Source organism: Zonotrichia leucophrys, chromosome 3, assembly GCF_028769735.1.
Source record: "Zonotrichia leucophrys gambelii isolate GWCS_2022_RI chromosome 3, RI_Zleu_2.0, whole genome shotgun sequence".
In the NCBI taxonomy this organism is placed as follows: Eukaryota; Metazoa; Chordata; class Aves; order Passeriformes; family Passerellidae; genus Zonotrichia; species Zonotrichia leucophrys.
The window spans coordinates 37,644,881-37,716,002 of record NC_088172.1 but is presented as its reverse complement, the minus strand read 5'-3'; the positions used below and the strand labels follow the sequence as shown (position 1 = coordinate 37,716,002).

The window sequence follows — 71,122 nt, the reverse complement described above, 5'->3', positions numbered from 1 at the left end:
ATCCTAAAAGAGCTGTTTTCAGTGCATTTTCTTTCATCTTTCCTCTATTGGGCATTTATTGGTTTTGACTCATTCCAGCATATTATAGCTATCAACACCTGTGCCCATTTAGGAATGAATTCCAGTACAAATCATAGTGAATTGAATAGGCATCTCAAAGATGCATCACAATTGTTGCAATATATTTAGAAACTCAAACAAGGAAACAAACAAATTCTGTAAAAGTGATTTAAATAACAAATAAGTTATCTTTATAAACAGCTTATCTCCTTGAGAACAAAGAATAAACAAGGCAACAAGAGCTGGGTTTTCTTCCATTATTAACTCAGATCACAATATGAATGGGTGAAATGTCAAGAATAATTGGAGAAAATGACAGTATAATCTTCAGCAAAAACATCTGATTTATTTAAATTGTCACTGGTTTTTTCTTAACCTTGCTATGCAAGGCAGCATAGAAAAACTCATTTGGATCTTTTTGGACATCTTCTACTTAAATGAATAAACCCTCTGCAATGCTATGAACCTTCTATATACTGGCCAACTGAAATGCCACCATGCACTGGACTGCACATCCCAGGAACTCACTGTCCTTTGGCTGTAAGCACTTGGCAAAAGCAAGTTTTGGTGTTAACCTAAACAAACAGGACGTTCAAGTACATTTCTGTACATTACCATGGTTTATGTCCTGTAACAGGTACAGATCCATCCTGTGGTACATTTTTACCCTTCATTTCCTGTACCTATGCCTTTGCCCACCTTCAAAAATGTGACACTGAAACTGTGCAGAAATTAAATTGGCACTTGTTCAACCCTGCTGCATTATTACTCTGCCAGCTAGCCAAAAGTGGCCTGCAGCATGAATAAAACAGGAATAAAAATGATGGGTAAAATCAAACCACTCCAAGTGTCTTCTCTGGCCTCTGGTGGTATAAATGCACTGCTTTTAGAAATTTGGATGTGTTGAACCCTATGGGGATGGGTCCAAAAGTCTTTGGGTCTCTTCAAGAACCATTCCGTGTTTCTGGAGGGCTGGGTTTACCTGACTGCAAGGCTCCAAGATATTCCCACCATGGGAAATATCTTTGGTTCCCAAATAAAAAGACACTTTTGATATAGAACTGACCATTCAGCCCACTCTGCAAAAATGGATTTTGTGGGTAGTTTTCATCAACACGGTTCCATCAAAGTCATTTTCCTGGGATTATGTCAAGACACTTGGGGGGAGACTTGATATTAACCTCATCTATTTTGAGACAGTCAAATACACTGTTAAAAGCCTACATTGCTTATAAAGCCTCAGGTTAACAAAGCCGTAAAAAGGTTCCCAAAATTATGGACTTACAGCCCTTTTCACTATCTGCTTACTGTTTGCATCTCAGTCAGCTCAAATAGCTCAATGTGTTAGAAATTCACTGCAGTGTTTCAGCTACACAGTATCTCTCAGAACAGGAGTTCACAGTAAATGGATGTATATATAAATATAGATATTACAAATTATGATTAGAAGCTTAATATTACTGTCTTGCAGGCAGAGGCACAAGGCAGACATTCAAACATCGTGTTTCAAAGCACTGGCAGCTACTGCAGAGATCAGGAAGTCATTTTTCCACACAAGGCATTTCACAATTAGTTCAATGCCTTGTGGGTTTTGCCTTATCCTGAGTCAGCATTCCCCACAAGTTCTAACAAAATATGCCTATGCTGTCTGAAATGTGCTAACCTGGACACTTGTCAGAAAGGCTGGAGAGTCTTAACTGGATAATGGAGAGATTGGTTCACTTTCCTGTTAAATGTGACTCTTTCTTTCAAAAAACAAAGAAAGAAACAAAAAAAAACTACTGGAGAAGTATTACTGCCCAAAATTCCAGGAGTAATCATCCATTAATATTGCTTGTATCAGTTTGTGTTGTGAGACTCTGGTATCCATTTTGCCACTTGAAGTTATGCCAGAAAATCTTTGTGTCATGGTTTAATAAACAAGGTGTAATAACAAATCATTGAATACCTGATTGTTAAAGAATTTAGGTTCACTAGGATTTTCACTGATATGACAGAATATACTGACTTGGAAGGGACCCAGAAGGATCTAAATGCTTGACCTAATCTTTGAACCTACAAACACAGCTGACCTCTCTCCCTCCAGATTTGAAATTTGACCCAAAGTGCATGTCAGAAACAGAATTAAAACTTTCTATTGAGACAGAGTAGGTGAAGTGTCTGGGAGAGGTGAAGGGTCTGTGGAGCTAAAGCTGAAGGAGAGGCCGCGTTCCAGAGACAGCGAGGAGACAGAGAAAGAAAAACAGAAAAACCACGAGGTCAATCTGCCCCCGACCTAGGAATTCCTCCGATAAAGAAGAATTAGTGCTAAGTGTCATGCAAGATGAATATGTATGAACTTATTGTGAAACTGTATGCATATGCATTTGGAAGGGGGATAAAAGGAGGTCTGAAATCTTCAGGGGTACGCATGCCCTTTTGGGGAGTCTTGCGTCCGGCGCGCGTCGTAATAAAAACATACCGGGCTTTACAACTTTTACAAGTTGTGAGGTTTCTTCTTTTCTCCGCAAAACATTTTGGCGAGCCAAGGCAGGAGTTCTCTGTCCCCGCGGGGCAGGGGGGATAGACGGACCTCCATGGCGCGCCCCAGGATTTTTTCCTGGTGGGGCTCCGCTTGTCTCAACTTGCCACCTGCGAGGACAGACAACGACCCGCTGGCCTGCGGAGGAGAATACGGTATGTATGGGGCCCCAGGGGGGGGAGGAAGGAGAGAAAGGGAGTAAACCACCCAGAGACGTCTGGGTTCATGGGTTCAGCTGATAGAGCAGCTGTATTAGAGATGGGGTTCAGCTGATAGAGCAGCTGTATTAGAAACGGGGTTCAGCTGATAGAGCAGCTGTATTAGAGGCCGGGTTCGTCGTTCTGATGGAGCAGACCGCTAGCGGCTTTGGGGGTAAGCCGGGTGAACCCGTGTATGTGTGCATTGAGGATTCATAGTTCTGATGGAGCAGAACTGGTGAGCCCGTGTGTTTTGTTTGTGTGTGTGTGATGTCCGGACACTGTGTTGCTGTATGGTTAATGTGTGTGGCCAGTGCACTGTGTTTGTGATCGTGCAGGTGATATGTGTATGGTGTATAAAAGAGAGTAAATCTACAGTGCCCTACAGTGCGGGGGGTCAGTACTCCCCGTGTTTGAAGCAGCCGAGTGAGGCCAGAGGCGCCGGCTGCAGCAGGCTGCGGGGGCAGGGAGAGAAGTGCCCCGCGGAGAAGCGAGTGGAGGAATGTCAGTGATGGTATTTATCGTGTTTGAATGTAGTGATTTGTGTAGATTTGGTACATTTTAACCGTGAGTATGAGCTCAGAGAGTTCCTTTGCCTTGGATGTTTGGACTTGATCTCTAGACTGTGTGCTGTTATTTTGATTGTGTCCAGGAAAAATTGATTTGAGTAAATGCCGAATTATGGTGTGCTGTGTTGTGTTGAGAAAAGTGAGCACTTTGAGAAATATGCCCTTCCCCAGTGATTTTGTGTGGTGATTTTCTTCCGCTGCATTGTAGTAATTTGATTCTCAGATTGTATAGTGGTGTTTGTGGAGATTTAAGATTTTGTTGCAACAAGAGTAGCATTTTACATAGGAGAGCTATAGTACGGTGATTTATGTTTAACTTCGATAAAGTGAGTTAAAAGAATTCCAAGAATTCTCCCCCTCACAGCAATTCAAGCCTTGGCTCTAGTGAATTTGAGATAAGGCGGGGGGGGGGAGAGTGAGTGCGTGTGTCTGTGTCTGCAGGTATATCAGAGTTTTGGCTGTGACTAGCACAGCCCTTTTGCAAAGCAGCAAAACAAGTGTAAGTAGACACAATGCTTAATTAGATTGTGCAAGAAGAGAACTAGAAAAGACTGATATTTTGTAAAACAGAGTTTATATAGAAGGGATGAATGAGATGAATTAGTTAATGAGACTTATGAGATTTATGAGACTTCGGTTGGTACTGCAGTAAGTCTTTACTGGAAACAATCTGCTGAAAGGATTTAAAGTTCTCTGTAATAAACAGAATAGCCTGCCTTTGTGAGCAATTTCGGGGAGCCTTTGGTACATCAAGAGGCTAGCAGGCTGTGTGAGGTGACAGTGGCTGCGCCCTGGGCACAGGGACAGCTCTGGCTGCCCTGTCTCCCCAGGGAACACGGGAATGGCCTGTGGGCAAAAGCTGGATGTGCAGGTATTATTGCAGTGCGGTGTTTATGAGAAACACTGGTATTGCTGTTTTGCTGTTCCAATAAGTGTCAGGGTACACGCCCCGAGTGTAAATTAAAGGTTTCTGGTCAAGCGGATTCAGAACCTAAGGTCTTAGAGCTTGTGTGTGGGAATCACATCTGATACCTGCCACCTGGAGCTGTGTGTATAGGAGGAAAACTGAGAAACTACTGTGAAGGTCTGTAAAAAGGTTTGAATGGAAACGGGATAGGGCAAGGAGAAATAAATAATAAGAACTGACCAGAGCAAACAGGTTCCTAAATTAGCCCCTTTTGGGAGGGGCTCATTGGGAGGAGGTTGCCAGTAAGAGCAGCTCAGATAATAAAAAGATTTATAGTGCTTCATTGCTGTTAGTACTGTTTTATAATAGGAAGATAAATGGGATAGTTTTTGTATGCTGAAATGTCTTTTGTTTTAAGAAATCACCCAGAATGACAAAGAGACTGTGAGATCAGACTGCTCTCTGGTCTTGGCCCCTGAAAAGGAAAACAAGGCAAAGAGAAAGCAAATCAAACATGTTGTTCAGCATGCAGCATAAGATAGCAACGTATGAAATCAGGCAAGGGTTATCACGCTGAAATGCGAAGCAATCACAGTTCGCAAAATGAGTACATATGATTTGTAAAGGCTTCCTCCCAAGGTAAGGGAGGAGGGGTAAAGGTAACCTTCCCAAAAGGGAAGAATTTTTGTCAGCACAAGGGTCATGTGTTCAGTTTTAAATAAAGCTTTAGTACCTGTGGAGAATGTTTATGTTGTAGTGTGGGGAATGAACAACTGGCCAGTCTGAAAAGGCATACTTTTGCAAACCTTTAAAGTAACATGTGTACTATGTGTACCTAAAAGCTTTTGTACAATTCGCTCAATTTGCTAAACATTCTCAAATGAGAAAGGTTACTCTGGAGGCAAATAATATAAAGATGTTAGGCTTAATATTAACAGACACTGAAATTAAGAAAGACATTAGTAAGGAGATATTAGAATAAGTAAATAAGTGTTTTCAAGGGTATGGGCCTCTGCTGCACCAGGGAGAGTGAAAGATGCTCCCCCATGGGATGCTCCCCATCAAGCTTAATGAAAGAACACAACCAGTGAGAACTGAGTAGTACCCTCAAAAGGAAGGTAAGGAAGGAATCAGTCCAATAACTGGTAGTACTGGATTAAGGGCTGTCAATAAGATAACACAGAATTTGTACCCTGTGGTAGCAAATCCATAGACCTTACTAACTTGTTTAACACCTGAGCTAACCTGGTTCACTGTTTTAGGCCTAAGAGATGCCTTCTTTTGCCTCCCTATCCATGAAGCCAGCCAGAACATTTTTGCATTCAAACACAAGCTCACACAGTCCATGTGCCTGAAGGCTTCAAAATTCTCCACTCCGATTGGAGAACAGCTTGCAAGGACCCAGAGTCCCAGGAAGCTCCACAAGAGGAAAGGAGGCTGTTGCAGTACATAGATGGTCTTCTAGTAGCCACTCGGACGAGGGAAGCAAGAGAAGCCTGGACGGTAAGCCTTTTGAATTTCCTAGGACTCCAAGGATGCAGAGTCTCAAAGAAAAAGGCACAGGTAGTGAAACAGAAGGTAATCTACCTGGAGTAAGAAGTGAGTGCTGAGCAGCAGACTTTAAGGCAGGGAAGCCCTATGCCAAACCCTGAACGCCAGACAACGAAAGAACTCCAAACCTTCTTAGGCATGGCAGTGTAGTGCCAGCTGTGGGTTCATGATTGTGGACTGTTCTCCAGACCCCTCTATGCTCTTATTGCCAATGGGAACTGAGATCTCCAGTGGACAAGAGACACCACACGGGCCTTTCGCCAGCTAGAGAGTCCCCTCATGTCGGCTCCAGCTTTGAAACTTCCAGATGTAAGTAAAGCATTCTTTCTATATTTCCATGCAAGGAATTGCTCTGGGAATATTGGCTCAGGACTTGGGTCCATACCGGAGGGCAGTTGCTTACCTCTCTAAGCAACTAGATGCAACAGCCAAAGGATAGCCAGGTTGCCTCAGAGCTGTAGCAGCAGTTGTGCTGAACATTCAAGAGGCACACAAGTTTATCCTGAGACAAAAATGACTGTGCTAGTGTCCCACACAGTGTCTGCAGTACTGGAAGTAAAGGGTGGCCACTGGCTTTTCACCAGAGAGGTTTCTGAAATACCAGGCCATCATGGTAGAGCAAGATGATGGAGAGATAGTGGTGACTAATATTGTCAACCCAGCTTCTTTTCTCAGTGGAATCAAGGAGAAGCAGTACACCATGATTGCCTAGAGACCACTGAAGCTACCTACTCCAGCCGCCCAGACTTAAAGGACACTCCTCCGGACGATGCAGAGACCTGGTTCACTGACAAGAAAGCGACATTGCAAAGTTCACAGTGACTACCTGCAGAGAGGTAATAGAGTGTGGACCCTTACCAACAGGTACCTCTGCACAGGATGCTGAGATAAATGCATGGACCCATGCCTTAGAAACAGCAAAAGGCATTCGGAGTTGTGCATGCACATGGAGCCATCTAGAAGAAGAGGGGACTGCTGACCTCACAGGGAAAGAAGAGACAATCCAGCTGCTGGAAGCAGTTCGGCTACCTGAAAAAGCATATTAAGGCACACCAGAGAGTGAGCTTAAAATTGGAGGAAAGAAATGAGCTGGCGGATGGAGAGGCAAAGAAAGCAGCAAAGGGTGAGGTACAGATTTTCTTCGAAGGTAAGCCATAATACAATAATACTAATCAAAAGAGACGTACAACTGCAAGGGTGGGCTACCATTGAAAGAGAGCTAGTAATCCCTTCCCATTTTCGTAGTTACTAGTGAAGGAAGGGCACTAGAAAACACACTAGGGCCTAATTACTTAAAGCCTTTTATAGAGTGTAGCTCCTTTCTCGAAATGACCGAGGCTGCGAGTGATACAGAGTGCACTGGAATGAAGTGTTGACCTTGAAGTAGTAATTCCCACAAGCTTTCTAGAACACACATCTGATTGAAAGGACTGTTGTATCATTGTCAGGAATCTATATGCCACTATCACTCAGGTGAGCTGATAATGTGATCCTTGCCTCCAGACTAACCTCAAAATACCCCCGGGCCAAAACTTGGTCAGACTGGGAGAGGCCATGGGCCTGTATAGCAGTGGCAAATCAACTTTTCAGAACTCCCAAGGAAAGGGGGGTATCAGTATTTACTGGTATTAATAGATACATTTTCAGGGTGGCCAGAAACATTCCCCACCAGAACTGTCAAAGCTCAAGAGGTGACCAGATCATTTTTACAAGAGATAATACCACGCTTCAGAGTTCCAGCCACAATATCCTCAGATAAAGAATCACCTTTCATTTCCAAAATAGTGCAACAGATTAGTAGCCATCTGGGCATAGATTAAGAACTTCACACCCCATACTGCCCCCAATCAAGCGGCCAGGGGGAGAGAATGAATCATTTGATTAAGCAGCAAATCGTAAGACTGGGGCAAGAAGCTCTTCCACTAGCACTATTGCAAATTCAAACTAAACCTTTTGAGCTAAAGGAATGCTGAATCCTTTTGGAATGCCTTATAGAAGACAATAGAATACAAGGGGAATGTCCAGAATGTCCACTTACATGGTGGCATTAAGCAAACAGCTCAGAGTAATTGAGAAACTTGTGGCTGGAACTCGGAGCAGGGAGTTGGATAGCCTGGGGTTGATGTATATGTTAAGTCTCTTACAGAGAAGACTTCGGAACCACAGTGGGAGAGACCACTGCAAGTACCTCTCACCACCTTCACTGCAATCAAAATCAAGGAGCAGAATGCTGGATCCATCACTCTCGAGTGAAGAAGGCCCAGAAGCCCTTCAGGAGTGACACCAGGAGACAATGAACTGAGACTAAAACTTATTCGGGCAAAATGAGTATATTGCGGTCGGGAGTAGCTCATACTTTAGTGTACAGAATTGTTTTGTATGGAATTATAACTGAAGTTTTAGAACTAGAGAGTACCTCTACCCAAAGCAATGCTGAATGGCCTTGGTCCCTGGCATTTAATCAGTATACTGGATCCATAGGAAAACCTTTTGAGATAAAGAAGGTTTATATTAAACATATCTACTGTAGTAATCCACGAGAATCAAGTATGTGAGCAGTAAAAATAGCAAGAACAGGAGCTGTAAACACTTCAAGGAATCTGAAGAGAAGAAATCAAAGTAAAGGGCTTAGTCATCAATAGGATGGCTTATGAGAGACCAGATGTAATTAGTGTCTGAACCTCCCCTGGTGTATATGAACACCAGGAAGTCTGTGATGACCTAAGTGAATCAGACTGTTGGTGTAATTTCACCCTGACACAGCCTGTAGAAGTGACCTGCCTTTGAGCTCAAGTTACTGTCAGATTTTCATTTGAATTCAAAGTGGACACTGCACTTTTTACCACAGCGGGGCCTTATAAGGTGATTTTCCTTATGACCTAAACCTCTGTCAGATACACTTGTGAAGTGTGTCTGAATTTGTAGTAGGAGCCCAGCACATCCCTCTGGCAGGGAGGGATGATCATGGACAGAAAGCAGTTCCTGTTCCCCATAACAAACATCTAACTGGCATATTAGGGACAAGATTAGGAGTTTTAAATAGAATTGATTCAGAAATACTGATGAATAAACTGGCTGCTGCAGCAGGTAGCCTAACAAAATTGAAGCAGCCTTTATAGTAATCTCTACTGGCATTAGGAACTAGCCAGTGACAGATTTCAAAAGTACTGCCAAAGTAAAGAAGTATGAACAGGCCGGGGACCAAGACCACAAATTGATAGTAGAAGCACTTAGTATAGTTCAAGATAATGTGTCTTTAGCTTTCAGTTGTATACAAGCACAGTTATGGATACAAGCAACAGCAGCTCTGATTATATAGGAAAGGGGTGAAGGTAATTTTCCAGCTGAAATTCAGAAAATTGAATGGGATAATGCAATTGATTTTGAAAGGAAGTTTTAATCCTGGTGGATTATGGTGAATTTCACCTATGATCCTATTTCTAATGTGGCCACTGCCTTTGTGCTTACCATATGTAATGCCACTGTTTATGTTATCCATCCCATCATTGCCCTAAGATTAAACCATGAAGAAACAACACTCTATCCTTCAGAACATAGAGTGTGGGCACAAAAAGATGAATGAAAAGTGGCAGGTAGTAAACTTAGAATCCTGCATTACTAGAGAACAAATGGGATTCATTTGTGAAAGCAATACTGCTAATGCCCAGGATGTGTTTGGACATTGAACAGAGTATTTGTCACTTTGAAATTCATCCAGTCACTGACCAGAAAACTGTGCTCGTATATACTGGAAAAGGGTGTATGTTTGAGAACTGCTTGTGCTGCTGTACAAATTAATAGCAATGATGTTATTCTGTCTAGTAGAAACCATTCTAATCTCTGTATTTGTATTTGTAATTTTGTTAAGATTACTGGGTGTGATTTTTCGTATTTGGTACCAGTAACATCCCACCAGCTGATTACAGCCAATTACACAATGTATCACAGACTACCACCTACCCCTATCGGGGTGAACCTTACATTGGTAAAACAATTAATTAAGCACCAAGACCTATTAGAAGTCTTGAAAGAAATCCGAGAAAGTGGAAAGAAAACCTTAATTACTGTCCAACATGGTACAAAAGAAATAACCAGAGTTCTACAAAGAATAAAATACGGATAATCACTGGTGAGATGTGATCTTTGGGTGATCACCAACTGCAAAATGGAATCTTTGATAAGTTGTGTCACCCCATTGTAGTTTTACTAATATTAGTTGGGATAAGCTTAGGATTGTCTATTATATTGTTAATTTGGAACTGTAGGATGCTACAACGAATAGCTGTACTAACCTCTTTGTCGAATGTACATGGTAAAGCGCTAAAAGACACTTATTGTCGTGGAAATTTTCCTTAAGTAAAAGAATTTACTTATTTCCTAGGAAAGGGGGGAATGAGACAGAGTAGGTGAAGTGTCTGGGAGAGGTGAAGGGTCTGTGGAGCTAAAGCTGAAGGAGAGGCCGCGTTCCAGAGACAGCGAGGAGACAGAGAAAGAAAAACAGAAAAACCACGAGGTCAATCTGCCCCCGACCTAGGAATTCCTCCGATAAAGAAGAATTAGTGCTAAGTGTCATGCAAGATGAATATGTATGAACTTATTGTGAAACTGTATGCATATGCATTTGGAAGGGGGATAAAAGGAGGTCTGAAATCTTCAGGGGTACGCATGCCCTTTTGGGGAGTCTTGCGTCCGGCGCGCGTCGTAATAAAAACATACCGGGCTTTACAACTTTTACAAGTTGTGAGGTTTCTTCTTTTCTCCGCAAAACACTATGTTCTGAGTTTATGCTCACCTTCATGCTTAGAAATGAACTTTTCTAGCATGAAGAAACAACTGCATTTAACATAACTCTAGTCTCATGATCACATAAAAATCCCTGGATCATGATTCAAAGTAAACAACTGCATTTTCTGAGGACTGGAAGGAAACAAAGAACCTTGAAGGACTCTGCTTTTCCCCTACCTTTATTCCTTCTCCTTGCCCCATTAGCCAGTGTGGCATTTATGCTTTCTCTTGATGTAAGGGGGGCTCGAGCCATGAAGCTGGGCATCTTCCCCTTCATCTGCCAGGTTAGAGGAGTTGTATTTGACTTCAGTGGGAAAAACAGAGATGGGACACCTCATCAAATCACTGCAACCCCTTTATATACCCATACTGTTGACAAGTGGGGACTAAAAGAGTCACTCCCTGTAGCCTCCACAAGGCTCTCCACCACCAGTCATCCCTGACAGGAAAAGCAGAGAGAATAGTGGCACTGAGAAGGTGCGCTGTGAGAAAAGAATTCAGCTTAAGCCTCACTCTTACCTGCTACCCAGCATGAGAACAAATTCTTTATTCATCACAGACACAACAACTTCCCAAATGCACAGCACTGAACACTTTTTTGTTGCTTTGAACAGGTAACAAAACCAGGTTTGGCCAGGAGACAGACAATGTATTATATTTAAGACAACACCTGCTCTGTTTCTTTTTCACATTTGCAGTCAGATGTGGCAGCATAGGTTGTGTAACAAACAAAAGCTTTTCCAGATGCATATGTCATGTCAGTAGGATTAATGAGTTTTTTCTTGCCTTGCAGCACGAGCAGTTTAATAACTAGTATAACTCAGGTAAATCTTCCCTTCATTCCTGCTTTGTAAAACTCGTGTCAGCTTCATTTCTGTTTATAATTATAAAGTGAATAGTTGGTAGCTACTAGTGGAAGTAAGGAAGGTGCTCTAGTACGTGGAGAAATAACACTGTAGGACTGATGACAAGGAAATTCACAGAAAAGTTACCAAGCAAATCACCTATGGTATACTGGTTATGGGGATGAACTATTTTTGAACTTTGGAATAATTTCTGCTTTTTGATTACCTTTTTATTAACACAGACAACAGCTAACTAAACTTGCCAGATGTTAACTTTGTGTCTCTCAGATGTGTTTTGTGGGCAGCCTGCCACTTTACCTACTGCCTACACAGATTTTTGGAAAAAATATCACTAGTTTTCACACAGTCTCATTCCACCTGGATAGTAAAGGAACATTACTAGAACTCTTTAATTAGAAAAGACAGAAGGAAAGTGATATATGCATTTAATTATTGGAGGGGTAACAGGTATTTTAACAGGTATTTTAAAAGTCTGATGTCCTCCAAGATGATGGAGAAATTTAGAAGTAATAGCAGATTGATATAAATTCAATTCACTGACGTTCTAGGTAAACATTGCACTACTTTCAGAAATACTTCTTTTATCATACCATTTACTTAATCAGATAATGAGAAATAAAGACCTTATGTCTTGGAAGGGCACAATTCTGTCAGCTGTGCTCCCTTTCTCTCTTTCTTGCTCTCTCAAGTCATTTTAATAACTTACTCTGTAAACATTATTTTCCTTTCCTATCCTTTAAGAACTCTTTAGCTTTGCAAGCCATGAGAACATAAAATCTGACCCCGTTGGTAATGTTATTAAATGTGTATAATTTGTTAAAATAAAAGGTTTAAGGCTACTACAAACAACAGCGTCACATCGATTGCAGCTTGAGTCAGTGACTTAAGACTTTGTTCTCAATAAAAAGCTTTTGATGGGGATCTCCACCAGCCTACGTTTGCAGTGGGCTGACTCCTTTTGCATAACACCTTGCACATACAACATTTCCCACCCAGTCTTTTCAATCCCCGAAGAATGAGGATGTGCGGGCAGAGCAGACCCACCCTCCACAACTCCCCGCCTCCGCCACCCGCACCCGGCCGAAGGGGTGGGCGGGCCTGACAAATCAGCGCTCTCGGCCAGCGCGGCGCGCTCCCAGCGCCCGCTGGGACGTGTAGTTCAGAAGGCGGGAGGCCGCGCCATGCATGAGCAAGCGGTGCCGCCCTCAAGAACTACATTACCCAGCGTGCCTTGTGGGCGCGGGCGGGCGGTGGGTGCGCATTGCCGGTCGGTCAGCTGGGCGCAGGGCGGGCGGTCGGGCGGCGCGGGCGGTAGCGGCAGCGGCGTTGGGGGCTCGGTCGCTGGCTCAGGGGAGAAGGCGCCCGCTCCGCCATGGCCGAGACGATCGCAGACACCCGGCGGCTGATCAGCAAGCCGCAGAACCTCAACGACGCCTACGGGCCGCCCAGCAACTTCCTGGAGATCGACGTGGGCAACCCGCAGACGGTGGGGGTGGGCCGCGGCCGCTTCACCACTTACGAGATCCGCGTCAAGGTGAGCCGGCCCGGGAGCGGGGTGGCGGTGTCGGGCTCTCGTGTCGCCCGGCGCTGGCCGGGGTGGCGGTGTCGGGCTCCCGCCGCCGTGTCCTTCAGGACCGGTGTCACGGCTGCTGCGGTGCGGGGGGGTGCAGAGCCGCAGTGGACTCTCCATCCTCGGCCTGGGGTTGATAACTCTGTGACGGGCTCCTGGTAGCTGAGGCGGTGCAGCTCGTTACAGATAACCAAAGGACAAGTGCTCTTTCGGCTCCGCTGTGTACAGCTTGTCCTCAGACTTGAAATACCGCTGGACTGTGAGCCATTGCTTGTCTGTCTCCAGGTAAATAGAGGAGAGCAAACTCTCCACTCTGAGATGGGGTAATATGGGTAGATCTGCCCTGAGGGAGAGGTCAAGTTCAGGATTCCAGCGGCTTCAAAAAGTCCATAGAGAAGGTGTAAATAAGTCTAGTGGGCACACGCACTTAGATCAGAGCCAGCTGAAGTGATAAGGGGTGTGTGTATGGAGAAGGGCTTCCTGGTTTTTCTGTTACCTGAAATAAAATTGTAGTGCTTAATAAATAGGGCTGTTTCTCACTATGTGCTGCTGTCAAATGCTGCTTCTTAGTAACACTAGAATCCTTCCTAGCCGGAAGGGCTGTGTTCAGTGGCTTGCCCCAAAGGCTAGTAGTCTTAAGCTTGAGAAAAGCTGTGTGAAGTCATTACTGTGTTCCCTGGTCTTTAGGGTTTCATAAACAGGGCCCAGAGGAATGGTCAAAAAATGCAGTGTCTGTGTCTGCAGCACAGTCCTTGCCTGTGTCTGGTAGGGCCTTGAGGAGGGAACCCTTTTTGGTGTACATGGCTAGAAATAAGCTGGGTTGAGGAAGTTGGATACTTAAAGATGGGGTTTTTTATAGTTCGTAGTTGAGTCTTCCACCTTGTATAGCTTTGCTCTGTTATAACTGAGCTCTGTTATAATTTTTCTATGTTATATATGATTGAACCTGGTCAGTTGTTGCAGTCAGTAATAAAAGGTGAAGCTTCATTGATTTCCTGCACACATTCTCTGCAATATGTGTTCTTCACAGCAGGGAAGGATACAGCTGAGCGCTGCTGCCTTGGTCACCGAAATTCACCAGACAAGACTTAACCTTGTGTGAATTTTCTGGTTTTAAAGGCCTAAGTCCCCAGCTTGGTGTAACCTTACTTGAAAAAGAAAAATCACCTAGCTATTGTAGCTATTTCTGTGTTTCAGGATGTGTCTATGGGGCAGGAAGAATAAACTAACATGCTTGTAGCCTATGTTTGGCCTCAGTGTGAAGTCAAACTAGAACTTGCAGATTTGTTTTGCATTGCACTGCCCTTACCAGAACCCTAGCAATCCACTTAGAAGAAAGATGTAATTCTATCTTGCTGGAAAGTATTTGCACCTTAAGTTCCTGATGACGTTTCTTTCCATGAGACTGAGTATTTGGAATGGTTGGATCCAGGGAAGATGATCCAAAAGGGACTTGGCCATGATATGGCCTTGGGAATTATGTCAAATTTCCTGTGATTTAAAAAATAGCAATTTTTTAAAATACTCAGCTGAAGTTCTTCACCAGAAAAGGATGCAGAAAAACAGGTTTTGAGACAAGTTAGTCTTAGCCCACCTGGTGTTTGGGGTAGAAAATTCTGGATTCCTGTTGTAATGAAACCCAAGAATTATTTGAACAAAAGTACACTGTGATAGTACTGTGACCTTCCTCTGTTCTTCCTCCCAGACTGACTGCTGTGTAAACATTGCATCCTCCACCCTCCTTGCTCACATCTGTACATGCTGGTGTACGGGACTGTCTCCTTATCATTCCCTTTCCAGCTGTGCACTGCCATACACATAGTTCATAGCTACCATGAACTGTAAATTTGAGTTTTATGTCTCTTATGCTGGAAGGCTACAGAGCAGGTAATACAAGTCATGCAGAGTTATGTTCACTGTCTAAACTTGCATCAATTAACTGCTTCTCAGCAGAACATGGACCATATGGCTAATACACAAATTTCAGCACAGAGGGAGAATTCAAGCATGGATTGCTGTGGTATTGTATTTGTGAAAGATAGGCCTAGTACCATAGCCTGCTCATTGGAGTGTGGCTTCTGTGGTTTGACAAGTGCCTGTGGTCACAGAAAGTAAGAAAGTAGCAGCTGATCTGCAGTTTCCTTCAACAGTGCTGGGAGCAGCAGAGGAGCAAACCTGAGAAGATGGTGTGAGTTACCTGTATCATATCTGGAGAGCTGTGTCTTCAAGTAACACCAGCAGTAAAACATTAAGTGTGCAGAAATGGATGGCTTAACTGCTGCCAAATGCTGGTGAAAGCTAAAGGACTGCAGCCTCATGTTACAGCTGGAGAGCATTTTAAGCCAGAAACATTGTCAGAGAGGACGCTGAAATTCAAGTTTGTGTTGAGACAATTACACTTGTACCCTTGTCATGGTGTTTACAGACTCTGTAATTCTATCTTTGTCTGAATCTCAAAGCTTCACTTTTGGGGTTTTTCAGAAAGACTGAGCTTGCTAGCTGCCTCTTGAAGTGATATCTGATGAAAAGTATCTTGCAAAATGTGTGTGTGAAATACTGCAGAGTTTCCCCAAAACTTTTATTGGCAAGCTTTCTGCTGGTACTGCAGTTGAAGTGTATCTGTTGTCTGGAAAGCAGCAAGTGGAACAACTTCATGCTTTAGTTCTTGTAATGCTGTACTCATCAAGTTCTGCTGGAAGTCAGAAAGCTTGATGGGGAAGCTGAAGTTTTGGGTGGACTGCTCAGCACTACACTACTGCATAAGCAAGGCAGTAGTGGTTTGGGACTTCGGAAGGTTTGTGAGTGTCCCAGTGCAGGGTGGCTGTGTGCTGGGGTAGCTGACAAGCATTTAAGGAGTCTTAAATGAGAGGAGTGCTGCAGGTACACCCTATGCAGCACTTCTAGCCAGGCAGCTACTTCACAGATGGACAGTTGGCCAAAGTATTGACTTTCTGAGCCTGAGTCTGTGCATTAAATAACAGTCTGTTCTTGGCAAGCTGGACAAGGTGATGACAGAAAGCTTTCCACTGTAGCAACCACTATAAGGCACACAGTGTGGCAACGTGCCACTACAGTGCAGCCTAGCAATGAAAGTCAAACATCTTGTTTGAAAGTAAGTGGTAGAAAATGCCATCCTGCTGTGCTAAAATAGCAAATTTGCGTGGGTCATGTTTTTGACAGGGTACTTGAGAATTTTCTTTCCATCAGCAGCATCACACAGAGCATTTCTAACATTTTGAGGTGTCCTTTGTGTGTGAAGGCTCAGGGTGAGCTAGACTGGGAGTAATGCAGCAGAGTATAAAGCTCTAAGAGTTTTGTCTAGCAAAATAAAACTTGATAAAGTACTTACCTCATCTGAAGGTATCTGGATGATCACAATATGGTGAGCGTGCAGCATTTAAAACTAACGTAATCAACGAGACTGCCTGCTAAAGGAATACAGTAAACTACTTAATTACTCTTTCCTCTTGAGGAAAAATGTGAACCAAAAGTCAGGTTCTCAGTGTAAATACCCCTACATGCTGTTTCTCATAAGTCTTTATTAGCTCTTCTCTCTTTATTATTAAACCTTTTCAGGGTGGGCTTGTTCAAGTCAACACTCTTGAATGAGGGCATGGGAATACCTTTACTATTTATGGACTAAAAGCCAGTTCTCTCTCTGAATTCCAGGAAGCAAACAGAACAAATTACAATTATCCTATTAGCATCCTACAACATGTATTTAGTCCTCAGTCCAGTTCCAGGTATCATTTGTCTTCTACTTTTCTTGATAAGTGGGTCGAAAGGAAGGTCTTTGCTCAAGCAGATTCTGTGCAATAGCTTCAGTTGTTAAATCCTTTAAGGAGACAAGGCTTAATCTTTACAAGCTGACTGATCCAGTGGTCGGTGTCACACGTCACAGCCATACACCCATTGTAAAGACAGTGCCACAAGAGATAAGCACTTTGCTTAGAATTTTAGAATACTGTCAACAAAGGGTATCCAGGAACTTGCTACATTTTGGGAAGTATCCCTTTGGCAACCCTGAGAATAGCTCAGTTAGTTAGAGCATGGTGCTAAATAACACCAGGCTTGTGGATTCAATCCCTGTATGGGCTCTTCTCTTAAGAGTTGGACTTCATGATTTTTGTGGATCCCTTCAAACTCAGAATATTCAGTGTTCTGGAAATAAACTGTTAACACTATTCCATCTGGTTTTGTTTCTGTAGAAGTAAAAGTGACTTCTGTGCTGCCCATTTTGGTTGGGTTTTTCACCTAGACTGAAGGGTTAAATCATCTGTTCATGGTTAGTGAGAACTTGCGGAGAAGTCATTGATACTCAAACTGACAGTTAGAAGTATAATAAAATACCTTTTGCAGGAGCTATTAGTCCAAATAGTTAAAGAATTCTTTTTTGTCAAACCAAAGCCAAACTAAAAGCCTTTGTCATCTTAGCTCTGTTCTTTAATGTTCAATGGCCTCTTGCCTCTAATCAGTATTACTAAATTTGGCCCTAAGGCTTACCTTAGCTTTTTGATATTCCATAGTGCTCTTGCTTGTCTTGTGGTGTAGAAAGGGAATGTCTTGCTGTGCTTTCGTTCTGAAATGCAATAGTTGGGTGGTTCCAGTGCTCTTTAGGGCAGCAGTCAGGTTTCCTGAATGTTCTGCAGACCTGCAGAGGTGCTCGATTGTGTAGATCCGCTGTGGGGAAGGAAATGAATACCCAGGCTGTGAAGTGCCTGCCGTATTAAGAATAGTGTTGGTTTCCAGGGATTGGGGAAGTTTATCTGAGTACTGCTGAACTTGCATTGCTTGTGAAAGTCCTGTTCTCTCCTTAACCAATTTTTTCAAGACCTAGTTTGGATACAATATTGACATTTCAGCATGTTTATAGTGGTCTGACTTGTGATTAACTGATTGTAGTCTGACTGCTGTGATCAAGTCAGAGTAAGACAGAAAATGAACTGAAAGTCAAACTTGCTCAGAAAGCACTTATCTTGTGCCATGTTTTGCAAAGTAGTGCTCTTGAATGTGTTTTGCAATGTTTTGTCCTTGAACAGTTCCAAATGTCCTGTCCTTCATGTTTGAAGCTGCAAATTCTTCCCCCACCACAAAAATAATCAAATCAGCCATTGCTGTAGTTGACTACAGCATTGCACAGTTTAGTAGTTGAAGCTTGTGGTGGAGTCATGACTAAACACTGACTCAGTGGGGATGTGTTTACGGATGCATAATCAGCAGTAATTCTGTATTTCTCTACTACTACAAATCTTGCATAACACTGCAAGTCTGCCCTAACTGTAGTAAATTGTGCCTTTAAAACCCATTCTAGACACTGCTACCAGTTAGGTATTCTCAGACTCCTCTACAAAGAATAAAAATGCAGTGATTCAGGTGAGCATTTTTCTGTTCTACAGCCTGGGTACTGCGTCCTCACAAACATTAACTATTCCTTCAAGCAGTAATTCAGATAAAGATAACTGAAGGCTAAGAATTTCCAAGGACACTGATAAGGGAGACAGAGAAGTAGAATGGCTTGGATTTAAGAAACTTCCAAAGCAAGGAAAGTGGATTTACTCTTGAGCAGCTGTTTTTTTTCTGTAGAGGTTTGTAATTAAACTAGGTTCAAGAGGCTGGTCCAAAGGTTTGAACTAGTTTGGCATTGATATCTGTTACTGTGTAAGTAAAATAACCAAGTTTCTGAATAGTGCTTCTTATTAATATATCAGTTTAACTGGTGACTTGCACTCCTTTTATTTTAGAGCATACAGTGCAGTCATGTTTTAGGATTGCTCTCTAGTACAGTGCAGAACAGACCAAATCAAATGGAACAATGACTAATCTTTATAGGACGGGTGGCTGTAGTCCAGGTAGGCATGTGATGCCAGGGAGTTTTGATACGTGTTTATTTTTAGATGGCTTGCTGAAAAAGTGTCAGCTTGAACTTTAGAGCAGTCTGGTCTCTGCTGCTTTTCATCTGGGGAAATAAATGATGCAGCAGAGGTTTATGTCTTCTAACAGTAAGGGAAGTATTTTATTTAAAGTTTTTTCACTTGGTAAAGCAATGCGAGTTGCACTACTGGAGGCTGTTTTAACAAGTGCATAATCCAAATACCCTGTGGAGCTGTAACACTGAGTAAAGGGTCTGAAGTTGCTATTGTTGCTCTAACTTCTAACATAAAAAGGATGGAGGAGCCCTAACCTTCTAGTCAAGGTGTAAAAACAATTGTTCTACCAACTGAATATAGGTCCATGGTTTGGTTATGTCTTTAGAATCGAATTGAAAATCTGTGTTATACCCCAGAAGATTCTGCAATATGACAGTATAGTTTGTGTTGGCCACAAAACCTATTTGAAAGTATAACGATAAGCTAGTGTATAGCAACTTTACTCTAAAATCCAGAAGCAAATGAAGCTATATATTAAGTGGTTTAGAGCCACCTCTAGACCTGGAAATAAAGCTTAGATATTATTTCTGTAGGCCTAAGCTGTAGCACCCTTTAAGGGTTAAGATATGCTGCAGATTAATGAATAGGAGTTGGAAGCCTTTCTATAGCTTTTAGTGGCTACTTAGGAGTGTTGTGTTACTGTTCCAGTAAAACTGGAAATATGAAGATAATTTTTTGCTACTTTGTAGACTCACTTTTAAGGTAGTTAACTTACCGCTTTTTTTTCTTGTGTATTTGAAGTATAGGGATGCTAGACAGTCTCTAGCTCACAAAGCATATTAAAAGTTTAGTTTTTGATAAAAAATTAGCAACTTCAGCAATTCACTGAAATTTTTTTTATCCCCATTTGACTATAGCTGATAGATGTCAGTAATGATGCTAAAGCATCAACTTAATGTGATCCCTTTTCAGTCATTCCTGATGAGGAATGAGTAAGAACATTACAGTAAGTCAAATCAGAGCCATATGGCTGTTGCACCTTGAATTGTGTAAAAGTAGCAATCCCTTCTCTTTCAAATCAATATTTGCTATTTCACAGGAGGCTTTGACTTGCTAACCCAAATCTAGTTGCTAGTTCTGTCTGGGTGTTGTAAAAGTCTTTGTCCAAATGTGTCCCCAAAGCAGGCTCCAGTTTTTATTTTTGGCTTCTGAGCATGGAGCCTGAAGAATTAAGAATCACTAAGCAATCTCTTTTTCTTAGCTTACCCTATCCAGAGTCTTTTAACTGTGGCATACCATAATTCAGCTGTTCAGGATGTTGTTGAACTTGTTCAGGTGATGATAGATGCTTTTGGGCAAAAATACGGGCATCCCTATGCTCATTTTTCAGAGAGCAACTCTGGACTCAAAGCACTGGATTTGACAAAGGTTATGATAGTCTCTGTCATTATGTTGCTATTAGGATTTCATTATGTTGCTATTACTGTTCAAGGTAGAAAACACCCTGGCCCCATAGCTCCAGTGCTGCAGAGTGGGAAGCTCAAAAGTTCATGGTATAGTTTAAGTCAGCATTGTTTAAAAATTGCATGGTCAGATCTTTGTGTTCTCGTAATTTTATTATGATGTACCTTCAGTAAATCTGGACACTAAATGGAGAAAAGGGGAGATAGAACTCTGTTTTGATGAAAAGGACTGAAACTTAAAAAAATAACAGTCTCTGGTCTGACATTTTGCACTGGGGAAAGAGATTTCCTTCAGTAATATACCCACCAAAAATCTAAACCTCTAGAAACTGAAGTTTAAAGCATGTTTTCCTTCTTTCTTGCTTTTCATAATTGTAGGAAATTGAGTGGTAGCTGCTTATGTTGAATTGGGAAGGAAACAAACCTCTGGCAAGGTTTCTGCAATAACAGTGGACTGCTGGAGCCAGTTTCTTGTACTAAAGGGCAGCAGGTTCTTATGTTAAGAAAATCATAATGCTTTTTTTTATCCACTCTGAATGCTATTTACTGTGGTACCCCAGAGCTCTCTTTGACTGTAAATGTAGTCAAAGAGTGTAGGCTCTTGACAAAGATTACAGCTTGCATGAGACAGTCAAGATGCTTGAATTTAGCTTCTGAGAGTCAAAGCCACAAACTTTTATCAAAAGTGAGCTGTGTGCTTTCTTTCACTCTATTTTAATGGAAATAGAGTTCTCTCAAGGCTACCATAACCTACTTGAAAAGATGACATCAAAGTAGGTGCTGTGGCAACAGTGCAGCTTTATTCTCAGTCTGTTAGGAGTGGGAGACACGGGCAATGCAGGGCTGCTGCTGAGTGTTATGGTGGCAGATGAGGAAATTAGCCAAATTTACCTCAGACTATGCTGAGCAACAACATCTGGGGAATTTGCTATTGTGGGGATGGACTGGGCTGCAGTGTCACACAGTCTTGTGGAGTGTCAGCATGCTCTTTGAAGGAACCCAGATGCTATTTGCATTTGATTTATGGCTGGAAACCAATTTTTAGGAGCAAGTCTGACTATTTGCAAGACTTTTCCACTCAGTGGATAAGCTAGTCTAAAAACTAAGACTTAAAAAGACTTAGAATTATTTTATTAATTGAAACTAATTATAAACAAATAAAGTAGTGTAGTTTTCCTCCTGCATTTAAGGTAATTTGTTTTCCAGAATGGCTGCATTGTTGACTGTATCTGAAGCTGAATGGACAGTAATGACTAGTACTCAAACTACTTGCATTCTGCTTGTGGAATTCTCTTCACTTGCATACAGAAACAATTTTTCAGCTCCTGACTGGGCATAGCTTGGGGAGTGACTGTATTAAGAGCTGGAAGACTGTTACCTGGTTATCTGAGCCACTGTTTTAGGATTGTCTTTTGCTTCTGAGGTGAACTGCCTTTTGCTTCTGAAGTGAATTGGGAATCTCCTGAATTTAGAGTCAGGCTCAAAGTTGAATATGTGATGGTGACACAAATGAAGCTGATGAAACATGCTTACTGGGAACGTGGACTTTGCCCTGAAGTCTGTTAGTACGGAACCACTGCTTCCCATTTCTGGTTTGTCAAGCACTAGCCAAATATGACCGTAGAAAGTTTGTTTGGCATCTGAGTGAAGAAATGCAGGAGTGACTTAAGGATCTGAGTTGGTCACCTGTTGTTTGATTATGTAATGTAACTTGGCACCAATTTTGAAAATATTTATTCTGGTGTACTGGCTGGCCATTAACTGCCCCAGCAGAATACAGGCTGTTTGACAGTAGTCAGAGAAAGCCTCATGGTGTCTGCATACAGTCTAATAAAGGGACAGTGCTACACAAAATCCATCTTGACTTTCTTTGGATTTTGGGCTGTGTGTGACTTCTGCAGAACTGGTTTGTTTGTCTTTCTGCAACAATGCCTTATCTGCAATTCTGACTAGTGATTTACAATTGTCTAACATCTTGGGTGATGCATAATCCTTTCAGGTTGCATTCAAACTGCTAAGCAGCATGATTTTGGACTAAGAAGCTGTTGATTTTTTTTTCAATAAATTTTATAATTATTACGCAGCTGAAGAAAGAATTGCTGCAGAAATTGTGCTGAAATTATTACAGGAATGAGCTGTGCTCCAGGGGCTGTTCCATGTTTCATGCTGTCATGAGTTTTGTGATAGTAGACTTAGCAGCTCAGCAGGCCAGAAAGTTGACATTATAATGCTGAATAAGCATGGGCAGAAATGCTCATAAAAATGAAACTAGCCTGACTTCAAGTTTTGTGCCTTACTCTGCTCTCTGTTCTAGCAGACAACCAAAGCATGGGAAGCGCTCAGAATAGCTGGTGGCACCTTAGTTACTGAACAAGGATAACTCAACATAAAATGTCAAGCAGAGAATAATACATTTTTGATAGTCTGCATGGTCTTGAAATGACAGTTTAATAGAAAATGAAAGTTTCTCTTGGCTCTTCAGGATTGTCTCCTTCTACCAAATTCTTGTCCAGTGAAAGCCCATGCTTCAGGAGGTGTCTGGCTTGCTTAATGAAAACTATCTATCCATGGGAGATGGAGGCGGTAGGGTGTGCAGAAGTCCAGCCTGCTGAAGCAAAGGGTGCTCTGTTCAAACAGGGCAATAATCCTTAGTGATAAAGGCCCATACAGCAACCTCAGATGTGAATATAGCCTGAATTAAAAATAGGGACCTAAGATGTAAATAGGTTAAGCAGTATAAAAAGGACTCTCAAATTGCATTTTTAAATAGATCCTTCCTAACAGCTGCTTACCTTAGGAACACTGCACTGTCAGTATTTACTTCTAGAGGAAGGAGAATTACTGCAATTTCTGGGTTTAAAGAACATAAGGTTTAGAAATTGATCTCAGAAGATAGCTCTAGTTCGTATCCAGACCAGGTGAACGTGTACTTTGTTTTGGAATATAGTTGTCAAGTTGTGACTTGCAAGACAATTAATTTAGTTTTATGACATAGTTTACAATCTGAGTATTTATGGTACTTATGATGAAAATTTGAGATGATTTTTCAATTGACAGGGAAAGCAAAGAACTCTTGCTTTTTAGAAACAAAAACTTTTTCTCCTACTTGCTAACTGAGCTAGCATGTCAAAAGTTGAAAAGGGAATGTAGAAGGTAAAGTGAGCTCAATTGGCACTTCTACCCCCACATTGTACTTGTAAGCCTAATATGTTGTTCAGAGATTAACTTTATAGACTACATGCCTCAAAGCATGAAAAGAGTTCCTGAAGACCTGGGAACTTAAGTTTTTTAGCTGCTTTTATCCAGTTCTAATCCCTTTTTTAGTAACTTGAGAGAGAAATTAATATTTTCTGCAAGTGAGAACCTATATGTTAAATATTTTAAAGGACTTTGTACCGGAGACACTGACAAAGAGTTGATGTACTATGTAATGGTGAACTTGGTTTAAAAAACAATAGCTGAAATCAGAGGAGAATAATCCAATACTTAACTTCTGGGAATCTCCTTCATGCATTGTGGGGAACCTAGCTGTATTCACTCTTGAGTAGAATATTCTTACCATCAAGACAAGAGTGTTTATTTATAAAGCCTGACGTCTGATGTTAGTCTTAAATGCAATTTTATTATTAGTCACAAATACAGTCAACAATATTTCACCTGGGAAAGAGAGCTGGAATACTTTCAAGCATTTAGCAATAAGATAACAAAATATTGTTCTAAACTTTATCACCTGTAAATTATGAACTAACTTGCATAATGTGAAAGTACACAACTAACTTATCAAGTACTATTGTGTGACTGGCTGGCAGCAGTACAATGACCCAAGTCATGGACTTGCCCAGTGCAGGAAAATGTATCTGCAATTAAACCTATTTTGAGCAGCCAAAAGTATTCCCTAGTGATAGCTTAAGCATAACCTGCTACAAATGATATTGCACAGGGGTATCTGCTCAAACAGTGACCAGATCCTGAGTTAGGTGGCCTACAAGATAAAAACCAAAAAGCAAAAAGTAAAAGGCAGTAGCTGAGAATGGCTGCTGTGCATCTGCCATCAGGACAGCTGGAGGTAAGTGTAGCCCCAAGTGAACATCAGCTTCCTAGAGTGCTTCTCAAGAGGCTTCTTTAAAAGTATACAAAGACTGTTATTGAATTTGTAGTCTGACAACAGTAGGCATTATTCTGTGACTTCTGGTTGTGTATGGTAATTACAGGCTCATGCTCTTACTTTCAGGAGGTTATAACTCCTAGAAACAATTTTGTAGTGTTCTAGCCAGGGTTTCATTAGGAGAGGATTCTCTCAGTGTGTACTTTTAAAATAATGTGCAATTGGATTGCAAAAGTGGGATAACCCTGCACCACAAGAATGAACAGAAGTAATGCAGGCTGTCACACAAGTTAATATAGGGACTTGTAGCAGGGTCTTGTGCAGAATTATAACCTTGCTCCCATGTGATATCCCTTTCAAGGGTGTTAGGTTTGAGTGCTGCCTCCTAGCCTTGTTCAGCAAAGCTCTCCCTAGTCATGCTCTGTTTGGTTTAACTTTGTAGTCAAATAGTTTGATCTTCTCAGCACTGAATGTTGTAATGCATCTCAGCCTTGTTGTCTTCTCTGTAGCTACCCAAACTTGGCAGCTTGTGCTATCAAATCTTCATCAGTCCTGAATGGATTCACTGTAAGACTTACAGGTTTTGATTTTGAAGATGCTGGAAGCCATGTTGTATCAGGGAGTAGAAAAGTACAGGAAGTTTGGTTAATGTCCTATGCTGATATCTGAAACATTCCCTTGAATGCAGTAAGACAAACTTGTGTGGAATAAGAATTTCTTCCCCCTTCCCACCTCCACTTTTGTATGTATTGGGAATCCAGCTGCTGAGACAATAAGAATAGCAGATGCTTCTGCAACCTTAGAAACATCTCAAGTGGCCAGCAGATCAGATATTCTGCATGGTGATATGATGACAGAATATCAGTAATTGGGATACCATTAAATGAGGCTCATGACTGTGGAGTTCAAGGCACAGCTTACTCATGTGGCTTAGAGCCTTATCTCTCTTTCTGTATCTTGAATGTTTCTCACTACTGCTGTTGTTGCTTAAATGGAATTACTGTGTAACAACAGCTTGGTTCTTGTCTCTGCTTATCAGAATTTCTAATCTGTCTAATCAATAGCTTGTGTTCTTGTTTTCAGACAAATCTACCTATCTTCAAACTGAAAGAATCTACAGTCAGAAGAAGATATAGTGATTTTGAATGGCTAAGGAATGAACTAGAAAGAGAAAGCAAGGTGAGTAAAGTGAAAAGTAAATAGAAGTCTTCATAGATATGCAAAGAATCATGATGCTGAAATGTTTTCATTGTGTTAGAAAGCATGTATCATATAAATAAGGTACCGGGGTTGAAAATGCCCAGAAATAAGCCAGTGTGTCAGTCCTTTTATCAAGCCTCAGTGCTGCACTGCCAGAGGCTTTTTGTTTTAATAATTTTGAGTTAATTCAGAGATAACTACTTGATTTCAGCTTACCCATGTGGGCACGTACTGTTCTTCTCTGCTCACTTTTTATTCCTTCACTAAAAATGTGGTGAGTTGGGTCTTCTAGGAGGAAGAGGTGCATGAACTTGCTTACAGGCTGCACATAAGGACACTTGTGTAAATCTTTCAGGTTGTGGTACCACCTCTACCAGGAAAAGCTCTTCTCCGCCAGCTCCCCTTCCGAGGAGATGATGGTATATTTGATGATTCCTTTATAGAGGAGAGGAAGCAGGCCCTTGAACAATTCATAAACAAGTAAGTGTTGGATCTAGTTATTTAGAGAAAAACCTGGAGCTCAGCCCTGGAAAACTGAATTGAAGCTACTAACCCTCCTAAGGATGGTAACTGCACTAGGCTCAGAATATTAACTTTCACATAATCTTGCAGTAGGATGTACTAACAGTACTTATCCCATGCTTAGTTTGGGTATCTTAGTGCTTACCTGAACAGCTGAAATGACTGTTAGTGTTGTTGTTAATTTATGCAGATTGCTACTGAAATTATAGTGTTCAAAATAATTCTACTTTATAATTTCTGGAAAGATGTCTTCCAACTGGGTGAACAGTAGAGCTTACAGTGGACTTACAGCAGTTTACTTTGATTGCAAATGTGAGGTATTATCAGTTTGTGTGATGATGCATGTTTTCTCTGATCATTTTGAGAATCTTTCTGAAGATTCCGAAGTAAAAACACTACCCGAGGCGTGCACACATAGTTTGAAATAGTCACTGGATTTTGTCCCTGCCTTTCAAAGGGTGAGCAGAAATTATAGTAACAAAGTCTTATGATTTTTTTTCCACCATCTGACACTACTAACCACTGTCTGTACACTGACCTGAGTAGCTGGTTTAATCTCTTTAACAGTGCAGATCGAAACAGTAGGTAAGGAGTGTTGTCAATTAACCAGCTCTTCTGGTTAATGCTGTTCAGACCAACTGGATTTGGGACTGCTCCCTCAGGGAGTTGAAGCCTGTCAGTTCCCCTGGCATTCTAATCTTGTTCAAATAGTGATGCTGTTTAACAGGAACAGAGGATGCCTGTGAGTTATGCCAGAACTTACAAAAATGTACTTGTCAGTTACTGCTAGTTCAGACATGTGTCTTGGAGGTGCAAGTGACTAATTCACTAGAACTGTCTGTCCTGTACAAGTAAGTGTGACCATATGAAATTTTTCTTCACATAGTTGCTTCTTAACTCATTTTAGAATGGTTCTGAATGGGTAAAATGCTTCAGACTGCTCTTTTTGCTGTTCAAAGACAAGTGGAATGAACTTCCAAGGCATCCAGTAGTAAGATGGAATATGTTTGAGTTTGCTGTAAAATCAAGGCAGTCATGGCTGTAAAGTACAGCCTTTAACCATGCAGACTTGGAACTCTATCTTAAATGGAGCAAAAGTGCATTTACTGAAAGTTTTGTATGCTGAGTCTAGCAGTATGCATGGATGAGGACTATTGGTGTTCTGAAGCAGCTGATGTGAAACAGTCATCTTACCCTGTCTCTGAAAAACTGTATAGCTGACAGAAATGGAATGGCCAATTTATAAGTATCCATTTTTCAGTCCTCCTGCAAGTAATAAATTGATTTTGTGGAAGTGTAAAACTTCTTGGTTAATTTTTCCTCCTTTGAAACATAAACTGAGATTAATGTAGATATTGATGTAGTGGTGGAGTTGAGTACATCTGGAATAAAGCTTTCCAGGCACAAATCATAGCCATTTAACTCATCAGTGTATCCTAATGGCATGACCAACTCATTAGGAAATTGTTACTAAAGTTTTGAACCATGTAGAAGCTTTAAGGCTTCTGCCAAGTACTCTGGGCACTAGTGAACTTATACCTGAAGGTCCTTTGCATAGTACATTCACATTATTGCATAATCAAAGTTGTTCTTTGCTTCTGGAATTAGAGTCCCTCAGATAACTGATGCCACTGGAACAAAAAAAATCTTGGTGCACCAATGCTACTTCTTAATATTCAGGAGTGTGAGATGGATGTTATGGAGAAGCTTTGTCCCTCTAAATGTAAAATCTGAATCACAAGAGTGAAGCTTGAGTCAGTTCTCTTGGGCCAGTTTGCTGGCCCCACTAACAATACTACATACAGTGACATTCACAAGGGTGGTTATGCCTCAACACTTGTCTGCCTCAACCTGACTTTGAAATAGATGAAAATTCTTCAAGTAGCAGCTGCTATATGTAAAGGTCACCTTGGTGAAAAATACTGAGCTAATGCAGAGTAAGGTATTCCTGTGAAACCAAGAGCTGAATCAGAGATCAAATCTAGTCTTGCAATTCAGCCACTGATTTTCAACCCTTCCTGAAAGGAAGAAGGAATTTACTGCTGCCTCATCCTCTCCTATATATCTTTTCCTTGAAGTTTGACATCAGTAATTTCATTCTGATGGGGTAAGAAACTCAAACTAGTTACTCTAGACTGTCATTCTTATGAACTAGTGCTTGAGACTGCTGGCCTTTTTCTAGAACCTGGCAAGATGGTAACGTTTTTATAACTGCTCTTGAAATAATCCATCAATACTGAATAGGAGGGCTCAGCTTCCTCATTGTAGGTTGCCCTTAATGACAAGTAAGTAGTGACAAGTGAGTATGTTCTGTGATGAAATAAACACTAATAGATAAATTTGGAGAAGATGCACAGAAGTGCTTGGAAGTGGTGCTGAGCCACTGGAGCTGAATATGTTTCGCATGTGTTCAGCCAGATGAGTAGAGATGTTCTGACAGATTTGGAGGCCACAAGGCTTACAGAAGCTGCCCTTGGAACTGTGGCAGACTTTTCTCTCCTAAGAACAAGTGTGTCTTGATTGACCAACTGGATGTAGTTTTTTTCAAACAACCTGCATGATATTCATGTCCATAAATGATGAACTTTCAGCTATCTGATTCTTTTGGATTCTTACCTGCATGATAAAAATAGTATTTTAAGGGTTCAAGTTCAGTACCTTGTGATTTTCTTCCAAGTTTGTGAGTGTCTCCTAATTCAGTTTCAGCTCCGTTACAGTTAAAAGGATGGTTTTTCAGCTTAAATTAAATTTACAGTAGAGATGCTGGTGTCCCCTAGAACAGGCAAGCTCTGTCTCCTGTGTCTGCAGAAGGGCCAGGTGCCCCTGGCTGTGTGCAGTGCTGCCCATCCAGGCCAGGACATTGGTTAGGTTCCAGTCTCTCTCTGGAGCACTGCCTGAGCCTTCGGAAAACCTTCACACCCCCTGCTGGAGCCAGGCTTCAGCTCTGCTGCAACGAGCTGCTGCTCAGTGACGCTGAAAATGGAGTGGATAAGTGGCCTTTAAAAGGGTGTCCCATGGCAAAGGTGTTAAGACCTTTTTTAAAAAAAAAATACTCTTGCCTTTCTTAGCTCTAGATTTCCTAATGCTAGAATAAGCACTTACTTGGGTAGTCCCATCAATTGCAGGTGACAGATGATGTAACGTGCTTCCAAGGGATCAGAGGTAGCTCAGGGTTCCTATGGACTAACTTCATCTTGGGAAGCATGATAAATCTTGCTACTAGACAGCATTCTAGTTGCCAACAGTGAAGTGAAAGTGGGATCTGTGCCCAAGTGCAGAACAATAGGTTATTGGTGCAAACCTTGATCTGCAGGATAGCTGCAAGTAGGCTCGGCTGGGTCACACTAATGCTTGGTTTTTTTTCTTTCCAGGGTTGCAGGCCACCCACTGGCACAGAATGAGCGTTGTCTTCACATGTTCTTACAAGATGAAGTAATAGATAAAAACTACACACCATCCAAAATAAGGCATACTTGAATTTTAAAAGCGTCTTCTCAAATATTAGTGGTTCTTATGCTTGGTTTTAAGAGGTTGTAGTTTGTCTTAGCATGCTGAGGATGAACAGGCACGAAGTCTCCACTAACACCAATACACTGCTTGGTCTTTGCATATGCTTTATAGCATTTAAGAACTCACTTGTCTTCTAGCTAAATCCCTCTGAATCCTTGATTTAAGAGTATTATACTATGAAACCATCCACCCCTTGCAATGTCTCACAGACCTTTCCACTATTATTTGCAACGACTTAACAATGTTTACTGACTTGGCCTTACTTGAACTTTCACAACTGTAGTGTCACGTGTTCACTTGTATTTGACTAAACTGCTATGCTGTTTCTGAGGTAGTCACCTGTCTGAATGTCTGTAGAAAGACTGCTTTATTTCTGATATCCTGTATGAGAAACACTTATGCAATTGTCTTCAAGCTTGTAAAACACTTTATACTGAAGTAATGAGGGAATTATCTTTATATTCTGTAAGAGGAAAAAAAATGAATTTATATACTAAAGTAACTTGTCTAAAGTTTTGAAATAAAAGTGAAAATGCACTTCAAATGTTTTGTCACTCTTGACCTTGAGTGTGGAGTGTCTCATGCTTTCTGAGGAGGAGGGATTGACTATGCCAAGTGAACTGGTGTTACAGCTTCACTGTGATGCTCTTCCACAGTGTAGTTGTGTATCACTAACAGCCAGCAGTAAATACTCTCAGATGCTGACACCTGCTCTGGAAGTGTTAAAGAACACATAAACGTATAAAAGGCTGTTCCTGTGTTGTGGGACCAAAGCTGGAATACCACTCATGAGAGGCAATCAACAGATCTGTGACTGTAATAACTTTGGGAAAAGGGTACCTTTCCGCCTGGCATGAGAAGCATCAATCCAGCTTCAACTAGGTAGTGAAAACTATGCCATCCTATAGAAAAATGAATGTTTACATAATTTATATTATCATCATGCCTAGTTTAAAATAGCTCTGCTCTACAAATGGAATTAGGAACATAAAGTCATACAAATCTGGTGTAAGATGTGATCATAGACCACATAGACCAGCATTGTGCTGGTTTGACCACTGGTGCAATGCAGGTGCTGGGTGGCTGAACTGCAGTTCACAGGCAGCATTGCTGAAGTTGTCTTTTATATGGGAAGGAATTGAGCTAGAGAAGCTTCCTTAGTCTTCAAAATATGACGTGGAAGTTGCCTGTCCAGGTGCTCTTGACAGCAGATTCCAGGATATTCTAGTAGCAATCGGCTCTACAGTTTCATGCTATTTGGTAGCTATGTATTGGCTTAGACTCAGGTCTGCTTTTTTCCTTCTTATGACAATCTCTGTAAAGAGCATTCTAAAACTTTCTGGCAAAATTAGTAGCTTCTTTTAACTAAGAGCATTAAACTCATTTAGGAAATCTGAATGTAAAAGACTCAAGTGACAAGGCAGTGGTGGCTGGCTGAATTACACATAGTACTATTGATTAGCTGCACTGGATAGATAGATGTTTGAATAATTGCTCTGCATAATTTAAATTTAGGTGGAAACCTCCTACTTGACTGAGACTATGCTGATTCTAACTGTTCTATTCATGAAACCAAGGACCAAAACCGACAGTCCATTTGCAGCCCAGGGCTGTCGCTTTTCAAGATGTTTTTGATAATGTATATGTATATATATATATATATATATATATTTGTATATATGTATATATACAAATATATATGTATTATATATATATGTATATATATATACATATAATGCATATAATGTACATATATGTGTATATATATATATATATTTGATAATGTATATGTATATATAATAAATAATTTCTAAATTTCCCTCTCCTTGTTGAATCACCCCTAAAAGTTGAGTTATTCTTGAAAAGAGGGAAGGAAGGATTAAATATATTGAAGTTTCATTATGTAGGTTTAGATACAGAGTAAGTTATTTTTCTTCTCTCAAATGTTATTTTCTTAGAGAAGCTTCTTCCAGAAATCAAAGTAAATGCCACATCTTAAACCTGAAAGATGATGACACAATCTCTATCATTTGCCATGAAAGAAAAACTAAAATATTTAAGCTGAAGAGGGAAAAGTTGCATGCTTGATGTCAGAGTATTCCTATTTCCAAAGTGAGGACTTTGGAGCATTAGTCTCTTAGAATGACAGGGCATTTGCATAGCGCTCTGGGATCTCACCTAGCCTTAAGTCCTTCAAGGCTAGCTGGAGACCCTAATCCTAGTGGAGTGGAACTGATTGTGCTTCAGTGCAATGTGCAGCAGTGGGAGCAAGACACAGTCTGAGATTAGCTGTGCTAAACCATAGGGATCTGGGCCTTGTCCCAGCTTGTGAGTCTGCTCTGCAGCCGGGCCAGGTCTTGCAGGTGAGAGGATGAGATGTGGGTGCGGTGCCATTGCCCTGCCTGCTTTGCCAGTACGCTCTGTTTTGTCCTCTGGCCTGGGCGATGGAGGGACTGCAGCAAACTGCAGGGTGTGATTGCCTGGTTTCCTAGCAGGGTGGATGTAGTTCATGCTCATTGCTGCTCTGGGACAGCAGCTTGAATCTTACTGAAATGAATATTCTGTGATGGATTCTGTGCAGCGCTGGGTTTTACTTCTCTAGCTCATAGACTGAATTGTCACAGAGTTGGAGAACTGCAATTGATTTTTCTACCCGATTAGGTTCTTTTCAGTGTAGAGAGCAGAAGATAGTTGGAGATTATTACAGTTGCAGGAAGAATGGATTATAAACAGTTTGTTGGTTTCTTTTTAAGAATGTGCTCTGCTTTGTGGTAAGTGCATTTTTAAGTGCTCCAAGCTAGTTTGTATAGAAGATACTTTGAGGTCCCATAGCCTGTGACTCATCTTGTGTATTTATGGTCTGTCTGTCTTGGAAAAGATAGAATGTGAGACCCAGCAGACTGCAAATGGAAGAGAGCTGGGGTTAAAACTTTGACCTCTGAAACATGTGAGATTTTTGAGCTTGGAAGTCAGCAGAGCTAGGATTTCACTTGTGACCTGTATTCCTTGACACTGCAAACCAGTGAGCTATCAATACACACAGTTTATTTCTACCTGTCATTTTAGCATGCGTGGTTCTTCAGTTACTCATTGCCATATGTACAATGCATTTCCCTCCTACTATTGCCAAGTTGTTGTGTTGATTAGGAGTTGTTTCCCTCTTTTTTTGGTGTGATTATGCAGTTAGACACCTTAATAAAATCTCAGTCTTTTTAATTGAAGCGGTGCTTTTGTACTCATCACCTTTTGTTAGCTGCACGGTTCACTGGTACTAAAAATTGTAATAACATGCAACGGAAGGCATATACTGTGGTAGATCTCTGATGCACGTAGTGTTGTATCCTAGAAAAAGCTACCTGTCACCTTGAGAAAGAAGGTGGTATTTATTTGGCAGCTGGTATTTATTTGGATTACAGAAAATAGCTCCATGTAGGATCTCACAAGGCAGGATCACCTAAGCTACTCCTTTAATGTTTGTCTAATCTGTTATTAAAAACCTCTGATGATGGAAACTCCACAGGATCTAGGGCAATCCATTTTAGTAAGGAATACTTCTATTCCCTGGTAAGTAGGGGACAGTGAAAGAAGCTGATTAAGGACAACGGTTGAAAGAACAGTGGAAATTAATTTAAATTCAATATATTTTTATTCTTTGTAAATACAATGAGTACAACTTTTTAACTTCACAAATCGGTTAATCCACTTTGTACAGGAAAAGTTTTACTCATTCTATGATAGTTCAAGTGCTGATCTTTCTCAGTGCTAGTTCCTAATAACAAATCAAATTTTGAAAAGTACAGCAGCTATCTTTAAATGATTTTTCTTTCTACATTATTCGTACATCAAATAAGCAGCTTATAATGTTTTTGTGTGTGAGAGGGTGTAGGCGAACAAGGCTTCAAAATTAGAACCTGGAGTTTTCTAAAAAGGCATTGGAGACTTTTGGAAATTGTTAGCATTGTATCAGTCAACAACCTTTATTTCTTTGAAATAAAATTCCTTCCATTGATTTTTTAATAGTCATTTCATTTCTCTGCACATCTCATTGACAAAGAGTTTGGCCACCGTTGCCTTTGGTTTCAGCACTGTGCCAACGGGACAGCCAGCAGATCACTGAAGCGGTCATCTCCATTGTATTTGGTTTTGCTGTTTTAGTCTTCCTTTCTTGTGTTGTCTCTTTTCAGGTGTGTGTGTGTGTGTGTGTGTGTGTGTGTGTGTGTGTGTGTGTGAATGTGTGTCTGTGTGTGGAAGAAGAAGGAGGGAAGGTCGGGAAGGAAATGTATAAAGCTCTTCTGTCTTTGAGATGTTAACCGAACAAATTGTGGTGACATCTGCGTCAAAGATCACCAGTTCACTTTGTAGGAAGAATGGAGCTGCCGTCATAAGCTACCTTTTAATCAGTTCTGAAGGCCACTTCATGATGCATTATAGCAGAAGCAATGTTTTGGTAACTTGGTCTCAAATGTTGCCTATCGTATTAAAAACATTTTCCCAACATCGGCTACTTTTAAAACAATTCTGAAGGCCACCACATCTTGTGTTACAACAGAAGCCAAGTTTGGTCACCCGGTTCCAAATACTGAACAAGCTAAAGTACCTTCTTTCACATTTTGTCTCAGATCTGCCAGTTGAATGAGAGAATAGCAGAGTCTTTGTTAACTATGACTGGCATCTGAATTGCCTCCATCCTGTAGTAACAGGAATAGCAGCCAAATTCCAACCACTTTCACTTTTTCTGTAGAACAAAGCATTCTCTCCATGATCTAAATCACTCTGTTCAGAGCAGCAGAATCATATCTACTGGGGTATTTTTTGTCAATGAGTTTAAGGACTAAACATTCCCAGGCTTATGCTTCCTGTAGATTTTGTTAGTTGAGGCTTATTCTCCGTAGATAAAAGTTCTTCTCAAACTGTCCATCCTGATTGTTTCTTTTAAGGTAATTTATATGTCACTGGATTTGTACATATCTGAAAGCAGTCTTGTAATTGGTACATTCCCAATGGTCTTCTTGAAAAACACTTCTTCTATTGTAGATGGACTAATTGAACGTAAAGCTGGTAAAAGCAATAGAAGTTTTCCAAAACGACAGGGTTGTGTGGGATACCTAGAGACAGAGAGAAAAAGAATTTCATTGAATTTAAAGTATTTTTTCAAAGGAAGGACTTTATTTTATAGAAAAAGACCAATATTTACTAAATTGCACAGGGGTTGCTACCTATGTGTCCCAGTTTGAGACAAATTTGGGAGGAAACGCTTATGGCTCAACCTAAGTGCATTCTGCATGGTCTAGATTGACTCAGAATCTAGTGGGATACTATTGTCAGCCCAGGACAACTGTGCCAAAACCCTGTGCTTTGTACTTGTGTGAGCAACAAGGTTGACTGCAAGGAAAACTCTGTGGCAGTCAGCAGAACATAGAACAAGCTTTCTGAGTTTTGTTTAGCTCCTTTGTTCATTCCCCTAGAGCAGCAGGAATACAAAAACTGGACCTGCTCTGATGTGTCCCTCATACAGCCATGTTCTCAATGCAATACAGGGAAGAGCTTGAGTTGTAGTAACTGCCCTGTCATTTGAAGTACAGTTTAGAACTAGCTGGATTGTCATGGTAATCACCCCCTTTTGGTTAGCAGATATATTGAATACCAAGTGACATTTGTTAGGAGAGTTTTAGTTAAAGAAGCTGTGCTTTTCCCCAGGTAATGTGTTTGTGTATAGGATGTTTTCTGTCCTTTCTCCCAGCTTTTGAAGCCAGCACAGCACAGGATGTGCATTTTTAGCTGTGCTTATGTTGTCTTTACAACAGTGATTCTCAAACTTCTTCTTACAGAGGTCTCCCTAAAGGGAAGTGTAGATTGTTTGGAGAAACATGCTGCTTCCCCAGACTGCCCTCCCTTGCATCCTCTTGAGAGCAACTCCACTGGGATCACAGGGCTGATACTGCAGTAATATTGGCAGGAGAGTAAATTCAAGCCTGAGGATGAAACACACAGGCTGAAAGCCCTCTCACAAGGGAGTCTGAGTGAGAATCCTGTCAGTGGACTGCACTTTTCTCTTGTAAAAGGATATTGTTTGCAACATACACTGGGTAGCACAGTATCAAAATACTTCCGGCAACACAGAAATGCCGTGGAAAAGTTGATTCCTTGGAAGGGAAGATGTGGCTATATATTCCTCCCTGGCTTCTCTCTCCAACAGGCCCTGTCTCACTTAAGGTCTCCAGGGGGCAATCTTCATGGAAAAGGCCTTCCTTAAGAATAGGAAGAGACCACTATGCAGCAGTTACTCTTTTTGCTCTGAAGCAGCCATAACTGGATGGAATTTGCATTTTTACTTCCATCCCCAGTGCAGGCCATTCCCTGTAGACTAATAAAAGTGCTTCAGAGACTGCTACCATCTAATCTCTGGTACTGATAGGGCTTCTGCCTGACAGAGCTAAGATGACAGCAAATCAAAGTTTCAGAGGGAAAAAAACGTATAACAGTTCCTCTTCCACTGCTCCATCTCCAACTGTTTTAGTCTCATGGACTTCCACTGCAGCTAAAAGACTTTGCTGCAGCACCATAATGGGATTCACAAATTCTGAGGTTTTCATTTGAACCTGATCACAAACTCCGGGTGACATCTTGGAAGAGCCACTTAAGCTCCTTGTGTCCTGATTTCTGTGTCTGCAAAATGGAGGAGGTTGTATGGGAACTGGAGATCCTGTATAAAAGGCACTCATACTGACTGAGATGCAATGTTTTGAGCATCACTTTTAGTGGTATTTGATGGAATAAAACACAGAGGAAATTTAGCCCTCTGAACTGCAAAGTGTTGCACAGCCATTATCACTTCCCAGAGGAAGAGCTCTCCTTTTAACACCTTTCTGTTTGTTTAAAAACACCCATGTGCTGGAGCACACTTGAAGAGGAGCAACAAAGGTGGTTAAGGGTCTAGAGCACAAGTCCTGGTTAAGGGTCTAGAGCAACAGCTAAGGGAGTTGCAGTTGTTTAGCCTGAAGAAAAGGAGGCTGAGGGGAGGCTTTATGACTCTCTACCTGAAAGGAAATTGTAGTGGCGTGGGTTTTGGGCCCTGCTCCCAGTCACAAACAATAGGACAAGAGGAAATGGCCTCAAGTTGCACCAATGGAGGTTTAGTTTGGATATTAGGAAAAATTTCTTTCCCAAAAAGGTTGTCAAGCATTGGAACAGGCTGCACAAGGAAGTGGTAGAGTCATCATCCCTGAAGGTAGTTAAAACGTTTACATGTGGCCCTTGGGAACATGATTTATTGTGGACTTGGCAGTGTTAATGGTTGAACTGAATAATTTTAAGGATCCTTTCCAACATTTTCTATGGTTCTATTTCAGAAATCCCAGCCGGCTGGCAGCCAATGTATACTCTCCGTAGCAGCCTGGTCCACATTTCAGTCAGTGCAAATGCCACCTTGCGTGCAATGAGAGCAGGATTTCAGCCCTACAGCTGCCAGAAGCACTGGCAGAAGCCACCACTGACCTGGTGTGAATGTAGCTGTTCAGGGTGAGCTGGGCTTCGTCTTGAAGGGCTGCTATGGCAGCAGCATTGCGGAAACTCCTCAGTTCAGAACCACTGTGTGTGGGCACTGGAAAGCAGATCAGTTACTAGTTCAGCTTGACTCTTGTGTGGATCAAAACAGTTCAGCTAGTGCTATCAATGGAAATTAAACGTTCCCATTAGTTCCCCAGCACTCCACTGTCAGCCCTTTCAAAATGCAGCAATGACTATTGGAATTCAATACGGGGAAACCTACTGGGTGATTCAAAGCTGTGCCTGGTTTAAAACATCACTTTAAAGCAGCAACCTCACAGTTATCAAACCAGACAAGTGAGAGATCCTTTTTGCTTACCAGCTTTAAAAGTGACAATGCATTTGAGACAGGCAAATTCAGTAGCATCTAGCCGAAGTTGTCTAAATCTAGCCACAACCTCCTGTAAGGCCTGTATTTCTGAAATAATTTTATTCAGCTTCTGAGAATCTGTATTGTCACCGTTCATGCCTGAAACGGAAACAGATGAAATAAATAATATTAAAGGCATTTGCTTTATTTCATATTGATTTCTGACAAAATCCTCTGTATCAATGTCCTCTCTATTGTCACACTTGTCTATCTTGTTCCATGTAAACTGACTATATTGTATGAAAGTTAATATAAAATCTTCTCTTGGATGATAACAAACACAGTAATTTGCATTTAAATGACAATGCAAGCAGTCATGAATACAACAAAACAACATTATTTGCATTTAAATATAGATTTATAAATGACAGGTATGCTCTATTGTTCAGTAGGAATTTGTTATTCTTTACATGTTGTTCTTTTTTCAGTAATGTATTTTTATGGTAATTTTTGTAACAAAGTCATTAAATTGTGCAATTCTTACCAGATACAGCCAGTAGAGTGTTAGCATCAACTGGAATGGCCCATTGTGCTATTCCTAGAACAAACAGTTCTCTCCAAGCATCTTCCAAAAGCATCAGCTGTCATACAATAGATGTACAATATAACATAGTGTATAATTTATAGATTTATAAACAATTTAAATATGTAAATTTCTGTTATTTTAAAAACTACTTTAAATGCCTGTCATGGTATTTCCCCCACAGCATTCATTAGCTCTTCTCTTAGCCTTTTGAGAAGGTGTCTAGAAAAAAAGTCTATGCATTGTAGAAAAACACTGAGGGTTGGCTCACTGTGCACCATGTTGTGGACCAAAAGGGAAGAGAAAGAAAGAGAGAATTCTTTTCCCAGAGCATTTGCTCACAACATGAACACACCTGCTTTCTCAGCATTGTATGGGTTCTCTTCTCCTCCCCCTCAGCACTTATACAGCTGTTCTAGGACAGGTCTTTCCTCTTGCTCTCTGGGATTACACTCCTTTCCTTCCAGAAGGCACGATTTTGTGAAGAAAAGCTGGATAACATCCTGGATCAGTGTAAGGAGCAGTGCTTTAGAGCACACATCCATCTTATAACCCCTTTCTTACTAAGCCACTCTCTGTATCTGTCAAGCACAGCATCTGAACACATGAACATCAGTGTCACTTGTTTTTCTGTTTTTTTTCTTAAAAATCACTCAGAAATTCCAGGCACTAAAACCAATTTCCTTTCAGAGATGCGAATATCCAGGCACCTATGCTGACAGCATTGCTAGTTCTCTGCAGTTTTTGCACACTGCATGCCTCTATGGAGGATGTGTTTTTCTCTGTTTTCCCTCAGGCAATGCTTGTGATTTCCCTGAAGAGGCAGTGGTGGATCTGAAGAGGAGACAAGACTTCTGGAAATGCAGACTGGCAAAGCCAGAACAGACGTATTTAGTCTTGAGGGTATCTATGGGTTGCTAGATTGTTAGCCCAGACCACCTCTGAAGAGAGGACTGGAGGACCTCTGGTTCAGCTGAATTGCATGGCCAAAGGGCACATGATGGTGTGTGCATGTTGCTGAGACCTTGTGTCACAAAATAGGGTGGGAGAGATTTGAAGAGGTGAGAACTGTAGTGGGCTCAGAAGATACCTTCTAGCAGCTCCATGCAGTGAAAGCAGATTGCCCAAAAAAATGAAGCCACCAAACCAAAACCCCAAAACCTGCAGTCATTGATGTTTCTATGGTCCCTGAAACTACCATCAGCTTAGCTTCTTAGGAAAAGAGGAAGGAGGATGTAAAGAGTCTGTAAAGAAGAGCAAAGTAAAATAAAGATGCTGTACCAAATGAATGATGATATCCTTGGAATCAGGTATGTGAAGGTAGTGGGTGATACAGAAAGCACCAATAAAAGCAAACCCTTCATCTATGTGCAAACTCCTAACAATACTGCTGTTCAGGACAGTGGTACTTGTTGCCAGCCACTAGGACACCAGGCAATGGACAGAAACTGCACAGGAAATTCCACCTGAATATGAGGAAAAACTTCTTTACTGTGCACCAAGCACTGGAACATGTTACCCAAAGTGGTTGTAGAGTCTCTCTCACCGGAGATGTTTAAGAATGGCCTGGACACAGTTTTGTGCCATGTGCTCTGTGATGACCCTGCTTGAGGCAGGGAGGTTCGATCAGGTGTGATCCCTTCCAACCTGATGCCTCCTGTGATTCCATGATTACAAGTTTTAAACCATCCTGTTCCAGTCTGAATTCTCAGAGTCTCTGCTCTCAACTTGTCACTGTGGGGTTATGTCCATTTCATGCCTTTTTGCCCTGTGTGCTCTGCAGAACTTCTCCATAACACAAGGGAAGTGTGACAGGAAGGTACTTGTGTCCCTGCATACAGCTGCTATTTGAAACACTTACAATGGATTTTGCAGTACCAAAAACTGCCCAGATTATTGCCTGAAATGGAGACAGGGAGGGGGTACTGTGTCCGGAGTGTGGTCCCCATCTCATCGTTCTTCTGAGAGCAGATGAACCTTCCCTAAAGTTTCCTAACCACTGCAGCCTGCAAACCCAGTCTCTCCTCTGGATAATCCCACCTGATGGATGTGCAGGTGTCTGTATGACACAGAAAATTATTTGCCAGCCTTTCATTTGCTTTTGTCATTTGCTTTCATTTGCTCTTTTTTTGTCATTCATTCATGCAGATACAATGGCAATGAATGGTGGTTCCTGGAAGATATCAATTTCATATTTTTTTTTCCCACTAAGCCTTTAAAGTCAGAAGACTTTAGAAATAAGAGACTATTCCAATAGCAAAAGCTTTCTTCATGCCTATGCGTAAGTCTGTAAAACCACCAATTAAAATAATTCATGCTGAAGTCATACTCAGCCTTCCTTCTTCAAAGAAATAACAAATACCAGGCTTTCTGAACAACTGGTTTTGCTTCTTAATCAACCCCATCCTTGCTGTGACCTTTTGCTGGGGACCTGCATTGGGCCAACCTGTCTCACAGATAACGTGGGCAGGTGTGCAAGCCAGAAAGAAGCACTAGAAGCATGGCATTCTTTGTTTTGTGGTTTCCAGTTCAAAATGGACTTAATCTGCATGAATCAGGGAAGGGACACAGCCTCTGTCTTACCAGAGGTAAAAACGCAGCAATGCTCAGACTTGTGTTTTATCAGCAAATTGGTTTCTATTTATTTCCCTGCCTTCAAGATAAAACTGCCCCAGAGTTCTGAAATTACAGTGCACTTGGCTTTTTTAGAAGAGCACAAAAAAAAAAAAAAAAAAAAAAGCAAAAATCAGGAAAATATTTTAGTTTCTCCTCAGCAGATGTCAGGGATACCAAAAGAGAAATGCAGACATTTACAGCTGGGCCATTGTCAAATTAAATAAAGTGATAGCAATGTTATAAAAATCAACTGTATGATTATTCATGAAATAAGGTGATAAAATCAGAATTATTTCTTCTCCAGCTCTCCTAATTGTGACAGGGGAATTGTGCAGGAAGAGGCCCAAATCAAAGCTTTTGAGCTGAGCAGCTCTGAGTTTTGAGGAAGCTGATTTGCAATGAGCTACAGCAAGTGAGAGTGATGTTAAGCAAAGGCTGGGTTTTTAACATGTTACTCACTAAGATTAGTCCCTGCTATGAAAGTGAAAGAGGCAGTGGGTTATTTAATGGGAGCACTGTGGTGCCTATGGTAGATAAGCAGGCTGTGCTTGGTCACACACCAGGGAGATCTCCCCTGCTTGCAGATCCTGCTGCCTCCTCCTCTCCACACGAACAGAGATGATGGTGTGGGAAATGCCTCCCTCTTATGTCAGATAAACCCTTTGCCTATGGAGCCTCCTGTGGACATCACTGGTCCAGAAATGGACCCAGCCTGCTCCTGTGTGCTGGAGCTGCTGCTGGAGCACCTGGTTCTTGTCCCTGACACTTGAGCCTGTTTCTTTGGCCACTCACTGTGACAGACTCAGTGCTCCACAGGATAAGTGGCAGCAGAAGACAAGATTAGAGAGCAGCAGGATGCCACACTGGGATTCATGTCTTCCTACTGGCATGTGTGACCTTCCAGGCCCTATCTCATCTCTCCCCTCATCCTCACTGCACAGCAGGGCAGCAGGTAGAGCTGAGCAGCATTCCTCTTTGACTAATTTCACAAGGATTTCAAGACGTGGGTTTGGTGCTAGAAAATGAGCATTTTTATATACCTTAGCTTTATAACACATTGTGACTATCATTATTTATCTTTAGATTGAAAACATTATTGGTTTTCTAGGAAGCTCTTTTCTTGTAGCTCAAAATACATATTTGCATATCAACTGCAAAACTTGTAACGTGCTTCTGGGGAGAGGAACTAGTTCCTCTGACGACTGCTATGTAACATCTATGGCACAGTTTTTCTAGTTACCATTTTGGTAAATTAGCTCAATCATATCAAAGTAATAGATGTCTTTTATGATTGGAGCTTTGTGTAGATTTCCACCCTTCCATTTCACAATTATCTGATTACTTTTTAAAAAATTGGTGCATTATACAAAGCATACTGAGTCCTCATCAAGAATCAAGTCATTAGGAAATTGTTTCATCTTGTATGGTTCACCTATGATTTACTTGAGGCAAAGGGAAATTATCATAGAGGAAAACAAAACATATTAGGGAAGATTTTAATTAATGGTAAAAATATTGGGGCTGGCCAAATACTGCTCCCACCATATTGATGTAATTGTAAGCCAAGGTGAAGAAGGAAAAAAATGTCTGCATAAACAGTTGAGAGGAGAGGAGAAAAAGAGGAGGAGGAGAAGGAGGACATGGAGAGGAGGGGGAGGAGGAAAAGGAAGAACTGGTAGAGGAGGAGGAGGAGGAAGAGGAGGAGAATTGGTCTTCAGAAACAACCTCAGTCATATCCTGAAACCATAAACTTAACTAAGCATTTCTCATCCCTAAATAGCAAAGTAAGATGCTATTCCCCATTTTATGGAAGGAAAACTTGTCCTACAAGTAGAAAAACAGTTTGGGCATACTAAGTTTTGTCTGCAGCCTGGTGATTTCTCCTCTAGCATTTGTCCTTCCATAATATTAGTTTTATGTTAGATTTCTTTTTCCTGGATTTCCTTGATTTTTCACTTGCTTCACGAGATAAAAGTTGGAGGAAAGCAGTTTCTAAATCACTGCCTGGTTTTCAGGGACACACTGAAACGCTGCACTGAACTTCAGAGCTGCTGAAGTCCATTACCGATTTCAAAGTCTGGGAGTGGAAGCTCAGGACCCAATGTGAAGTCTAAGCCTTCTTTAACAGGCAGGCCAGGCCGTTGCCACTCCCACTGCCACTGCCTTACCTGGTCTTGTAAGGACAAGGTGGAGAAGGCTGGGACACTTTTGGCCCACTTGATGCTCATGAACAGAAGTCTGGCTGCTGACTCGCAGACGGATTCAGTGGCCACTTCGTACAGATACATCGGGGTGCCGTTGACTTCGTGTGGGTACTAATGGCAAAGAGAACATAAAGCCATCTCATACAGTGCCACCAAGGCAGCCTGATCTTCCTCTCCCCTACATCCAGTGCTCTGGTCATGCCCAGTACAGTGTGCACTCTCCTGTTCTGCAAGCAGAGGGCATTGCTTGCAGTGGGCTCACTCCAAACTGCTCCTTGCTGCTTATCCATGTGGATGAGCTGTACTACAGAAACTGTTCAGAGCAGGAGCTTGAAAGGAGAATGAAATGATTGCATCAGAAGGGGAAAAGCATACCAAAATTATGTGTCATGCTTTACTCTGTTACACAATAGAACACCTCTGATAGCAGAGTTAGAAGAGTAAAAATTTGATTAACAACATGTAGTTTGTAACCTTGCTTCAGAAGCTGATTTAGCATTCCAGCCCTGCTCAGCAAAGCAGTAAATATTCATTTAGCCTAAACCTTCACCTTGATCCCTGACTGCAACAGTTTGTAAGTAGATGCATAGAGCCTAGCATAACTATCTAGAGGCTGTGTAGGGTTTGAATGGAGTTATGTTTTCAAGGGTGTGCTAAATTTTCTTGCCAAATAAATTCTGATTCAGCATTTTTTTAAAGTTACCACGTAAAACTATATGTTGTGACCACGTTTATGAAGGGTTCTGCCAAGCTATGTACCAGGTCTGAAAATGCAGAACTGTTTAGGCAGTTTCTTCTGTGATTTTCTAGATGCTGTGAAGACACAAAATGCCATTGCAAATGGGCTAATGAAAAACATCACCTTTCAGCTAATTCCTGTGCAGTCGAGGCCACAGCAGTGCTTCCACTGGGCTGCTCAGGAAATGTCACAACCAAGAAGTGCAGAGAGCCAGCTTAGCCAAGTTTGAGTTTTGTGTCTGTGGGGACAAGCTGCAGGCTTTGGTCAGTACACAAAGTACTTTCTGAACTACACCACCATGGAGACTGGCATTTCTCTGAAGAAAACTCATTCACAGGGATTGCATTCCTTGTGAAACAAGGTCTAAAACTGACTTGTGGATGGGCTCCAGGCAGGAGGAGCATTTCTGCACCCATGAAGGTATAAGAATGCGTGAGACAGGGTTTGTATGGAGCAGGTTATCTGCTGCTCCTGCTGCATACCGCTTCTCCAGAGGGATTGCACCTCATCTCCTCACAGCCTTTAGGGATGTAACAAAAGTCCCCACCACAACCCACAAAGCCTCAGGCCTTGCTGTTTTTTCCATGTCTACCCCAGAGGCAGGAAGGAGCTGACAGGTTGCAGGCACCTCAGCAGCAAGGTTTGCAGCCCGCGGGGGGCCGGGGCAGGGGCTGACCTTCGGGGTGGGCTGTGCCAGGCCCACCAGAGCCTGTCTCTCCGGGGTGCCGGTGACAGCGGCCAGCTCCAGGCCATGGGGCTCCAGCTGGGAGACGGCGGTGAAGAAGGCGGGTGCCGGCAGGGCGGCGGCGGGGAAGTGCGGGGCTCCGCCGCTCTCCTCCTTGTGCCCGCGGAAGTAGAGAGCCACCTGCTTCCGGATCGTCGACGTGCGGGGGCCCCGCTCGTGCTGCACCGCTGTGGGCATCAACGAGGGCCGAGGCAGTCACCGCGGGGTGCCCCGCGCTGCTCGACCGGCCTTCCCTCCCTCCCTCCCTGCAATTTCCTGAGGCCGGCCCTGTGCCCCCCGCCCGAGGGTGCCTGGGGAGAAGTGTCTGAGGTGCCGCAGGATGGGAGGGTCAGTCGTGGCCAGGCCAAGGAGACACCGGGGTGACTCAGCGCTCCTCAGTTCAGAGAATCTCCCTCCGGCTGCCCCGCCACCCCAGCCCCGGGAGAGGGGGAGCAGGTACCATCTTTGTTCATGTTGACCTCCAAACACTTCTTCAGCCGGCAGGCTCGGCACTGGTTCCTGTGCGTCTTGTCCACCGGGCAGCCTCCCTGCAACACAGCCAGCCGTCGGGCCGGGGGCAGCAGCGCCCACCCGCCGGCCCCGGGAGGCGCGGAGGGGCCGGCCCTGCGTGCGCCGTGCCGGGCCGAGTCGGGCCGGGCCAGGTGCTCGGCCTCGGGGCAGGGCGGGCCGGGCCGCCTTCAGCACCCGAGACAGCGACGGCGGCGCCTCCCCCTCGGGGCTCCCTTTGCACCGCGCATCCCTCCGCGATCCCAGCCTCACATCCCCGCGGGGACGCTCCCGGAGTGGGAAGGAGAGCGGGGAGCAGAAAGGGAAAAGCGGGGCTGCCTCCGCCTGGGCGCGGGCACGATACGCAGTTTGTAAACCCATGGTTGTCCATCGCCTGGCTGTGCTGAGGCTTACCGGGAGGCCGCCCCTCTCTGTCCTCCCGTGCCCAGGCGATGTGCTGGCTCTGCCTTCCCCCTGCCCACATCCCTCCTTCTCCCTGCACATCTCTCCCATCCTCTCCGGTGCGCTGGGGGCGGGGGGACGTGCAGGGCGAGGCGGGCTGGGGCACCCAGCGCCCAGCCTCGGCCCGGGACCCGGCAAGGGAGGGTGAGGCTGCGCGGCTGCTGCATCTCTTGCTGCGGAGTCTCTCTCTTGGTGGGGCAGGGGCAATGCGAGCCCCTGGGGAAATGGGGGGTGCAGGCGGTGAGGGGGCTCGGCTGCTGCTGGTACCTGATTTCCTGATTTGCAAACATAGGTCCTATTCCTCCTGATGCTCCTCTTGAAAAATCCCGAGCACCCATCGCAGGCGTAAACCCCATAGTGCTTTCCGGAGCTGCGGTCCCCACACACTTTGCAAGGGATGTCTAAAATGCGACCTGAAAGCAGAGAAGGGAAAGAGGGAGAGAGAGAGCTCTCAGCAATCTGACCTCCGGAGGGATTAGCCCCAGAGCCGCAGTACAAGCAAATAATGAAGTGATTTTATAGCCAACTTTCTTTTCCTTGAGCAAGTGTCAGTTTTCTACAATGAGCATTATTCATGCCCCGCTACGTTTATTTGGATCTTCTATAATCGCCAAGACCCATTTTGGAAGGGAAGATTACAGCAGCGGGAGCAGCAGTCTTGCCTGCGAGAAGTGAGGATGAGGGGGAGGGGAGGGAATTCGGGGGGTTTGGTGTGGGGGGGTGTGTGTTTCTCTGGCTTTCTGGCACTCGACAAACAGGACGGCGCTTTCCCTGGGCAGGAGAGCAGTCAGGAGACCGATGCACAGAATAAACCAAAACAAAACAAAATAAAATGATTGGGAAGCCAAGCAACCTCCTCTCCCCGCTGGCAACCCTGGCGAAAGGGGACTGATTTTCACGGCAGGGAAGGCGTGCCATTTTCTTCACCCCGAAACCTGCAGCAAAACTTTGCGCCTCTGTTTCGTGCGCGGAGGAGTCAGGGGAGCTGTGAGCCTGGCGGGCGGGCAGTGTCCCCCGTCCCGCTCCGCTCCGCCTCGCCGCAGCCCCCGCTCCGCCGCCGGGCGCTGCTTTCGCTCCGGCTGCCACCAGAACTGCGAATACTCTCAGGGAGATGGAAAAACTCGTGCAGAGACGATTGCAGCCCCGTTTAAGAAACCCGCCAAAACCCCGCTCGGCTTCTGCCTTTGCTCCGTTTTTTTTTCTTCTCTCTTCTGCTGTTTCTTTTTCTTTTATTTTTTTCTTTTCCTTTAATTTTTTCTTTTTTCCTTTAATCCTTTTCTTTTTCCTTTATTTTTTCTTTTAATTTCTTTCCATTTTCATGTTTCTTTTCCTTTTCCTTGCTCTCTTTTTCTTTTTCCTTTATTTTTTCTTTTCTTTTTACTTTATTTTCCTTTCCCTTGTTTTCTTTTTCTTATTCTCTTCCTTTTCCTTGTTTACTTTTTTCCTTTAATTTTTTTTTCTTTCTTCTCTTCTCTTCTCTTCTCTTCTCTTCTCTTCTCTTCTTTCTTTTTCTCTCTTCTCTTCTCTTCTCTCTTCTCTTCTCTTCTCTTCTCTTCTCTTCTCTTCTCTTCTCTTCTCTTCTCTTCTCTTCTCTTCTCTTCTCTTCTCTTCTCTTCTCTTCTCTTCTCCCTCAAACAGCCTCTGCCTCAAACAGCCTTATTCCCTCTTACCAGACCTTAAATTATAAATTCAGTCCCTCTCACCAAGCCTTGGTCTCCAGACTCTAATGGAGGGCTCTCGGGGCCGCTATATTTTTTTGGAAGTAGTTCAGGGACAGCCCTGGCTACGGGTGGGTGAAGATGGAGGGGGAAAGCGGCAGAGTGCGGAGCAGTGCTGGGGGGCGGGAGGGGGCAATGGAAACAGGCCGCAGGGGCTCCTCTCGCTCCCTAGAGAATTTAGGAGTCCGAGATACTTTCAGACATGTCTGCGCTAAGGTTCTAAGACAATGCCTGCTGGCAGACAATAGGGACATTAGATAAAGTGTTAACTTAATGATTTTCCCCATTGAAACTCGTTTGACTGCCTCCAATGAGCACAAGCTGCCAGCTTCTCCCCTAAATGAAACCCGACAGCTGCTATACACAACACGGCGAGAGGGACGGGGATTAGGTTAGGGACTGCGAGAGGGAGGGGTGGCGGAGGGAGAGAAGGTGGGAGGGGGGGAGAGAGGTTAAAGAATAGAAAACTTTTGCGCAATTAATAAGGAGCGCAGCTGAAGGATGCCCCCCCGCACACCACTGCCTGCGAGCAAACCGCGGCTTTGGAGCTGCAGGTAGGCGCCCGTGAGGAGGGCTGAGGCCAAGGCACGGTTTCTGGGAGTGTGTAATTACAAGCCCTCCTTGCCACCTGCCTATTGGGGCACCAGTGACCCGTCAAAAAGTGTAGCATGGGAATTCGGATATCGCACAATGCAAACGGGGGAAAGCGCCCGACTTCCCTCTCCAGTCCTTAGCATCCACGGGGAGAGAGAGGATCCACACGCACGCACACAAAGGAGGAGGAGGAGGAGGGGCAGGCTGGGGGTGGGGGCAGACACGCTGGAGCGGTACGTGCAGCGGTGGTGCATCCCGGTGCTGAGCCCGCACTGCTGCGCTGCCCCCGTGCACCCGTCCCAGCGCCGCTCCCCTTCCCGCGGCTCCGGGCCCGGCCTCGGCCCCGCACACCCGGGCCCGCCGTGTGACCGCCGCCCCCCGGGGCACCGGGCAGCCACACGGTCCCCGCTTGCCCGGCCGGCCTGCGGAGTGGGGCGGCCGGCTCTTCTGCCAGCGCTTAAGTGGAGACGGAAAAACTTGTGATAGTTTTCCCCACATAGATTTTAAGTTTGGGAGCTGCTTTGGGAAAAAAAAAAAAGTCCTATGCACTATGTAGTACATATCCACAGCATGCATATAAACACACGGCCCATGTACTCCTTACACGTCCCCGTATTCCTGCCGTAGATGGCGAGCACCTGGAGCACCTCACCAAACCCACACAAGCACCTGGATCATCCCACGAAACCCACACAAGTCGGTGGCCGCTCTGCTGAGCTCCGTGGCCCCGGCGAGGCGGGGACGGGGTAGGGGGCACGGCGGAGGGAGCGGCCAGAGCCCCCCGCATCCCGCCTTGGCGGGGCCGCCCCGTCCCGGCCGCGCTCTGCCCACCCCCTCCGCCCCTCCGAACCCCCAGCCCTGCCCCGCGGGGGCTGTTATGAGAAAACTTTCTTGCTGGGCAAAATATGAAATAAATAGACGGGTAAGAGGCAGGGCGGGGGGTGGGAAGGGAAAAATGTAAGCTTGACACGGGGTCATGCGATAACTGATTAACTCTGTTTAAAAGCGCTCCGGTTCCCCGAAGTACCGCTTCGTCTCAGAAGTTTTAGCGCTAAGAAAATGGGATTTCTGTTCAGCAGGGAAACCGTTTTGAACATCCCACGACAGGGGGTCCTTGGGGGCTTTTTTTGTGTGTCATAATTGCTTAAAGGATATATGGCAGCCCCGATTACTGTAATTACCATCAGAGGCTGTTGAAAGAAGTTAGTCTGGGCTCGGGGGACGGCGGGATGGGGTCTTGTTACCACCCAGGCAGACATCGCAGTTGACATCGCCGGTCGCCCACCGGCGGGCAGAAAAGCCAGGACGCAGTCCCCTCGCCCGGGAGCCCCTCAGGACCCCCGGGACGATCGCCCAGGCCCTGGAATAGCCGGCCGGCCTTTTGCATGCGCTGCCGAGGCCGGCAGGGCTCGGGCCCCGGCGCTGAGGAGACACAGAGTGTCCCCATGCCCGTGGGTTGGACTGAGTCGGGCCTCGGGGTCCCTTTCGGGAGGTCCCCAAGGGTCAGGGGGTCACCATGAAAGCGGCGGCGGTGGCCGGGGGGTCGCTCAGCGCCGTGGGGCCGGAGGAGCGATCCAGCCTGGCGGGTTTTCACCTCCGCAAAATGTCTCCGGCAGAAGCTCCGCCGCCCTTTGGGGACAAGACTCCCCGGGGCTGCCAGCCCCTTCCTCATCACTCAGAAACCTGCCAGGAGCCCCGACAGGTCCCGGCGCGGCTGCCCACGAGCCCGATCCCGCTCCGGCTGCCTCGCTCGGCCCGGGCAACCTAGGGAATGCAGTCGGCCGAAGCAGCCCCAGCCGCCGCATGTTTTTAAGCCCCCGTCCCCTTCCCCGGTAGCAGTACCTTAGCACCTCGACTACAATTTTATTCCCTTCCTAGCGGGGCTGGGGCAAAGAGATGCCGCACTCAGCCCCGCGGAGGAAGAGGACAAGCCAGCGACGCCGAAGCGGCGGCAGCTCGGCAGTAGCGCCGGGGGCTCCGCGCCCCCGCCGCCTCCACGCGCGCCCTCCGCGCCGCGGCCCCGCTGCCCCCGGCCCCGCCGCCGCGCCCCCGCCCTCCTCCGGCTCCCCGGCCCCCGCGGACAAAGGGCGGGCTCGGGTCAAAATAATGGAGGGCAGCGGCGAGGAGAAGGCCGCGGGGCTGGCGGGGGGCGGCCGGTGGCAGGTACCGCGGCGGGAGGGAGATTTGCCTCCCTTGGCCGCCACTCCGCAACCCCGGGAGCCTGTCGGAGCGCAGAGGAAATAGCTGTCCGATCCATCACTTGTCAGACATTAAATTGGATTGGGTATTTTTCCCCCCTTTGTTACTGACTCCATCCATATTACAAACTCCGAAAGTCCCATCGGGATTATACGAATTGAGCCATTCTGTAAGAGCGGTTAGTCATGCTTTAAATTCCCCAGTTATGAGGTGCATGGATTTAGGATTAAGGAAAATGTGACTTTTAAGTTGTTTCTGCTTTCCTCGTTGCAGGATTATTTGTTGTAACTAGGAATAGTGTGCAAAGTATTGCATTTAAATCCTCCTTCGACTGAGTTGCTTACGCGATTCCGTGTAATTGAGTGACCGGAGTTTCAAACTCTTAAAAAGAAATCATTATGTCGCAGAAGGTTGCATAAAACCCGTGAGAAAACCAGCACGTTTAAACGCCGAAATGCCTTTTAAACCCAAACCTTCCCCCTTCACCCCTGTGCCGGAGACCCGCAAGAAACCGGCCGCTTCCCGGCGGGACCAGCCCCCTCCCCGCCGTCGGCGGAGTCGCCTTCCCGGGTGCTCGCTGCCCACGGGCTTCTGCCCCGGTTCCCAGCCCGGAAAGCCGGGGCACGCAGCTGGAAAACGGCTTTTTGTAAGCCCCAGGCCCAAACTCCATCGGGGCGACCCCGAGCCTATATATTCCTTGCCACTCCGGTTGGAAATATACACTTCTTTTTCAATTGGGCGCGGGGTGTGGGGGGGTGCAAACCCAAGCCACAACCCCCCCTCCCCTTCCTCTCCCTCCCCTCCACCTCCCGCCCCCCAGGCCAGGCTGCAGCCGGCCTCGGAACGGCTGCTCGAAGCCTCCACCGCGTTATTACCCACTTGTTGATCCCGCCGGCTTGCTCATGCTCGAAGCCCCCGTGAGTCGCTAAACTCGGGGCGAAGTGTCGGCGCCGGGGCGAGGCGGTGCGGCCCCCCCGGGGGCCCCCCGGCTCCGCGGGGCAGGTGCCTCCCTCGGGTGCTCACTGCTGGCTCCGCCGCGGGGGCCGGCACATCCTCGCCGCAGCCCCGCTCCCCCGGCGATGTCCTCCCGAGGGAAGGGGACACGCTGCGGGGACGCGGAAAGGGGGTGGGGGGCGCGGAAAAAAAAAAGTGGAGCAAAATGAAAAAAAAAAAAGAAAAAAGAAAAAAGAAAAAAGAAAAAGAGCAACGAAGTGACCCAAAGTCGGCGGCCGCCGGCTGCCCCTCTCCGAGTAGATGCTCTCGGGACCCTGGGAGGGTGATGGGGGTGCGGCTGCGTTCGCCACCGCGCTCCTGGAAGGCAAGCGAGAGCCACAGCAGCCAGGACAACAATGAGGCGAAGGAGAAGGTAGGATAGGGAGCGGGGCTCTGCGCCGAGCGCCTCGGTGCAGCAAGCAGGGAGATCAGAGCCTGGAAAAATAATGGAAGGGGGGAAAAGGCGTCAGAGGAGGCAGTCTCTGCCTCTCAGAAACTGAATGGTATAAAAAGGGAAAGGTTTCCAGAAGTTCATTACACTGGCTGACTTCGCGCTTTGAGCTCCAGGCTTCGGCCCCTATAATATCAGCAGAGAGGCAGTGACAGGCAGCGGCGGGGAGGGGAGAGGGACGCCCCTTGCCCACTGAGCTTCCCTCGCTTTCCCCCCAACTCCTGCCGCCGCGTGACGTCACCCCGCGCTGCCAAGGGGAGGGGGCAGGGAGGGGGTTAAATGCTAATGATATTAATGAACCCCCGAGCGGCTTCCACACAAAATGCAGCGGCTGCCGAGACGATTCCGCCTCCTCACTCGCCTTGTGCCCTCGCTGTCATAAAAAGCGACAACTCCCCACCTCCCCCCCCCAAAAAAAACCAAAAAAAACCCCAAACCAACAAAAAAAACAACAAAAACCCAGGAAAAAAAAAAAAACACAACAGAAGACAAAAGGAAAGCAGAAAGAACGGCTCAAGATCCCGTTTCTTTCGCATTTTCCCGTGCTGAGGTGGAGCCCGGCTGCGGTTCGCCCCTGCCCTTGCCCCGGCCCGGGCAGCGGCTGTGCTGGCAGCCGGCGGGGTCGGCCGGGGTGTGAGCCGGGCCGGGCCGGGCCGAGACTCCAGCCTTCCCTCAGGGCAGCCGGACCGCTGTCGTGCCCCGAGAGGCTGCGGCTGTCCTGGGGGGAGCAGGGCCGGCGACTCCCGGAGGCGCACGGCGGGCTGTGCTCCCGCTGCCCGGCGCCGGGACTTGTTGCACGGCGGCCGTGCGAGGAGCCCGCCCGTGCCCGGTGGGGCTGCTCCGAGCCCCGAGCGCCGCCGCCCTCGCTGCCCTCAAGCAGCGCGGCACTGCCGAGAGTCCCAGGAGCGCTGCCAGAGCCGCGGTGCAGGGGGCGGCTAGGGGCCGGAGGTGGGACCCTTTCTCAACTCCGGTTTCACCCAGACGCTGCCAAGCTCTCCCGCTCCTGCTGGGAACTGAGAGGTGAGCGCTGCTAGAGCAGCCGAAGGATGGTGAGAGGTGCGCATCTGGGGAGGAAGGGAAGGCTATCTTTGCTGCGGGTGCAAGCTGGGCCGGGAAACGGCACCAGAGAGCGGGGACGGCAGGTGCTGTCCCTCGGTCCCTTCTTTCCCATCCCTGCCACTCGTGTGAGGTGTTGATGCACCACAACTGACTTCCCCCTTTTTGGTTGCGATCCTGGGGGAATGTGGCGTTCAGCCCAGTCCCAAACACACTGTCTTGGTCCTCCTGCGCTTCATATTTCGTCCTTGCGTCTTTCTATTTCACGTTATGGGGATTCCTCTTGTACTGTAACTGTGTCACAGGGCTGCATGACTCTGGGCAGCGCTGGAATCACAATGACCTTCTGCTCTTTGCTCCCCCTACAAGACCAGTGCTTCCACGACACAGAAGGAAACCTTGAACCAGGACAAGCCTGGTCCTGCCTGACACTGAGGGACATGGTCCAGAGGACTGGGAAGTTGCTCAGGGAGATCCCAGAAAGCAAAGACTTTCAGGGATCAGGGAATGCAGACAAATTCACTCCAAATCTGCTTCCAGGGAGGCAGGGAAAGTTCACCTCCTTGAGCAATGTGAAAAGCAACAGGGAATGAGATGCTGCATTAGCGAGGTCTGAAGGCCAAAAGAAAGAGGATTAAATGGCAGCAGGGCCCAAATCTGGCCCCGGGCATCCCCTGCTCTAGAGAGGCAGATCTCTGGCCTTATAGCAGCCACAGTTGTTTGTGTTGTAAACTCAAAGCCACCTCAAAAATGCTGCAAAGGCTGAGCAGACCACATCCACAGGTTTCAGATGCACCCGAGAGAGGCTGCTCTGAATACAGACAGGGCTTTCCCTCCCATGCACAGGCTCTTCTAAGGGAAAAAAGAGAGCTCAAACATCTCACCTCTCCACCCAAAACTCCACTAACATAACCCAGACACCCAAAGCTGGCTCTGCATGTGGGCTGAGGCTGTAGTTGCTGTAGAGCAAACCATCAGCCCTTCTCTGTTCCCTGGGCAGTGCCTGGCGCTGTTTTTGTAAACCTGTACCGGCTGAGGTTTGTCCTTTGTCTCTTCAGAGTGGTTTTTGTGATGGACAGATATATCTCAGCCCAGAAAATGAAGGCAAGAATACTTCCAAGAGTATAGGGAAGAGCTCTCTCCCACCTCCAGCTTTTTGCTGCTGGTTCTATCAAAGCCATTTCCAGGGCCATTTGGACAAAAGGTATTTCAGCTTCCAAAAGATGAGAAATTACAGTTAACATTTTGTACTTGGAATGATTATTGCCATTATTGCCATTTAACATTTACCTTATTGTCCTGGTTTTTGATGGAGTAGTAATTTTCTTAATAGTAGCTGGCATAGTGCTGTGTTCGGGATTTAGGGTGAGAATAATGTCAATAACACACTGATGTTTTAGTTGTTGCTGAGCAGTGCTTATACTAAGTCAAGGATTTTTCAGCTTCTCATACTGTCCTGCCAGAGAGTAGGCTGGGGTGTGCAAGAAGATGGGAGGGGATGTTTCTGGGACAACTGCCCCAAATTGGCCATAGGTACATCCCATATCATACAGCAACGTGCTGAACAAAAGAGCTGGAGGGAGATGGCAAGAGGACTGGCTGGGCAGCAGTCAGTTGGTGGTGAGCTATTGTCCATCACTTTCACTGTATATCCTTTTATCATTATGTTACTTTCCCTTCCTTTTCTGTTTCTTTAAGCTGCCTTTATCTCAGCCCACAAGTTTCACCCTCTATTTTGATTCTCTTCCTCACGCCACTGTGCTGGCAGTAAATGAGCAGCTGTATGGTGTTTAACTGTCTGTAGGGTTAAACAGATTTTGTTTATTAAGCAGGCCTACATATACAGAAGATACTAACACAGCAATGAAATTTACTGTCTCCTTCTACTGCCTTGGAAGTACAAATAGTTGACAATCCTGTGACAGGAAACAGCATGTGCTCCCTTCCAAGTGTATCTCCTCCAGGACCCTGGACTCTACTGTTACATGGTGACATTTCTTAGCACTGTGCCACGGTCTCTTGCCAGGTATCTTTTCTTTTCCTGGAGTATTAGCAGCAAAAAAAATCCAATGTGTCACCCATCTGCAAGTACAGCACTCCTGCCTTTATCTTGCTTTTCTCCTCTGGCCTTTGGATGAGGAGCCAAAAGTTCTTCAGAGAATAAAAGGAAAAAAAAGGAAAAAGTGAAGAAGGTCAGGTGAGGAAAAAGTTTGAGATGCCAGAAGTGTGTGGATATAGCAGCAGAATATATGGAAGTGGAATTTTCATCTGTTTCTTTCAACAGGAACCAGGTGGGTAAGATAAGGCAAATCTAACACACCTGTTTTCTTGGACAGGTGATAAGGAGGGAAAGGATAGAGCTATTTTCTCCTGGGAGGAGGAGCTGCTCTTGTTTTGTGATACTTGAGAAGCTATCTCCACTCCCCTCCTTTGCTGCATGTGCTCGGTGATATCCAGAGATGCCCCTTGGTGCCCTAGGCAGCCCTATGCGGGGAGCTGAGTACAGCAGCAGCCTTGCAGCATAAACACCTTCAGGGTTTAGTTCTTTCAAGTTACTGCACAAATCTGAGGTGCCTTCCCTTCTTTGTAGGTCACAGTCTGTGTTTTGCTGTCACCACCACAAATCCCTTCTCTGTATCTCCCTGCCTGCAGATGGATGGGCAGCATCACTGTGAAAGCTGCTGAAGGGAACATGCTGCTCCTTGGCTGTCCCACCATGCTCCTGGTCTGTGACATGTCTTTGCTTGGTGCCCAGCTCGGGCTGCTCCCTGCGTGAAAATGCACTTAACAAGCTCTTTTGTGGTATTGAGTTTTCCTTGCAAAGCCCCTGCCCCAGGGATGCATTCCTGGGAGGGCCCTGGGCTGTACACTCAGCAGTGGTGGCATTGGCCCTCCTCTTGTCCTTCCTGGGCCATCTCACTGTGCTGGTTTTGGCCAAGGTAGGTGATTTTCTTCACGGGAGCTGGCATAGACCTGTGTTTTGGATTTGTGCTGGAAACAGTGTTGATAACACAGTGATCTTTTCATTACTGCCGAGCAGTGTTTGCACAAAGTCAAGGCCTTTTCAGCCTCTCCCCCATCCCACGAGAGAGGGATGAGGGTGTGTGAGGAGCTGGGAGAGGATACAGGACCCCAACAGACTAAAGGGATATTCCAGAGCATGTGGCATCATATAAAGCTGGGGAGGAAGGAGAAAGGGGAGGGTGTTTGGAGTGATGGCATCTGCCTTCCCAAGTATCTGTTATGTGTGATGCAGCCCTGCTTTCCTGGGGATGGCCGAATACCTGCCTGCCCACGGGAAGCAGTGAATGAATCCCTTATTTTGCTTTGCTCACTTGCATGACTTTTGCTTCACCTATTAAACTGTCTTCATCTCAGCCCATGAATTTTCTCAGTTTTACTCTTCCCATTCCCTCTCATGTTCCACTGTGTGGGAGTGGGCAAGTTGCTGCGTGGGGCTGAGATGCCAGCTGGGGCTAAGCCTCACCACATGCCCAAATTAGCTGATCCTGGTGGCTGAGGATGCTGTGTGGCAGCTGCCCTGGCAGCCACCATGGGTGCCTTGGGGCCAGGTGCCTTCCAGGGCTGCAGAAGCATGCTGAGAGCCCCAGCTAACTAACAAAATCCACAACAAAATAAAAATAACATCACAGTTTGGTGCTGTGAGTTTTCTCCAGGTGAATCAAGAAAAGGCTTTTTTCCCAAAATGTGAAAATCTAAGGCACAGAAAGATGATCTGGTGAAGTCTGTCCTGTGAGCACTCCCTCTCTCCTGGTGCAAGATGGATTTCCCTGTGCTCATGTGCCCTTTGTAAAGCAAAACCACCTTCTGGCTGCAGCTGGGGATGACTTTCCCTGAGCCGGTGGCACCATATGTTCCATCTCTGCATGCTGAGGTGTCCCACAGTGAATGTAGCAGTTACCTCTGGAAGGTTTGGGCTTGAACAAATCCCAGTGAATCCTCCAAGTGGGGTAATTTATCCAGCAGAGCTCTGGGGAAGACCCATGTTCCCTGCAGATGCCAGTGAAAAAGTGGTGAGCTTCTCCCTTGTGTGTGTGCGTGCTCGATTAAGTAAGATAATGACTGAGAGCAACAGTAACTGTACAGCTCAATTTCCACATGTGCATCTGGAGTGCACACCAGCATTGTGCAGAATAGCAGGGAAATTTATACCTAGGAAAGATAACTGGGGAAAGAGTATCGCTGTAAGCCATGGCACTTCTCCTCAATACTTGTATTCAGGGGTGGAACAAGCCTGAGTTCACTTGCAGCAATGAAATGCCCCATTAATCACGTATGCCTTTGAAAGGGATATGTCAGGCTTGGCTTATACGCCTACATTGGTACCTGATCCCATCTAGACAATGCCAGACAAGCGCTTGACAAAGCGGCTCTAGTTAGTAACTTGACTTATTTGTTAGTTTGCTAGTTAGATATAAATCAAAGTGTCGTAATAAGCCAATGATGTAGCAACAGCTGCAATCTAATTTAGAGAGAAACGGCCTCATTTTAGTTTCCCTGACATGAACACAAAAGACAGTATCAATACTGAAGCTGGCAGAGACACAGCTGTATAAAAGAAGTGAAAGGTCCAAATAAGAGGGCAAATAAATATATTATAAAACTAATAAAAGAAAACTTAAAATAAGATTGGTCTTTAACAGTTTTAATTTGTCAGCAAAAGAATTCCGACTGCAAGAAATAAATACATCTTGGAGCTATGCTGTGACATTTAAAAACCATTTTATCAGTATAGCAAACAAATAGCTCTGGCTATGTCTTAAGTACTTGGATGTGCATAGGAAAGACTTGCCTCTATGCAGCTATGACCCTGATTGATTGTCCTTTCAATGTAATAATTTCTGTGGTAGACTGGCCTCCCAAAGTTTGCTGTAGAAGCCTATTAACAAACTGACCTTTGAGGCAATTGCAAAAAATACTGTTAGTGGCAGCAAAGAATGCTCTTAGGAAGGGCTGTATTTCTGGCTGCCAATGTAATGGTTCAGCTCCATTGATTTCAATTTATCTATATCTCTTGATTTTGGCTGGAGACCAGATCTGTCGCATCTATTTTGGGAAATGAATTTAAAAACAACAACAATAAATACTTCCAGATGCAGCATTGAATCAGCATATCATATTCAGTGCTGCTTGAAACTATTGAGTCAGTTGATGCAGAGAGATTTTTACGAAGACATGTACAGTTTAATGACTGACTAAGAAATTTATAGACAGGCTTGGTTTATCTCTTGCTTCATAAAATATAGGTCACAAAAGTATCCTTGCAGGTAGAGCAATCAGTGGCAAGTCCAAGCAGAGGAGAGCACAATATGCATCACTCTACAATTAGCTAAATGTATTATGAGGTTGTTTGGGGTTTTCTGCCTTTTGAGATTTCAGACATTGATGAGAGCAAGATGGTGAGCTTGCAGACCAGTAGCCTGAGCCTGTGTAGCAAAATCTAGCACTCTTATCTCTAAGAAAAGTGGAAAGCAGAGGTCTGCCATGTTCCTCTGTAAATTGAATGAACCCTGCAGTTATTTACGCTTGTCCTGCCTGAACAGAAAATGAAGTCCAGCGAAAACACACCACTGAGGCAGATTCTGATCCTACAGTCTTCCCTCATAAATATGAAATAAGTTGTATTTTAACCAACTTTGTCAGGATTGCTGGGGTGCACAAGAGCTGAAAATGTGACGTGAACAATCAAAGTTTTAGGCAGCCTTAGGAGTTTTTCCAGCCTGACTGGAAGAGTCCTGTCAATCCTCAACTAAGATTTCACCATTAAAATTCAATGCATATCCTTGAACTTGCAATGTATTTTGGTGGTTTTCAAACCCCGGTGTATGGAGTCCTTTCTTCAGTGTGGGGCACTCAGATGCTACCAACCCAGGGATTCTGAGCTTTAAGTGGTCTTAAAACAGACTTCAGATATTTTTACTCATGCCCTCACATGATTTTGCCAGATACAGTTCTGCTGCAATTGTCACAAAAACATTTTATCACTATAAATATCAGAGAATTACAGGTGCATGTGTATAGGAGATGATTTTCTCTGGTGAGGTGTGATCCACTATCTCTGTGTCCTTCTTTTTTATGAAGCATGGTTCTATTAACCAAATATAAATCAGGGGAATGTATTATGAGAATGCCAGGACAGGGCTTTACCTTGTGACTTTGTTCTTCATGCTGCAACACCGAGCACAAAGGGTTGAAGCACTGAATCAGAAACTCCGAGGATTGGCATGGAGGCCAATCCACCATGGAATGATGCTTGCAGATTGATAACAACTAGTAATGCTTAACTGTTAGTGATATCTTAACTAGTAATACCTTAACTGCTTTTCATAATTACTCTGTTCTGTGACACTGCTGACCCTGGTAAGCAAAGCTGTGTGGCAGATCACTGAGCAAAATCAGTAGAAATCCAATGTACAGATTATTGCTCAACAACTGTTTTATTCCAACTACAAGCGCAGAGATTATGCTCCATAGTAGATCATGATGTTTAGGAAACCCCAAGAGTGATCCAAATACTGTAATTTTGCTGCAAATACACATGGGAAGTCATTACAAACCTACTGTGTGGTTGGTCAACCAGTTTTGTACTGTCAGGAGCATCTGTTTGATTCTTACTTAAATTTTCCATATATTGCCATTACAGTTAGTGTTGGCTGATGTTGCTAAAATCCAGACAGCCCTTTTGCCAGAATGAGGTTGCTGTGATTCAGAACCTGACAGATCAACAGAGGAAATGTGATCATCTTTTGTCCTTTTTATTGTGCACATGGTAAGCACACTGTAGCTAGTAGAATATTTTCTGTCATATCCAGTAGTCTTTCTTTTCTTTTATTGAAAATTATAAGCAAAAATAGTACTAAAAAAGAAGAATTTTGGTCTTGGAATCCCATCAATTTGATTGATAACCAGGGCCAATCATGCTAAAGGAATAAAGGATACGACAGCTAAGCTTCGTCAGGAATACCATTGTCCCTGGTATCGGTGTTCCTCCCATGCCAGGAAAGAGCAAATGTTAATTTCCATGTGCATTTCCACCACAGTTGAAGGAGTGAGGCCTCCACTGGAGAGATGCCTTATGGAGAAAGCTGTGTTTGCATGTATTTGCCATTGTACTGCTTGACTTTCAGCTCATCTCAGTGCACAGTGCCATGGCAAGTTGTGTCCATCCTTACTCACCCGCCCTTATGGTCTCAAAATTCCTCTGCAAATGGGGAAGGTCTTAGCTCCTACATGTGCCTTCTGGGACTGAGGATGCTGCTGCTGCTCTGCAGCTCTTTGTTCCCTGTGGTGAGAACCTAGAACATGTGACTCCCACTGGTGTGGATGTATCTTGAAGTGTAGAGCCCAATGTTTCAGTTTTAACTCAGACTTTTAAGTCAGTTTCAGGTTTAACTCAAAGCATTCTAGATCTCTTGGAAACCAAATAATTTGAACAAACCTAACCTAACAGTGAACAAACCTGGCTTCAGGCTGAGTTATAACTAGGTTGCAGCCACTTGTGCCTTTTTCCTTTTCCAAGAGCAGGTGTAAGCAGGCTTAGGGGAACTTGGTGGGTACAAAGCAAGTTGGTGACATTTTTGATGTCATTTTAAACTCAGTCTTCATATCTTTGTCTTTCAGGAAGTGCCTTGGGAAGGCCATCAAATAAACAACAGTGGGCTGGGCTATACTTAAACAATGAGGTTCTTTGAGTAACACAGATAAACCCCATTTTAGATACAGTGAGACAAAATACTCTGACAGAAGTGCTGGACCGCCTGTCATCCAGCAATGGTGTTTCCAGAGTTTGTTTCAAAATTTTAGGGCTATGTACCTGCCTTGCATCCACTTTTCATGCTTTCCTTTTGGTCAGATGGTTGCAGCAGATCTACATGAGCAAACCAGATTTCTTCAGCTTGGTTTGGGCAGCCAGACTGCCAGAGTGGCAGCAGATAAGCACTAAGACTGCAGCAGAACCACTTGATCTCCCATGAATTTGGCTCCTTTGCCATGCAAAGGCCTCTGGGGAAGAGCAGGCTATGCTTTCAGGGTAGGTGATTAGATGATGGTTTCTCATATGCAAAAGGCAATTCATGTCAGGCTGAACAACCTTTCCCAACCCTTCCTAGGGAAAAGCAGAGCTCTAGATTTCAGCACCATGGTCTCACAGGCATGTGCTAGCCCCTCACCTCTCCACCTGCTCAGCAGGTGTAACAGAAGGTGGAGTCACAGGTGAGACTAGACATATTTTTTCCATTTTTTTCCAAAATTTGGACTATTAGAGAGAATGAGAACTTCCCAGTTGCTGCTCTCCAGTGTGAGAGCAAGGCTGCAAGAGTCTGTACATGGATGTGGATCTGCTGGAATCCACAGTGTGGAGAGAGTTTTTTGCATGTTTTCCTGTTCTCATTTTGCAGTATGTGAGGAAGTTTTGTGGGGAAGAGCAGGTTCCATGTGTAAGCCAGGAATATTGGGCAGTGCCATGCTCTGAGGGTGGGAGCAAGAGCAGTCAGTGGCTGTGAATAGCTGCAGTTTGCAACAGAGCAGGTTTGACTCTGACTGTGCAGACACATCTTGAAGTGCAAAGGGTGTAGCCATGAGGAGCGCAGAAGCATCAGTGTGGGAAACACACATGTGTTTGTTTCCCCTTTTCCTGCCTGGAATATGAGCCCTGCTGCACTGTGCATAGGAAAAGGTACACAAGCCTGTTTGCAAAAGAATTCTTGCACTGGCTTCAATGCAGTTTTTGGTGGCAAGACCATAGAGAATGAGGCCTGCTCCTCTCAGGGATGAGCTGCTGTTGGAGTATTTGAGGCTGAGAAACCCTGGCCAGCCTAGCACATTGCTGTGTAGCAGGCATGACAATGCCATGTAAAAGAAGTTCCCTGAAAGGCTTTCAGAAGTCAGAGCTGCTATGCAGCAGCCTGAGAGCTTGTTAGCTCCCTTGCTACATCTTCCTTGAGATGAACAAGAGCCCCCATCAATGCCATTTTGCCCTTCTGTACCTCAGGCCTGGCACCCACCCCACCTGCTCAGGACAGGCTTCCAGACAGACAGACAGACAGACAGACAAGGATGCACTTGCTCTTCCCCCCACACTTCTTTTTCTCCCCTTTTTCCTCCATGGCTTTTTGCTTTTAAAGGTTGCTGCTGACAAATCTATCTATTTGGGGCAAATTGTCAGTGAGAAACTTCCGCTCGAACTCTTTGGGACAAAACTGCCTCTTTGAAAGGGTAAATCCCGTTGCATGAAGGTCTGAACAATGGCCAAATGTGTTGCTGCTACTGCTGCCGCTGCTGCTGAGGCCGGGGCTGTGACAAAGAGCGGATTAATTGGTGCCGCGGCTGACTGGTTCGAGATGGCTCCACTCAGCCCGCGCCGCGGGGAGCCCCATTGACTGGGCCCCGAGTCCCACTTTTCACAAACTCCAAACAAAAGTCAATTTCTTTTTTATAAGGCGAGGGAAGAAAAAAAAAATCAGTTCATGTTTGAGCTCGGGAAGTTGACTTGTTGGATTATAGGGCGTCATGCTCTCTCTGTCTGTCTCTCCCATGCTTTAAAGTTGCTTCTCCCACTAAGAGAAGAGTGAAGAGGGAAAATGGAAGCAAAGGGGAGAGGTTCTCATCGGTGTGAGCATGGGAGTGGGCTCTGGGAATAGAAAACTACCAAGAATGCACTCTGAACTATGCAACTGTGCTGGCAACCAAGCAGGGCTCTTCTTTGGGGGTTTAAACTTCTTCAGCCACCTGGTGCTGAAAGGTGTCTGGGACATTCAGTCCTTAGGCAGGTAGTCCTGCCAGGGAATGACACTGGGACAACATGGTCAAAGTCAGCATATCCATGTGGTACTTCATGACCAGCAGTGTCTCCTGCCTTTTTCCATCAGGGAAGGTTTTCTCACGTGGGAGTGGGCAACACAGATAGATGTCTTGTGTCCTTCTTGAATAGCCTTTGACTTCCTCTGACTCTATGCAAGTCAAACAAGGAAATGTAGAATGAGGTTCCCAGGAGGTATATTGCATGCACTCAGAAAAACTACAATATATATAGGAGCATTCAGAGAAAGAGAGAGGAAAAAAGAAAGAAGACTAGGGGATTACTCTTGTGCATACAGATGTTAATAGCCATTACCAAGTTGGCACAGTTTCTGCAGCTGAGGTTATACTGGAGCATTTTGGGGAGTTAATCCCTGAAATTGCTTTGATAATCTTGTGGTATTTAAGGTATCACTTAATCAATATTTAGCTTTTCTTTTAGAAAATAGTGATCCCCAATAAAAGAGAGAGGCTATTATCAGATGTAACTGCTGACCCTCTCCTCCTGGAGGTGGTATAGTATCAGATCTCCAGGTTACCTGCAATTTATTTGCATGCATTCTGTCTTTGCAGGGGGATATTTCACACTGGATTCTATTTCTCCTTTTTCTGCAGAGTGGATCCTTTGATCTAACTCTCACTAATTGTTTTGACGCACAGGGGAGGGAGGAGGGCATCCAACAGTTAAAGTTAATTCCCTTGATTTTTTAAACACTGTTTTCTGCAACTTATTCTTACTCTAATGGAAAACACAGTGTGATTTATCATCCACAGCTTTGCCGCAGACTATAAGGAGGAAAACAGCTTGAAGTTAGAGCAGAAGAGTACAAGAGTGCAGCTTTTTTATCTGAAGTCAATGATAATTCTTGTGTGTTATATCTCTGTGCACTTTGCTCATGAACTTTTGGTGTTTTAAGGTCCACGTAAGGTGATTGCAGGTTACATTCCGTTTATGTTTTAAGTAGAGCAATCTTTGTAAAAATGGGTACAACAAGAGCCAAACAGTAGGAACATCTGTTCACATTATCCATATAGCTCTGCAAGTATAGCTTAACTTGAAAAGAGCCTCTGGCTTCACTACTGAGCTGGAGGATTTAACACCACTCCACACACCCCCCTCCCCCGAACCTTTGACTGTGACCTTCGCTATGCCACTGCATTTGCTTTTGCCCTCTGCATGTTCTTTGACTTTTGGCTAACCTGACACTGGAAAGACTCAACTATCTTCCCAGGCTGATCCTCTTTTTGTCTGTTTTATATATCTGTATATAGTTCTGAATTAATTAATCTCTGATTTTATCAGTGAACTGAGAAAAATGGGTATCAACAGATCTGTAGAAAGGTGAAATTATTTGTTTCATTCGTTTTCCTTTTTCTTTCTCCTTACAAAACTCCATCAAGGAAAATCCAAAGATATGAAAGTGAAATTTCCTTTATTATACATTAAATGTGGCATAGAGGTCTATAGGAAGCAAAGAGATCCTGTGCTGGAGTTTTCCCTACTGTTGGGTATGCCCTTAAAATTTTCATGGTTTCCTAAGAGGGGCTTCATTAGTGTGCGGAAGACAATAGAAAGAATTATCGTTTTCATTGTGCCCCTATTCTGGCTGCCAGCTACCAAGCTCTTGAACGAAAGGAGGCAATTTTCAGCACAGCAGCTGAGTTGTGGGGAACTCCAAGGCAAGGAATGGTCTGATACGTCAAAGGTGTTGGAAAAATCAAAGGGAAAGGAACTGGAGAAGAGGTGGTTAGAATTGACTAGAAGGACATCATTAGTGATTTTAGAGAGAGCAATTCCTGCAGAGTGAAGTGGCTGGAAACCAGACTGCTGAGTGTCAGAGAGGTGAGTTCAAGAGAATGGGAGTAAACTGGTCATTTGAAAGGATAAGAGGGAAGGAGATGAGAAAGGCATAATGGTATGTAGAGAAGGGTTGTTTTTGCAGAGACTTCAGAGGCTTTTTTGAAAACAGACGAAGAGGGTGATCCATAGAAAGAGTCTGCTGGTGAGTCTGGAGAAAGAAAGTGCTAATGAAAGAATGAGTAGTAATGGGGGAGGCTGAAGGGACCCTAGCATGGAGTGGGTGAAGAAAGGATTTTTTTCCAAGCATAAATGCAAAGATGCAGAGGACGAACACAAGGGTCTAGAGAAAATCACCAGACCACATGCCTGGATGAAATAAGGCAGGATACAGGCTGGAGGAGTTAGCAGTTAGTGCATGAGGAAGGGCAACGATGGAAGCTAAGAGAAGAGCTGGGGCTAACTATTGCCAGGAGTAACAAAAAGGAGGGGGAAAAAAGACAATCAGAGTAGCCAAAAAGTAATAGGACAATGCACAAGGTGTACAAGGCAGAAAGAGCTATGCAGTGAGGTCTGTCACTCTCTGTTGAGCTAGCAGCTGAAACTGGAGTTCTAAATATGGGACTTAAGCTGCAAAAATCAGCAGGGGAAACCAAATCAGTGACAGCAAGGATGAAAAGGAATGGTTACCAGGATCACACTGTAAGGCAGCAGATAAAAGAACAGGAGAAAGGGACTGGCACCACAGCTGGCCGACATAATGGAGGCCACAGTGAGGCAAGGAGAACTGGGGACACAGCAGTGCCATTATGTACAAGGGATTTTGACATATTAATCCAGTTTGAGGTGTGGCCATAAAGGCTTCCAAAGCCCAAGGTCCTGATTCAGTTGGTATATTTGGGAAGTATAAAGGATGTTCTTAAAATGAAACAATGGCATACAGGGAAGAATCTATGGATTCCCTTTTGTATTTTTCATCCATATAAACCCCTTAGGAACCCTCAGAACTTGTCAGGTATTTGGATTTGGATCTTGGACAGATGGATCTGTCTTCTGAGCCTGTCATTTTTGCTTTGTATCTAGAGAGTCTAGAGCTCAGCAATGGCTCTTGCACTAGGACTGAACAAAGTGCTTTCCTCTCACTCCTCATTTTCTCTTCAGTGCCCAAGATCAACATACAGGTGCCTATATCAACCGGGAGGCACTTAAAAAACATTATTTTGTGGATAAAGCATTTACTTCTTGTCTACTATGGGACGATGCTGAGCAGCTCAGACACCCTTCTAGTGTCTCAGACTGTAAGTCTAGTGCAGCTCATGCCCAAAGTTCTGACACTGTACAGGGGCCTGTGGAGAAATAAAAAGGAGAGTTGTGCTTTCTTCTATCTGTAGAGCTGTACAGGTGGTTTTGGGCTTCTAAGAGAAGCAGACCTACTGTATTGAAGCTTTACAATGGTGATGTGTGCATGGGCACTATGCTTGCTGGTATCAGTTAGGCAACAAGGTAGAGTTGATCTTTCATACCTTTTTCAAGACTTCTGCCTCTCAGAGCCCAGGCTGCTTCTGCTAGAGCATCAAGCAGGGAAAGAAATACTATATTTTTCCTGCAAATGAAGCATATTTGATATGAAAACCACCAAGAAGCAGCAAATGTGCAGCCTTGCTGTGCTTTGTGTAAGGTCACGTTTGAGAGTTGAGCTCACCCTAAAGTTGCAGAGGACAAGGACTGTCATCTCTCTTTCTGCTGGGTCCATGGGCTTCTCACCCACAGAAAAGTTCAGAGGACAGAGAAAGCCCATTCAGACCTCCTGGGCTGGGAAGCCAGCTCATCACACCCCTCAGGGCTGAGAAGGGGGCAAGGTGGAATTTCTAGTTCAGGCAATAGTACTGGAGCTGGAACATTTACAGTATCTCAGGTCCAACTCCAATCTTGCCAAGACAGTGCATTCAATGAGCTGGGATGGAACTCACTCGAGTTTGACCTAAAAAGGATCATGTTTCTGTGGTGACGAGAAAAATTAAATGCACTTTAGGTGGCCTGGTTTGCATTCTCTGTCCATAAATCCTTTTAATCGCTATTTCTAGATGATATCTGAGCATAATTTAATTTAACTGCATTCCACCAGGATCTACACTATCTGGTAAAAATAATTTATTTCCTCTGGAAAATGAACTGCAAGGAGGCATCTTTCACAAACTGTGAATAATTACTTTAATGTCAGAGTCAGAGAGGTAATTCCAGTTCCGGGTACACACAGCCCAGTATGTTGTGTCAAGAAGATAAATAATGAGTGTCCTAGCTGTTGTGAAATATTTCCACTGATCATTCATTTAACTTAAAATAACAAGTTTTAAATTGTTATGTTCATTACTGAATGTCCTGATCTTGGCTGTTAGAGAGTTAATTTTCTTCCTAGTAGTTGGTACAGTGCTGTGTTTTGGATTCAGTTTGAGAATAATGTCGATAACACACTGATGTTTTAGTTGTTGCTAAGTAGTGTTTACCCAAAGTCAAGGACTTTTCAGTTTCTCATGCTCTGCCAAGAGGAGATGCACTAGAAGCCAGGAGGGAGCACAGCCAGGACAGGGGACTTGAACCAGCCAAGGGGATATTCCATGTCATAGAACGTCATGCTCAGTATACAGACCAGGAGGAATTGTCTGGGAGGGGCTGGTAGTGGTTCCAGAATGGACTGGGATTCGGTTAACAGAAGTAAACAATTGTATTGTGCATCACTTGTTTTTCTTGGGTTTTATATTTTTCTCTCTTTTCATTGTCTCCCTTTTCTTTACAATTATTATCATAGTGTTATTATTATATTTTATTTCAATCATCAAACTGCTCTTACCTCAACCCATGGGGTTTAACTTCTTTCTGATTCTGCTTCCCAACCCCACTGGTGGGAGGTGTGTGTGTGTGAAGGCAGCTGTGCAGTTGTCAACTGAGGTTAAACTGTGACACTGAGAAAAATGTTTTACATTTTTTTATATGGAGTATTAACTAGATTTTCTCAATTAATTAGTCATTGGATTACTTAAGATGCAAAGAGCAGTTCAATGAGTATTACAAGAAATTGAAACTATTTTTATCAGAGCCCTCTGTTGTGATTGGTACTGTATAAACAAACAGAGATGATTAATTTTACTTGACTTTAAAAATCCAAATTGCAGACTTGGTTATGTTCGCGCCCTTTGTGCTGAGAAAAAAAAAAAGTATTGTGATGCACTTCTCAGATCTATTTTAGATTTTGAATTTGGATGAAATTAATTACTTCATAAATATAACAATTTAATAGATGCTCTGAAAGTAACCGTTCACTTCCTGTCAGGTGAATTCTAGATAGGTCATGGAGGGCCTTACTGTTTAGGAGGGAAAAAAGGGCAGAAAATGGAAGAATGGGAAAATCATCATCTCCTTACAGATGGGAAACCAAGGTGAAGGGAGACTGAAGGTGGGATTCATCTGCCCTCAGACGGCCATTTGTGTTGCTAGCTGCAAATGTTTGAGTTTTGTGTGTGGATTTTTCATAATCAGTCCTGGGAAAACTCTCCTGGAGCCCAGTTCATTCTTGCTGTACCAGACATCCAAAACAAGAACTTCTTTCTTAGTAATTTTATGATATCTTACCTTCCATTGACTCTCAAGGCATTCAGTCCCACAAGGCTCAGGTGCCGAAAACATCATATGGATATTAAAAGTCAGGTGAGATGAATCCCCTGGAGTCCATGCCTCATGGGAGGTTTGTCTTGGTGTCTGAGAATGAGCCCAGTTTTCCTGAGAATTTAACAGTGATCCCCTTCTCTGAAGACCCCTGGCTTTAGTACCAATACTCCTTCTGAGGGAGAGCCTGATGCTGGGGACCCTGGAAGTTTCCAGAAGCCATAAAGGGCAATACATAACCACTGATGTGGAGTTGCTTGTCTCTCCTCTGAATGGTCAGGAAAATCATTGCCTGGCTGGGGTGTTCAGTGGGGACAAGGTGGAGCCCTGGGCCTCCATAAGTGCTCCGGCTGTCCAGAGATGAGACTTCCAGAGGAAGGGAGGTTGAATTGCTTCTTTTCTGTATATTGATCCTATACCTGTAACTTGATTCTTTTCCCCCATCAATCAGTCACACATGATGCCAAACATCCTTCAGGACACTGCAGGCAGAAACATACAAGGCCTGTCCAGCTGAGGATATTTTTGATAGGTGCCATGATTCAAATATTTTCAGAGATTTGGGTCTTGTTTACCCACAGCCAAGACATTTGTAGGGCAATCAAGGGACCCTTGGGAGTATGATCAATATACTTTGTGCCACCTCTCTGGAGAGTAAAGAGCCGTAGATGTCAATGTACTTGCCAATTTTTCTACTAGAAAATATGTACATGGTGGAAGAATCAAACCATCAAAATAAGAATTTCAAGGACTCTGACTCTTGGTCAGGCATGTTGCATTTTGCATGACTGCAGCTTTCAAACCTGATTAGTTCAAGGCCTTTTAGGTGTTTTTTAATGCTACTTCACTGACATATAACTTCTCTAAAGAGGGAGAAACTGCATCAAGGTCAAAGCTGACATATTCCACTGTGAACCAATGGCAGTGAAGGATAAGTCTGGAGAAAGCCTGATTTTCAGGCCTATTTTAATTACTACAACATGCTTCTTCATCAATTAATAAAAAAAATTCTCTAAACTGTACTGTTTCAGACTTTTTTCAATGTAAATTTTAGGCTCAGTTCATTCTGTCCAAGAATATGGGCTGTAGAGTCAGATATTTGTGCAGGGATGTATGTTTATATTGAGGAACAATTATTACTCTCTTCTATTCGTCTCTGTTGTCCTCTGCTGAGTAGAAAAAACTTGGAACAATTAATTTCATGTCTCTTCTGTAAGCCAAAGAAGCACTCTAAATCTTTACTTTCAAGAAGCAATTAACTTCAGGTTTATTAGTCAAGTTATGCTATGAAGTTTCAGTCTTTCATTGTACACTGTGAATTTTAATTACAATTTATTAAAATAATTTAATTGACTTCAGTCAATGGGCGTGAATGAGGGCAGAATTTCCCTGAGAAAGCTGTAGACAGAAGAAAAGGCCACCCATCCTAAATGCCTTCTGCCTGCCCTTTTTTGGGTTGCATCAGACTGTTTGAAAGAGGGCTGCATTTATCATCTTTGATGCCTCCAGCTCAATGGTCAATTCATATTAGATTCCACAAAAGGCAGTGAACCAAATTCATCTCTGATACAATTCCATTGACTTCAATGGTCTTACCACAGGGATTATTCTGGCCTAATATTATAGTGTTAGAATGTGTGTGTGCATGTACTATTAGCCCAGGCTCTTTGCTGGAGATCATGCCGTGTAAAAGCTGGTGGCTGTTGCAGTTGCAATTTGCTCAAGAAATCCAATTCCTTTTGTTGACCCACTGAAGTTCTCATTCCAAAAAAAAAAAAAAAAAGACAACCAAAAAACCCCTCCAAATCTCTAATCAATTTGGAACTGCAGCTGAATTTAGATGTATATTTGCTAATTTGGTGCATTATGCATGCAAATATTGGTATAAAAGGTGTTTCAATTATTTTCTAAGGCAGGGACCTATGCATTCTGCTCAGTCACAAAGAGTTTAAATGGAGTTATTTTTCCCTGCCTATAATCGTTCTCCCTTTTAAGTACCCAGGCAGAAAAAGTAAGTTTACTGCTTCTAGCACAATGGCTCTCTTCACTTTTAGGTTGGGGAGACCTGGGTGACCTACGAAAGTTAATTAGAAGGTTAACAAAGACTAAGGCAGAGTAGAATACTGCGCCTCTCCTCCAGCCAAAGATGTCATCCATTAATTAGGGAAATCGTTAAGGTGGCCTTCATTGAATCCATAGAAAATTGTCAGTTTGCCGTCGACAGTTTTGATCAGATTTTCCTCTCCCCAATAACACTGCCCTTAACCGCAGGAGCCGCGGAGGGCTCGGGATGGGCCGGGAGGGGTGCGGGGAGAGTGTGTGCATATAGGGGGAGTGTGTGTTTCAGCGACATTACAGTTAAACAGCCGCCAATTGTGACGGCTTTGATTCTCAGGCTTACATGGCATACTTATTCCATGATGTAATCTTTATTGAACCTGGAAGCTTGGGGGTGGGGGGCAGGGGGCAAGTGAAACTCGCTGCTGCTGCTGCCGCCGCTGCCTCTCAGCCGCAGGAAGCCCTGGGAGTTAATATTGCAGTCATCATAGGCAGAGCTCGCTGCTTTTGCATGGTAATACGCTATCTGACTCCCCTCTCCTCCCCGCTGGAGAGTGTCTGCTCCCAGCGATGAGAGCAACAGCCATCTGCACAACAGACCCTCCACTTCTCCAAGAATACGTTCGCTTTAAAGTTGAAGGGCCTTTTTGTAGATCTTGGGGTTTTTTTAATACTCTCTTTTGCAACTACAGTACCAAATTGGTGTTGCTATGGAGAATTTCAAGTGAAATGTTGGACAGTCCTGGAATTTTAACATGTATATTTTTTAACCTGCTGGGAGAACTGGCTAGCTGGAGTTTTTACTGGTCTAGTTGTGACAACTTTCCCTACATGTTGAAGGAAGCTGTGTCAAGGGCAGTGGCTACAGCGAGTCCAGCCTGTTCAGTGCTGAGACCAAGAAAGTGACCTAGCATTGAAGAAGTGTTTTGTTTGGACATGGGAAGCCATCACTTGCCAGGGGAGGAAGGCAAAGACAAGGGCTACTGCAATCTGGGATGTTTACATTTAAACAATGCTGTCCTAGCTCTAATGTGCTGGAAACTATTGCCTGGAGCCACTGGTTTGAGGGTTTCAAGCACGAGGAACTAAGACCTGTTTGGATATCTACATGTCTACATCCTGAGCAGCATGTGGCACATAATGTCTCAGAAAGATTTTAAAAATAAAACAATTATATTAAATATTATTAATTATATTAAAGAATAATGCTTTGACTGATTGGTTTTCAGGATAAATTAAGCACAATTCTGGGCCATTAAAGACCGATGTGCTATTAAAAATATCTTGCACTTGTTCTTGCACTTCAAATTCTGGTAAAAATCTTCTTCATGTTAGCATGAATTTCTCTACCAAGAAGAATTTGCATGTAAAGTGCCAAGAAAAAGCAAGTTTTTAT

At 44.2% G+C, this 71,122-nt stretch overlaps 2 protein-coding genes across 2 annotated transcripts; one reads left to right on the top strand and one right to left on the bottom strand.

The window, feature by feature from the left end:
* Positions 1-12,701: 12,701 nt before the first annotated feature.
* On the top strand, positions 12,702-30,237 carry LOC135445420 (sorting nexin-3). Its single transcript, XM_064707837.1, has 4 exons — positions 12,702-12,990; positions 25,545-25,640; positions 26,017-26,141; positions 29,555-30,237. The coding sequence occupies exons 1-4, from the start codon at positions 12,829-12,831 to the stop codon at positions 29,658-29,660; spliced, it is 489 nt and encodes a 162-aa protein (XP_064563907.1). The 5' UTR covers positions 12,702-12,828; the 3' UTR covers positions 29,661-30,237.
* Positions 30,238-33,324: 3,087 nt separating this feature from the next.
* On the bottom strand, positions 33,325-51,067 carry NR2E1 (nuclear receptor subfamily 2 group E member 1). Its single transcript, XM_064707836.1, has 9 exons — positions 50,774-51,067; positions 45,651-45,796; positions 44,875-44,962; positions 44,367-44,602; positions 42,916-43,062; positions 38,093-38,189; positions 37,558-37,707; positions 37,188-37,293; positions 33,325-34,798 (listed from the first exon to the last, which is right to left on the bottom strand). Exons 1-9 carry the CDS (start codon positions 50,796-50,798, stop codon positions 34,636-34,638), a joined length of 1,158 nt encoding a protein of 385 aa, XP_064563906.1. The 5' UTR covers positions 50,799-51,067; the 3' UTR covers positions 33,325-34,635.
* Between the last annotated feature and the right edge of the window lie 20,055 nt (positions 51,068-71,122).

Coding starts and splice junctions, on each gene's coding strand:
- LOC135445420 (XM_064707837.1), top strand. CDS start 12,829: ATGGCCGAGACGATCGCAGACACCCGGCGGCTGATCAGCAAGCCGCAG. Junction 12,991..25,544: donor CTTACGAGATCCGCGTCAAG/GTGAGCCGGCCC, acceptor TCTTGTTTTCAG/ACAAATCTACCTATCTTCAA. Junction 26,142..29,554: donor CTTGAACAATTCATAAACAA/GTAAGTGTTGGA, acceptor TTTTCTTTCCAG/GGTTGCAGGCCACCCACTGG.
- NR2E1 (XM_064707836.1), bottom strand. CDS start 50,798: ATGAGCAAGCCGGCGGGATCAACAA. Junction 45,797..50,773: donor CAAGCCGGCGGGATCAACAA/GTGGGTAATAAC, acceptor CTCTGCTTTCAG/GTCGCATTTTAGACATCCCT. Junction 34,799..37,187: donor AACAGCTACATTCACACCAG/GTCAGTGGTGGC, acceptor CTCTGTCTCTAG/GTATCCCACACAACCCTGTC.